The 71,879-nt window shown below is 38.4% G+C and overlaps 3 protein-coding genes and 2 pseudogenes across 10 annotated transcripts; 4 read left to right on the top strand and 1 right to left on the bottom strand.

Annotated features, from left to right (window-relative positions):
- The first annotated feature begins 1,337 nt into the window (after positions 1-1,337).
- On the top strand, positions 1,338-1,654 carry LOC122431653 (annotated as a pseudogene).
- Positions 1,655-32,518: 30,864 nt separating this feature from the next.
- On the bottom strand, positions 32,519-43,181 carry RMI1 (RecQ mediated genome instability 1). 2 transcript variants are annotated; one of them, XM_043453128.1, is made up of 5 exons: positions 42,927-43,181; positions 42,195-42,321; positions 38,093-38,153; positions 35,684-35,779; positions 32,519-35,034 (listed from the first exon to the last, which is right to left on the bottom strand). In XM_043453128.1, the coding sequence occupies exon 5, from the start codon at positions 34,996-34,998 to the stop codon at positions 33,124-33,126; it is 1,875 nt and encodes a 624-aa protein (XP_043309063.1). In that variant the 5' UTR covers positions 34,999-35,034; positions 35,684-35,779; positions 38,093-38,153; positions 42,195-42,321; positions 42,927-43,181; the 3' UTR covers positions 32,519-33,123. The 2 variants fall into 2 exon arrangements, with proteins under 2 accessions (XP_043309063.1, XP_043309065.1); XM_043453130.1 differs by having other exon boundaries at positions 32,519-34,734.
- Positions 43,182-43,253: 72 nt separating this feature from the next.
- On the top strand, positions 43,254-55,408 carry HNRNPK (heterogeneous nuclear ribonucleoprotein K). 7 transcript variants are annotated; one of them, XM_043453135.1, is made up of 17 exons: positions 43,257-43,406; positions 45,285-45,363; positions 45,471-45,555; positions 45,972-46,069; positions 46,715-46,771; positions 48,198-48,241; positions 49,121-49,193; positions 49,725-49,796; positions 50,293-50,406; positions 50,741-50,869; positions 51,460-51,767; positions 51,887-51,941; positions 52,243-52,326; positions 52,607-52,622; positions 52,699-52,781; positions 53,173-53,342; positions 54,118-55,408. In XM_043453135.1, the coding sequence occupies exons 3-17, from the start codon at positions 45,498-45,500 to the stop codon at positions 54,146-54,148; spliced, it is 1,392 nt and encodes a 463-aa protein (XP_043309070.1). In that variant the 5' UTR covers positions 43,257-43,406; positions 45,285-45,363; positions 45,471-45,497; the 3' UTR covers positions 54,149-55,408. The 7 variants fall into 7 exon arrangements, with proteins under 7 accessions (XP_043309068.1, XP_043309070.1, XP_043309066.1 ...); XM_043453131.1 differs by having other exon boundaries at positions 54,058-55,408; XM_043453132.1 differs by lacking the exon at positions 43,257-43,406 and adding an exon at positions 43,666-43,765 and having other exon boundaries at positions 54,058-55,408.
- A 456-nt stretch (positions 55,409-55,864) lies between these two features.
- Positions 55,865-63,394, top strand: LOC122431631 (annotated as a pseudogene).
- Positions 63,395-67,920: 4,526 nt separating this feature from the next.
- Positions 67,921-70,045, top strand: LOC122432027 (protein Red-like). The gene has a single exon (XM_043453739.1). The coding sequence runs from the start codon at positions 67,963-67,965 to the stop codon at positions 69,628-69,630; it is 1,668 nt and encodes a 555-aa protein (XP_043309674.1). The 5' UTR covers positions 67,921-67,962; the 3' UTR covers positions 69,631-70,045.
- The last annotated feature ends 1,834 nt before the right edge of the window (positions 70,046-71,879 follow it).

Here is a 71,879-nt window from a genome sequence, read left to right as displayed (position 1 = left end):
TCCTTAATCAAGGATGCATGTCTTTACTTATTCTTCCTGAAAGTAACAGAGATTATAAATGGATAGATTTCATTACTGTTCATGATTGTGGTCAGTTGTTCTCAGGTCCTTGGTCTGGCACCATTTCCCTCCGGGATGCTCTTTGGAAGCTAAACAATCATAGATTTAGCTGCTAATAACAACAACAACAAAAGGGAGATGGGAAAAAAAATACACATCACACTTACTGCAGAGATAAGAATGAAACATGCTGAATCACCACTGAAGGGGTCAGTAGCCCAAGGCCACTCACGCCTCATGATTGGCAGCTGCAAAGGGTTCCCTCTGCCAAGCCCGCTGTCCAGGGGGCAAGAGGTCAGAATAGCACAGATGCTGACTTGGAGAAGTGACTCACCCAGCATTAGTGGCTAAAACCAGGCAGACTGGAAAAACACCTACAGGCAGGACCTAACCTAGTATTTACATAAAAACAGACAGGGCAGTAACTAGCAAGTCCTTCCACAATTCTGCAAAAGTTGATTATTCTGGGGACTTCCCTGTGGTCCATTGGTTAAGAATCTGCCTGCCAACACAGGGGACACCAGTTTGATCACTGGTCTGGGAAGATTCCACATGCTGCGGGGCAACTAAGCCCATGTACCACAACAACTGAGTCCACGCTCTAGAGCCGGTGTTCCTCAACAAGAGGAAATTCACTTGCAGTAACAAACACCCAGTGCAGCCAAAAATAAATATAAATAATTTTTTAAAAGTCAATTATTTTATGTCCTCAAAAGAATGAAGGAGAAGTAAATTCCCTCTTAGACTTCAAAATACTCCAAGATACACATCTAGTGGAGTACTACACGCAGAGTAGTAGGTTAATAAATGTTTGTTGGAAGTTAACTGACTTGTTGACTGTATATCATAACTCTATGACAAAGTAGGTACTGTTGTCCCCATTTTACTGTGAAGAAACTGAAAAAGACAAGTTTGGTAACTTGTTTAAAAGGAATAAAGTCAGGACTCAAACTCAAGTCTTTGTGGTCCCAAAGCTAAAGTTCTTTCTCTTGCATCATGATGCTGCAAACCATCTGCTTTGCTAAATTAAGAAAAGAACTTGGCATCTTTTCTAATTATAACTTTTATAAGACTATTCTATATATGTAAAATCCCCTTCTACCCAGGTCTCCTTATTCCCTGCAAATGACCTCTTTTATTACTTCATTCAAAATGTGGACAGGCTTCCACATTAACACCACTTCTTTGTCTTATATCCCATCCTCCTTTCCTTCACTACTGTCTCAGAGAAAGTGGTGACCCTCCAGTTCTGGGTGAGATTTTTCTATTCTAGAACCATGGCCCACTTTGTCCATAACCTCACAGAGAAGGCTCAAGCCCTGGTCAATGCTGCTGTGACTTCCTTGAAGCCTTGACTGGCCAAAATTTGGCACTAGGTTAAAGTTGAGTTGGTTCCTCCAACCCTGCTGAGATCCCTATTGCTATTCAGAGGTTTAAAAAAAATAGTCATTAGTGCTCAAACTAGTGGCTTCAAAGAGCTCAGAGTTAAATTAAAGAAGCTTCACTGAATGGTCTGGTGGCCACTGAATTGTTAGTGTAGTTTTATGTTGATGAGATCATAGGCAAGTGTGGCATAATTGGTTATAATGTTTGAAAACCAATCTTTAACATCTGATTATATTTGGTTTATTATTTGCGTGTCGTTGAACCATGTGTGACCAGACTGCTATCTAAATAAAGTGATGTGTCAAAAATCAGTGTTTTCTCTATCAAACACTACACGACGGTCATGATATTTCTTGGTACTAAGTTGGGTTGTCTTTTACTTTGATATATTAATACAGCTCCAAATGTATGTCTTTGCTTAGTCTGAAATTGGAAAAGATATGTGCAAATATAACAATGTAGTATATATGTATATGAGGATAACATTTTAATTTGATGGTCTGAAATATAATATAATGTATATAGTAAATCATGTCAGTAGTCATAAAGAATAAAATTTTGACTATTTCTTCTTGCAACATCACAGAAATACCCTTTTTATAAAAGCTGTCTATAAATATCGGTGTACTTCTTTTCAATTTGAATAGAGTCTCAAGAGTGAATAGCAGGCTGGTCTTCTAAATGTGTATCTTTGCAACATCTTTAGCAGTAGGACAGAGTCAGTGAGAATCCTGATCTACATTTTAAATCTAAGTTTGATACATATTATATCATTAATCTATTCAGTCTTATGATTTTTAGAACCTATCTTGGCAAAATAAAATATCTAAACAGGATTATACTTTAGTACCATGCATGGGTCTAAATAGCATATTATATCCTGAAATAAATAGATGTGATTGCTATGAAGAAAAAGGAAAGAAAAAAGAAATGATCTTCCTTTATCTCAAAGTGAAAGCTCCCTCTGTGTCCCTCATTCTCTTCCATTCTCTGGGGCCTTACTTCATCAGGAATCCCCACGACTTGACCACATTTAACTACATCTCATTCCTTCTTCTGTGACTTCTTCCTGCCAATGTATAAATGTTTTGAAGTGCTCCCCATCTTAATACACACACACACACACACACACACACACACACACACTCACACACACACACTCACACACACACATCACCTCCACTCACCAGGCTACTCCTTGAATTACATTCCTGTTCCCACTTCCTTTCCTTTACCACCAAGTTTCTTTGTCTGGGTTTCTATTTCCTCACCATCTAACCATGTGCACCCTCACCAGGTACAAAAAATTCTCTCTTGAGAACCACTGAAGGATCAAATCCAATAGATTTTTCTTTGTTCTCATCCTCCTCAGATTCTCTGCAGCCAGTCACTATCAACAACTCCTATTTCTTCATAGCGTCTTCTCCCATGATTTTTCATAATGTGTTCACTCTCAGATCTAGTTCTCATTCTCCGATTCCTCTTTCTCCTTCTGACCCCAAAAGTAAGTACTCCCTTTGGTTATGCCCATGGTTCATTCCTCTTCTCTTTACATTCCTCTTTTGGGAATTTTACTCAATCTTTTCTACCAATCTTAACGTCTTGACTAATGCTCAAGTCCACATTTTCAACTGCCTGTTGGACATCTGCCTATCCTCCTGATAACCCAAACTCAGTATGCTCAAAACAGTGATCTTTCTTTTTGTACATATCTATTAATTATACTATAAATACTATCCTCTCAATCCCTGTAGAAAAAAATATTCACAAGCTAAGGCTATAGATGTCTAATGCTACCGAAGCCAAATATTAACCATAGGAAGTTTAATATTCAAATAGGATTTTTCTTTTGTTTAAAAATTATTTTTCAAAATTAATGCACATTTTTCTTTAAAAAATTATTCTTTTTATTGCATGCATCTCATGGACAGAGGAGCTTGGCAGACTACAGTCCTTGGGATCACAAAAGGGTCAGACACAGTTGCACCTAAACAACAACATAAAACCTTGCCCAGAGGTCATTCAGTGCTAACATTTTCCTTATGGGTGTTTGTAAAAAAAAAAAAAATCAGAGACAAAACAAAATAAAAAAAAGAAAACAGAAACAGACTCAGATCCAGAGAAAAAGGTATTGGTTACCACAGGGGACAGGAGGAAGGGAAAGGGCAAAATAGGTAAAGGGAATTAAGAATACAAACTAGCAGTCATAAAATAAGTTAAGTCACAGGGATATATGTACAGCAAAGGAAATTTAGTCAATATTTTATAGTAACTTTGTATGGTGTGTAACTATGAAAATATCAAATAGCAATGTGGCATCCAGTCCCATCACTTCATGGCAAATAGATGGGGAACAGTGGAAACAGTGGCTGACTTTATTTTGGGGGGCTCCAAAATCACTGCAGATGGTGATTGCAGCCATGAAATTAAAAGACACTTACTCCTTGGAAGAAAAGCTATGACCAACCTAGACAGCATATTCAAAAGCAGAGACATTACTTTGTCAACAAAGGTCCATCTCATCAAGGCTATGGTTTTTCCAGTAGACGTGTATGGATGCGAGAGCTGGACTGTAAAGAAAGCTGAGCGCTGAAGGATTGATGCTTTTGAACTGTGGTGTTAGAGAAGACTCTTGAGAGTCCCTTGGACTGCAAGGAGATCCAACCAGTCCATCCTAAAGGATATCAGTCCTGGGTGTTCATTGGAAGGACTGATGTTGAAGCTGAAACTCCAATACTTTGGCCACCTCATGCGAAGAGCTGATTCATTTGAAAAGACCCTGATGCTGGGTAAGATTGAGGGCAGGAGGAGAAGGGGATGACAGAGGATAAGATGGTTGGATGGCATCACCAACTCAATGGACATGAGTTTGGGTGGACTCTGGGAGTTGGTGATGGACAGGAAGGCCTGGCATGCTACAGTCCATGGAGTCACAAAGAGTCGGACACGACTGAGAGAGTGAACTGAACTGACCTGATACCTGAAAATAATATAGTATTGTAAGTCAAATATATTTCAATAAATAATCTTTTAAAAAAAACCAGAGGCAATTTTTTAACATTGTAACTGCCTGAGGTCATAGATAAGTTATGTTAAAGTGAAAGAAACCAGACACGAAAGGTCACATATTTTTCCATTTATATGAAATGTCCATAATAGATAAATTCAAAGAGATAGAAATTAGATTACTGATTCCTAGGGGTTGGGAAGAAGAGGGAATTAGAGCTGACACCTTAATGGTTAAAGAATTTATTTTGGGAATAACGAAAATTGTCTTAATTAATATGATACTCATGTAATGTTTGAATATATAAAAACCACTGAATTGTTCACTTTAAGTCAGGAAATTTTATGATATGTGATGTCCATTTCAATTTAAAGATAGCAATTTTGAAAATTATATGTACCCACAATTTCAATTGTTTAAACAAAAGGAAATTCATAAAAACAGTATTCATAATCCCATTATCCAAATATAATCACTATTAATATTTTGGTCTAATTATTTCTAATCTTTCTCTACCACATCAGTATTAGTATGCATTGGTTAAGAGTCCTCAATTTGGACCCTCAGTCTGAGTTAGAATCCTGCACTTACTAATTGTGCAATCATGGGCAAGCTGAATAACCTCTTGGTTTGTTCCTCATCTGTAAAATGGAGATAATAATATTGAATTCAAATGGTTGTGACAATTAAGGGGGTTTGAAATGTTGAGCCCTTAAATGTGACTGGCACATAAGTGTTCAATATATGCTGGCTATTTTTATTACTGAAGATAAAGCTTTGTGAATATCCTTGAATATATCAATATATCTTCTCATTTTTAAAAATTAATTCCACAAAGTGAAATTGCTGTTTCAAAATATAAGCACATGAAATGAAAGTGTTATTTTAAGGTTGTTTGAGTTTCCTATTACTGGAAATGAATGTACTACTGAGTGTTCAGAAGTTTGGAAACATGAAAAAAATCAAAATAAAGAAGAAAAATAGCCCTGGAAGAAACAAAGTCAATCAAGGAAGAATAAAAGAGATTTTTAAAGTTATATTTGTAATTCTCAGAAAGATTTAAGAAAGTATGAGTCCATAACAATAAGGATGCTGTGAGAAGAAAACAACTTGTGAAAAGGAAATAGCTTTTGGAAATTAAAAAATACAATTGTCTAAACTAAAATTTATTAAGGAGACAGAAGATAGAGTTGAAGAAATCTCCCAGACTGAAAAACAAAAAGCAAAATAGAAAAAAATATGACAGAGGTAAGACAGAGAGTCAATCTGAGACCCGTCACATTTGACTGATAAGGCTTCAGCAAAAGAGAAGAGGAAAAATGTGGGATTATCAAAGACCCTGTACAATAGGTTTTGCCAAAAGAAGGACATTATTTTAAAAAAAATCGCACCAAGTATCTCACAGAATGAGTGAAAATAAACCTAGACACATCTCTATGAAATTTCAAAACTCCAAAATGAAGGAAAGATCTTAAAACCTCCCAGAAGTGGGAAATGTATGGACCAACCTGCTTATCAGCAGCCCAGGTTTTTAGAAATCAATGGTACAAACCCTTTAAATTTCAAATTAATTTTCAACTTAGAGTTCTATACCCAAACTTTCAGTCAGTATAAGAAAATAAGGATATCATCAAGCATACAAGAACTCAAATTTTGTTCTTTTTACTTCATATATAAAAGGTAACTTCTTTGCAAGTTATTTGAGGATGTACTCCAGCAAGATGAGGGAGTATAATAAAGCAAAGAGAAATAAAAGAAGAAAAAAAAATTTAATATGATAACCCTACAGTAACTGTAGACATGGATCAATCTAGACTGGAGCAAGAATATAGAGGCCTCTGGGAATCAGCGGTTTATTAGGACCATCTCCTTCAGTTCAGTTCAGTCCAGTTCAGTCGCTCAGTCGTGTCCGACTCTGCGAACCCATGAATCTCAGCACGCCAGGCCTCCCTGTCCATCACAAACCCCCGGAGTCTACTCAAACTCATGCCCATCGAGTCGGTGATGCCATCCAGCCATCTCATCCTCTGTCGTCCTCTTCTCCTCCTGCCCCCAATCCTTCCCAGCATCAGGGTCTTTTCCAATGAGTCAGCTCTTCACATCAGGTGGCCAAAGTATTGGAGTTTCAGCTTCAGCATCAGTCCTTCCAATGAACCAGCTCACAAAAACCCACTGTTAATTTTCAGGAATACTACAAGTAAGCTGTTTAAAACATTTTAACATTTGTTATTAAAAATTAACTTCTGTAAATTTATAATTAAATAACTTATATTAAAAAATGAAGAAAATAAACATGCAAAACTCTTCAATTCCCAATTATTTTTGCTATTATCTATGCTTTTGAAATTATATGTATTTTATCTGCTTGGTGAAAATAATAGGTAATAAATAAAACAATATGGGCTATCATATATGCCTTTCCATTTAGTTCCACCATGTTGGTAGATTGAAATTGGCCATAGTGAGTATATTCACAACATGAAAATCATCAAATGTTACAAATCAGGCCTTTACTTATTGTTTTCTTGTCTATGCAGACTTTGGAAAGTGTTAGATAAAATGTTAATAATAGACTAAACTTTAAAGTGTCTCATATCTATAACTATTACATTATAAATAGCACAAAAATTGTCAACTCATGATTGACTTGCAATCATGGGTTGGCTACAGATACAAGAATTTGGCAAAAGTCAGCATTCTGTGAGAGTTAATTGGCTATATGGAATTTACAATGAAATCATTTTATACTTTTATTATAATTTGTAAATTGTATCCTACACATCCTTCAGTAAAATTCTAACAAACATATATACTATATAAAACGCAGTCATTAAACATTTTTTAGGACACCCCTAGACACTGGGGAGTCTAGTAACAAAGTTGGAGGCTCTGATAAAAGAAATTACAGATTCAATTTGAACCTGGTCTCATGAATATTCTCTTTTGAGTGGCTCAAATTTGGGGACATAGAACTCATAGAAAAAGAAATATAATTTAATAACATACGTACTTTTATGGGTTTAAACAATCTGTTAAAATTCATCTTCTACCCTCTAAGGAGATTGTAACCAAGCAGGACCCTATGGGGCCTTCCCAGGGACAGGCCTTCTCCCATATCCTCTCCTTTAGCTCCTCTCTCAAGTACCTAAATAACAGTAGCCGGGGCTCTGGGTGCAGAACACCTGGGTATGGATTAAGCCCTCTTGGAGGAGGTCCCATTAACCCCACACAGAGCAGCCAGACCTTACACAGGAAAGGGGAACAGACTCCTGGCGGACACAAACAGAACCTTCTACATACCAGGACCCAGGAGAAAGGAGCAGTGACCCCACAAGAGACTGACCCAGACTTGCCCGTAAGTGTCCAGGAGCCTCTGGCGGAGGCGTGGGTCGGCAGTGGCCTGCTGCAGGGCTGGGGGCACCGAGTGCAGCAGTGCTATGCATGGGATCTTCTGAAGGAGGTCGCCATTATCTTCATTACCTCCACCATCCTTTAACCCAGGTAAGTAACAGGGAGGGAACACAGCCCAACCCATCAGCAGAAAATTGGATTAAAAACTTACTGAGCATGGCCCCACCCATCAGAACAAGACCCAATTTCCCCCTCAGTCAGTCCCTCCCATCAGGAAGCTTCCCTAAGCCTCTTACCCTTCTTCATCAGAGGGCAGACAGAATGAAAACACAATCACAGGAAACTAACCAATCTGATCACATGGACCACAGCCTTGTCTAACAATGAAACTATGAGCCATGCCATGTAGGGCCACCCAAGACAAACAGATCATGGTGGAGGGTTCTGACAGAACGTGGTCCACTGGAGAAGGGAATGGCAAACCACTTCAGTATTTTTGCCTTGAGAACCCCATGAACAGTATGAAAAGGCAAAAGATAGGAAACTGAAAGATGAACTCCCCAGGTCGGTAGGTGCCCAATATGCTACTAGAGATCAGTGGAAAAATAACTCCGGAAAGACTGAAGAGATGGAGACAAAGCAAAAACAATACCCAGTTGTGGATGTGACTGGTGATGGAAGTAAAGTCCGACGCTGTAAAGAGCAATATTGCATAGGAACCTGGAATGTTAGGTGAATGAATCAAGGCAAATTGGAAGTGGTCAAACAGGAGATGGCAAGAGTGAACATCGACATTTTAGGAATCAGAGAACTAAAATGAACTGGAATGGGTGAATTTAACTCAGATGACCATTATATCTACTACTGTGGGCAGGAATCCCTTAGAAGAAATAGAGTAGCCATTACAGTCCAACAAAAGAGTCCAAAATGCAGTACTTGCATGCAATCTCAAAAATGACAGAATCATCTCTGTTCATTTCCAAGGGAAACCATTCAATATCACAGTAATGCAAGTCTATGCCCTGCCAGTAATGCTGAAGAAGCTGAAGTTAAATGGTTCTTTGAAGACCTACACAACCTTCTAGAACTAACACCCAAAAAAGATATTCTTTATATTATAGGGGACTAGAATGCAAAAGTAGGACATCAAGAAATACCTGGAGTAACAGGTAAATTTGGCCTTGGAGTACAAAATGAAGCAGGGCAAAGGCTAATAGAGTTTTGCCAAGAGAATGCACTGGTCATAGCAAACACCCTCTTCTAAAAACACAAGAGAAGACTCTACACAAGGACATCACCAGATGGTCAATACCAAAATCAGATTGATTACATTCTTTGTAGCCAAAGATGGAGAAGTTCTATACAGTCAGCAAAAAGATGACTTGGAGCTGACTGTAGCACAGACCATGAATTCCTTATTGCCAAATTCAGACTTAAGTTGAAGAAAGTAGGGAAAACCACTAGACCATTCAGGTATGACCTAAATAAAATCCTTTACACTTATACAGTGGAACTGACAAATAGATTCAAAGAATTAGATATGATAGACAGTGCCTGAAGAACTATGGACAGAGGTTCAGGACATTGTACAGGAGGCAGGGATTAAGAACATCCCCAAGGAAAAGAAATACCAAAAGGCAAAATGGTTGTCTGAGGCCTTACAAATAGCTGTGAAAAGAAGAGAAATGAAAGGCAAAGGAGAAAAGGAAAGTTATACCCATTTGAATGCAGAGTTCCAAAGAATAGCAAGGAGAGATAAGAAAGTCTTCCTCAGCAATCAATGCAAAGAAATAGAAGAAAACAATAGAATGGGAAAGTCTAGAGATATCTTCAAGAAAATTAGAGATACCAAGGGAACATTTCATGCAAAGATGTGCACAATAAAGGACAGAAATGGTATGGACCAAACAGAAGCAGAAGATAGAAGAACTATACAAAAAAGATCTTCATGACCCAGATAATCATGATGGTATGATCACTCACCTAGAGCCAGACATCCTGGAATGTGAAGTCAAGTGGGCCTTAGGAAGCATCACTATGAACAAAGCTAGAAGAGGTGATGGAATTCCAGTTGAGCTATTTCAAATCCTGAAAGATGATGCTGTGAAAGTGCTGCACTCAATACGCCAGCAAATTTGGAAAACTCAGCAGTGGCCACAGGACAGGAAAGGGTCAGTATTCATTCCAATCCCAAAGAAAGGCAATTCCAAAGAATGTGCAAACTACCACATAATTATACTCATCTCACATGCTAGCAAAGTGGTGCTGAAAATTCTCGAAGCCAGGCTTCAACAGTACACGAACCGTGAACTTCCAGATGTTCAAGCTGGATTGAGAAAAGGCAGAGGAACCAGAGATCAAATTGCCAACATTCGCTGGATCATCAAAAAAGTAAGAGAGTTCCAGAAAAACATCTACTTCTGTTTTATTGACTATGCCAAAGCCTTTGACTGTGTGGACAACAACAAACTCTGGAAAATTGTTAAAGAGATGGGAATACCAGATTACCTGACCGGCCTCCTGAGAAACCTATATGCAGGTCAGGAAGCAACAGTTAGAATTGGAGATGGAACAATAGACTGTTTCTAAGTAGGGAAAGGAGTATGTCAAGGCTGTATATTGTCACCCTGCTTATTTAACTTATATGCAGAGTACATCATGAGAAATGCTGGGCTGGATGAAGTGCAAGCTGGAATCAAGATTGCTGGGAGAAATATCAATAACCTCAGATATGCAAATGATACCACCCTTATGGCAGAAAGTGAAGAAGAACTAAAGAGCCTCTTGATGAAAGTGAAAGAGAGTGAAAAGTTGGCTTAAAACTCAACATTCAGAAAACTAAGATCATGGTATCCAGTTCCATCACTTCATGGGAAATAGATGGGGAAATAGTGGAAACAGTGACAGACTTTATTTTGGGGGGCTCCAAAATCACTGCAGATGGTGACTGCAGCTATGAAATTAAAAGACACTTGCTCCTTGGAAGAAAGTTATGACCAACATAGACAGCATATTAAAAAGCAGAGACATTACTTTGCCAACAAAGATCTGTCTAGTCAAAGCTATGTTTTTTCCAGTAGTCATGTATTGATGTGAGAGTTGGACTATAAAGAAAGCTGAGCACCAAAGAACTGATGCTTTTGAACTGCGGTGTTGGAGAAGACTCTTCAGAGTCCCTTGGACTGCAAGGAGACAAAACCAGTCCATCCTAAAGGAAATCAGTCCTGAATATTCATTGGAAGGACTGATGTTGAAGCTGAAACTCCAATACTCAAGGTTACCTGATGTGAAGAACTGACTCATTGGAAAAGACCCTGGTGCTGGGAAAGATTGAAGGCAGGAGGAGAAGGGGACGACAGAGGATGAGATGGCTGGATGGCATAACCAACTCAATGGACATGAGTTTGAGTAAACTCCGGGTGTTGGCGATGAACAGGGAGGCCTGGCATGCTGCATGTAGTCCATGGGGTCACAGAGTCGGACACGACTGAGCAACTGAACTGAACTGAACTAATGCACATTTCCCAAGTTGTTTCATAGATGTGAAAAACCCCTAACAAATGGAAGATGTTAACTATCTGATGACCATGAGCACATAGCCCCAGGCTTCCCAGAGCCTAAGGACTGATAATGTTAACCCCCGTGACACCATCCTATTACCTCACCATCCACCAATCAGAGAAACAGGCAGTAGCTGATCACAAACCCTGCAACACCCCCCCTCACCTGGCCTTCAAAAATGGTTTGCTGAAAACTTTCAGAGAGTATAGGGTTGGGGGTTAGGTAGATGAGCAAACCATCTCCTTGCATGGCTCTTCAATAAACCTTTCCCTGCTCCAAACTTCAATGTTTCAGTTAGTTTGGTCTCTGTATGTCAGGCACACAAACTTGGGCTTACTAGCAAGATGAGATAGCCAAACACACATAAAGAAAAATTGTAAGAGACATGCAAGTGGCCTGCAATCCTATATTAGATTTATTATTTCTATTACTTCTATGAGTGAACACACAAAATTGGTGCGACCCCCTTTTGGAATTCTCCAGGCCAGAATACTGGAGTGGGTAGCCTTTCCCTTCTCCAGTGTATCTTCCCAACCCAGGGATCAAACCCAGGTTGCCTGCATTGCAGGCAGATTCTTTACCAGCTGAGCCACAAGGGAAGCCCCAAATAGTCTAGATGCATATCAAAAGAATGATTTCAGTAAGCCCAGATTTCCTGCATCTTCCCATACATAGAAAAGCACTAAATTTCTTGAGATATCTGATTTTCTTTTAGTAACAATAATCTTTTGATATTCCAACTACCTGGTTTTTTGTTGCAAAAACTTATATCCGGGCTTCCCCTCTGCCCCCTGGCCCCTGCCCCTTCTGTGCAGTCTCTTAGAGTTATTTGAGATGCTGTTTCCTGGGCTTGAACTCCTAAGAATGTCCACCAAATAAAATATAACTCTCAACCTTTAGGTTGTGTGTTTTTTTTTTCAGTCAACAGTTTCATTATTATTAGTGGGTTATCAGTCAGTGAACAACCACAGAAGAGTTGAAAATTGAATGTCTAACCATCGTAATTCACATTAAGTAAAAGCATTTTAATAGACTAATTCCTTAAATCTCTAGAAGGTTGGAGGAGAGGGAAAGATTTCATTTTGTTTTGTTTTGTTTCATTTTGGACACATATATGACAATTTGGGAGGGAGAAGCTAGTCAGGAGGTACCTTCTCATTGCCCCTTAGCTACATTTCCCCTCCATCATAGAAGACTGCTGTCTTCAGGAGTCTTGTTCTTCTTCTTCCGGAACTTGTTCTCCCTTCTAAACATCTGTGAACTCCAAGGACAAAGCCAAAACAGAAACACTTGATGTGCTTCTCTTCCATTCTCCTTCCACCGTCTACTCTTATTTCCCCCACCACCGCTCAGAGTTAAACATGAAAAATTTTGAAAGCTCTTAAGTAAATAGCTTGATTACATATAGTGGTGTTCTTAATATAAAATTACCAAGTACAATCTGTCACTATGGATTCCCCGGAAATGTAACCTAACAAAAACATCTCAGCTCTCTGGTTCTGTTTCAGAAAACAAAAAAGAAGAAAAAATCAGATTAAATAAAGTTGAGCTTATGCAGCTCTGTTTCATTTTATTAGCACTGTAACATAAAAATTGGCGTAAAAACCAGGCCAACATGGAAAAGTAATAATGTCAAATACATATTTAAAGCTGATTTGTATTGAATCTTTCAAATGCACTCTGAGTTTGCTGCCCTGAATCTCAAAGCCACAATGAATACCAATAGCATAAATTCACAAATATAATAAAAACACCAAATTTATTGAATTTACTAATGGGATAAATCACCTGTCTTTCACACCTAATTGTTAGAGACCTTTTTATTAATAAAACCTAGGTGTTCTATTGTGACTCTACCATAGCTCATACAGTAAAGAATCTGCCTGCCTATTGCTCATCTCAGTGTCTGAAAATTATTTAAGACTATAATCAAGGAAGACAATTCACAAAAGAAGAAATACAATGATCAGATCGGCAGTGAATTTTTTTCATAATAAACTTGTATCTGAGATGTTGAGAAACCACAAACTCTTAAACACTCCAGGTAGGAATATGAACCAGAAAAACTGCAAAAAAAAAAAAAAAAGAAAGAAAAGAAAAGAATAGCTATCACTGAGTATTTACCATGTGGTAGGTACAGGAGCCTGGTAGGTGCAGTCTATGGGGTCACTAAGAGCTGGACACGACTGAGCGACTTCACTTTCACTTTTCACTTTCATGCACTGGAGAAGGAAATGGCAACCCACTCCAGTGTTCCTGCCTGGAGAATCCCAGGGACGGGAGCCTGGTGGGCTGCCGTCTATGGGGTCGCACAGTCGGCCACGACTGAAGCGACTTAGCAGCAGCAGCAGGAGGTACTGTGCTAACTGCTTTAAAATTACATTTTTACATTTTCTCTGTTTTATGAATGAGGAGATAATGATGCTTAGAAAAGGTTAAGTCACATACCCAAGAAAATAAAGATAGTGAAAAACAACAACAGAGCTAGAATGCAATTTGGCAATGAATATTAAATATCTTTTAAATTTCTATATTTTTAGAGAGAGCGGTTCTCCTTGGAGTTTATCATAAAGAAATAAGCAGTGAAATAAACACTATATTAATATAATGATGTCCATTATAACATTATTTATAAGAAGGGGAAGAGGCAACAACCTAAAGGTCCAATAATAGCCAAATGGTAGTTTCAGTGTTTTATGCATTGATGCAATGGAATATTGTATGGCTATTATAAATGATGGCATAACTCTATACTTACTGAAATAGAAATTAGTCCATGTTTAGTGGGAAAAGCAAAATACAAAGTAGTATATATAGTACAACTTTTATTAAAAATAGTGTAAGTATGGATGGTGACTAGACACTGTAGGGACCATTTTGCAGTGTATCAAATATCAAAGCATTGTGTTATATATCTGAAACTGATATGTTATGTATCAATTATATCTCACTTTTTTAAAAAGCCTAGTAAACCATAAAAAAATTAGCATAGGTATTAAAAAAACTAGAAGAACATATTCCAAAATGTTAACTTATGATGTCTTGTAGTAGGATTTTGAGTGATTTATTTTGTTTACTCACATATTTTTAAATATTTCTACAATAAAAATGGACCATCTATGTAAACATTTGTTTAAAAAGCCATAAGAGAATTCTAATACACTGCTCATGGGAATGTAAAATAATACTACCACTGTGGAAAACTGCTCAAGGGTTTCTTAAAATTAATCATACATCTGCAATATGATCCTGTCATTCTACCCCTAGGTGTGTATCCAAGAGAAATGAAAGCGCATGTTTACACAAAGACTTGCAACAAATGTTCAAAATAGCTTTATTAACAATAGTCCAAAACTGAAAGCAATTCACATATGCATCAACAGGTGAATGAATAAACACAACATAGTATATCCACAGAACGGAATACTACTGAGCAACAAAAAAGGAATAGAAATACTGATATGCCTATATACACACCATGGATAAATCTCAAATTCATTATGCTGAGTAAAAGAAGCCAGACACAAGAGAACACACATTATATTATGCTGCTGCTGCTGCTAAGTCGCTTCAGTCGTGTCCGACTCTGTGCAACATTATATGATGATATTTACACAAAAAGCACAAGAATGAAAACTAATTTATAGTGACCAACAACAACAACAAAAAACAGATCAGTGATTGCCTGAGGCCAGGAGCAGGAGGGATAGACCTCACAGACGCAAGAGGAAGATCTGCAGGGAGGGTGATGATGAAAATGTTCTGTATCTTGATTATGGTAGTTTTTTTAAAGGTATATATAAAATTCATCAAACTGTACCCTTTAAAAGCATGCAGCTTATTGTACATACATTATATTTCAATAAAGTTAAGTTTTTAAAAAGCTTATAGAAGTTTAATTCTTCAAAATATATATATATAATTTTTTTCCTAAACTCTGTATACAGGAATTTCAGGTCACCAAATTGATTTTAAACTTAATATAATAATAACATAATAATAACAACAATAGTTACAGCTAACATTTATAGTATTTCAGAAACTATCCTACCAAAATCCTAATTGTATTTTTACAGAAAGAAAGAAATCTATCCTAAAACTCACATGGAATTTCAAGGGACCCCCAAATAGCCAAAACAACCTTGAAAAAGAATAGGAAAGTCAGAGGTTTCACATTTCCTGATTTCAAAACTTACTGCCAAGTTCAGTAACCTAAATAGAGAAGTACCAGCATAAAGATACACATGTAGAATGATGAAATAAAATAGAGACACCCCCCCCAATTCCTACCAAAAAACCCTGTATAAATGGTCAAACGCTTTTTGACAGGAGTGCCAAGATCATTCAATACCATTCCAACAAATGGTGTTGGAAAAACTGAATATTCACATGCAAAAGAATGAAGTTGAACTCTTATACACTATACATATGTAAAAATCAACTCAAAATAGGTCAAAGAACTAAATATAACATGAAACTCTTAGAAGAAAACATAGGTGAAAAGCTTAATGATATTGATTTGGAGTTCAAGAATGATTTCTTGGAGATGACACCAAGAGCACATACAATAAAAGAAAAAATAAATTAGACTACATCAAAATGTAAAACAACTGTGCATCAAGGGACACAATAAATAAAGCAAAAGTCAACCCACACAATGAAAGAACATATATGTATTTTATAAGAGATTAATGCCCAGAATATGTAAAGAACTCCAGGGACTTTCCTGGTGGACCAGTGGCAAAGACTTCATGCTCCCAATTCAGGGGGCCAGGGTTCGACCCCTGGTCAGGGAACCAGATCTCATCTGCCGCAACTAAACAGACTGTATGACACAAGGAAGAGCTTTTGTGCTGCAACTGAGATGAAATAAATATTAAAATATTTTTTAAAAAAAGAACTCTGACAATTCAACAACAAAGCCAAACTAAAAAATGGACAAAGGACCTGAATAGACATTTCTCCAAATAAGCTATGCAAATGGCCGATGTGCACATGAAAACATGTTCAACATCACCAAGCACCATAGGTCAAAAGAAATAGTCAACCATTTCTGTTTATTATTAGCTATGTTCAGAACCTAGTAGCAATAATTTGCATGGTATCCAACACTTGACACCAGGTCTCTTAAAAATGTAGGTTCCTGTAAGTTCACTGGAATGCCTAGAGCACCTCAGCAAACAGTTTGGGAACCATGGATATAGATAATCACTAAGAATAGGAAAGAAATGTAAAAGTGAGGTGAAATACAACAACTCCAACTAAATTACATCCAAGGTTTTAGACTTGTCTGAAAACTGTGAAGTTTTTTAAAAACGTGTAGTCACAGTTTTAATACTGCTACCGTAATATGGGAAATCTTCTCACTATAATATTAAACTGTGTTGCTCAGTCTTTGGCTTTGCCCTCTAAGTCATAACTTATTCTACTTTCTTCTTCAAAATGTGCTTGATTTCATATTTCTATTCTACAAGATGTGGCCTCAGGAAGGAGCCATTGATTTAGTATTAAAAGCACTCAGATTTTAGTTTACAATTTAAATTCAGTTTATAATTTAGATTTAAAACTCCCTAGGGTATAGTTGCAGTTATGAGTAGAAATGGTATCTGTCACTTCTAGATAAAGTTAATTAAGAAACAGGCATGTCTTCACCACCCTTTCTTACTCTGCTGGCTATAAGCAGAGAACTGTGAACTCTCGAAGGATATGGAAGAAGCCTGGGGTCTCTGAATGAGCTCTAGAATAGTCATATGCTGATGAGGAACATCCACATTGTACTGTTATATTAGCAAGAAACGTACTTCTATCTTGTTAAGCTACTGAAATTTTGGAGTTCGTTTCTTACAGCAATTAATACACTCCAAACTAAGGTCCATTCCTGATATAATGGAGAGTGCTTTTCAAGTATTACTATTAAGTATGACACATGCTAAATTTCCTTTGAGATATCCTTATCACCACCCTGAGTAAATTCCTCATATTCCTAGGTTGGCTAAGAGATTTTATAAACAAGTGTATGTTTATTGAATGTCATTTTGTCAAAAACTGTGATAGGTCTGAGGTTTTACATTATTTGTATGGAATACTACTCAGCGATAATAAGGAATGAATTACTGATACACTCAATAACATGGAAAAAATCTCAAAATCATTACATTGACTAAAAGAAGCCCCACACTAAAGAGTGTATCAGTACTTCTTTCCTTTTGATTGACAAATAGTATCCATTTTACAGATATACTGTATATTGCCAATCCATTCATCAGTTAATGGGGATTTGAGTGGCTTTCACTATTGGCTATTAGGAATAACACTGCTATGAACATTCATGTACTTTGATTATAAATCAAACATAATGTCTGATTCCATTTATATGATGTCCAAGAACAGGTAAAACTAATTTATGGTGTTTTTAAGTCAGAAAAGTGGTTACCTAGGAGCAAGGAACTGATGTTGACTGAGAAAAGGCACAAAAAAACTTTCAGGACAAAGAAAATGTTACATATCTTTATCTGGGTGAGGATCATGAAAGTGTAGATGTATAAAAAGTCAGTGAACAATGAGATACCACTTCCCTCATAATAGAAATGGCTATAATAAAAAGAACAATAATAAATGTTAGTAAAGATATAATAAAGTGGTAACCCTCATATATTTCTGGTAGAAATGTAAAATATTACAAACCCTTTGGAAAACAGTTTGGCAGTGCCTCAAAATGCTGAACATAGTGTTACCATATGACTCAGCAATTCTCCCAGGTCTCTACCCAAGAGAAATATAAATATATGCCTACATAAATGTTCACAGTAGCATAATTCACTGTAACCAAAAAGTGGAAAAAGCCTAAATGGCCACCATCTAATGAATGGATAAACAAAATATGGTATATACATAAAATGGAACACTTTTTAACAACAAAAAGAAATGAAATACTGACACTTGGCTACAACACAAGTAAACCTCAAAAACATTTTGCTAAATGAGAGAAGCCAATCACAAAGACCACATATTGTAAGATTCCACTTAAAGGTCCAAAACAGACAAATATAAAGATAGAAAATAGATCAGCAAGTGCTAAGGGCTGAGGGGAAAGAGAGAAAAAGAGAATTGGCAGTGACTGCTAATGTGTATGAGGTTTTTCAGGGGGATATTGAAATTTTTCTAAAATTAAATAATGGTAACGGTTGAAAAATCTGTTAAGAGACTAGAAACCATTGAGTTGTACATATTAAACAGCTGAATTTCATAGTATGTTAATTATATCTCAATAAAGCTGGGTTTTCTGATTATCAAGCAATCTTGTAAATTTGTGTGTTAAACCACGTGTAAACTATAATAAAATAAAGCATTGATCAAAAGGTACATTGCTTGTGCTCAGTCACTGCAGTCATGTCCAACTCTTTGCGACCCCATGGACTATAGCCAGGCTCCTCTGTCCATGGGATTTTCCAGGTGAGAATACTAGAGTGGGTTGCCATGCCCTTCCAGGAGACCTTCCTGACCCAGGGATTGAACTTGAGTCTCCCGCTGCTTCTGAATTGTAGGCAGATTCTTTGCCGCTAAGCCACTGGGGAAACCCAAAAGGTATTAATATATTAAAAACCACCAAAAATAAAATAAGAAGAGCTGAATAATAGAATTAGAATTCTGTGAGAGGTAAAGATCTTTGAGATCATCTGGTCCAGCCTCTTCACTGCATATGTAAGGAAACTGGGGTTCTGAGAACCACGATTTGCTCATTCTCAATGGCAAAACAGGATGGAAAATCAAGGAGTCAACTCATTGGTCAGTGCCAGGATATACACTGAATATTCAAAACCAAGTTCCTGGCATTCAACACATAGGTTGCTATGGTCAAATACACAGATTTCATCTAGAGTTTATAAAGCAGTATTTGCTGGTGTTAACCAGATCTCAGCATGGCTAGCTGGTATTGGGTTGGTCAAAAAGTTTATTCATAAGATGTTACGGAAAACTTTGAAAAATTTTTTGGCCAACCCAATAGATTTGTTTTATAGCAGTCGCTAAAGAATAAGGCTTTAGGGAAAAGAATGTACAAACAAACTTATGCTTAATGTATGCCACTTTAAGGCACCTCACTTCCACCTTTGTTATTGTTTATGTCTCCAAATGATATCTACTTTTTTCCATTGCCCTTCTCTGATCAAAAAATTTTTTTCAACAGATTAAATAGCCCCAAATAAATCAAATAATATGAAACAACCAACAACTGAATAAGGGGATTCAAGGTGGAATAATCCAAAGCAAACATACTTTGATACATTTTAGAATCATCTGCCAAATATAGTCAATTTTAAGTCATATACTTAACCGGGTGTCTTCTGGGTTTTTGAAAATGAAATAGTCCAAGATATAATATTTCTGCTATCTCCTAGGATATTTCTAAATGCCTTAGGATTTCATAGTAGTGAATCTAGTTAAAAAACAAGAATATGAAGCTCTAGAGTGGAACTTCTGGGATTTTATTCCCACTCTATCACCAAATAGCTCATTTGTCTTAGAGAAATCTACTTAACCTCCTTGTGCCAATATTTCCAAATCTGTAAAATTTGGCATAGGGCATAGGGTTGTTCTAAGAATTAAATAATGTGTTCCTCTTCAAGATGATGAAGAGCCAAATGCTTTTTGTTAATCCCTCTGAAAACCTTGTTTAAATAACATTGAAAATGAATCTCTAACCCAAAGGAAAAATTAAAACTCAAAAAAGCTTTGTGTAAAAAAATAAATAAATAACATTGAAAGTTATTTTCAGGGTATAAGTCCACAACATTTAAGAGGAAGTAAGGAAAGTCACTAGAAAACAGGCAAAATATTTTACTTATTTTTTTAAAATATTTATTTATTTGGCTATGCCAGGTCTTCATTGTGGTATGCAGAATTTTTAGTTGCAGCATGCGGGAACTAGTCCCCTGACCAAGGGGATCAAACCAAGGCCCCCTGTGTTAGGAACGTGGAGTCTTAGCCACTGGACCACTAAGAAAGTGCCAGAAAATGCTATTTTAACAAAGTTTTAGAAACAGAAAGAAGGTGAAAGATTGATGACTGATAAAGTAAGACCAGAGGAAACACTACTTAGAATATGAGTGGAAAAGAATGTAGTGCACCAGTCTTACTAAAGAAACCCAAAATACTTAGAACCAGGACATTCTAATTAGGATGTACAGCAGGAACTGGGCCTGAAAGCAGGGAAATTATTTAAAGCCTGTGTGTGGAAAGCATGGATTCTCCTCCCAAAAACCAGGGAGCAAAATAGCCATCAGACAGGTGATTATCTTTTGGACAAAAAATAATAATAATGAGGGAAATGATAGACAGTAGAAAGCATGTTCTTAACCATGAATAATGAATGTGTTTTTGTTTTGTTTTGGTTAACTTTCACAAAAAAAGGTGAAAGACCTGCAGAATGCAAACTATAAGACACTAATAAAAAATTGAAGACACAAATTAATAGAAAGATATTCCATACACATGGTTTGGAAGAATGAATATTTTTAAAATGCCTATTTTACCCAAAGCAATTTATAGATTTGATGCAATCCTTAGCAAAATTCAATGGCATTTTTCACAGAAATAGAATGATCCTAAAATTTATATGGAATCGCAGAAGTCCCCATATAGCCAAAGCATTCTTGAGAAAGAACAAAGCTGGAGGCATCATGTTCCCTGATTTCAAACTATATTACAAAGTTATGATAATCAAAACAGTATTGGCATAAAAACAGACACATTGATCAATGGAATACAACAGAGCGCTCAGAAATAAACCCACATATATAGTCAATTAATTTACAACCAAGGAGCCAAGAATACATGATAAAGAACAGCCTCTTCAATAAATGGTCTTAGAAAAACTGGAAAGCAACATGCAAAGAAAGGAACTAGACTACTATTTTACATCATACACACAAATTAACGCAAAATGGATTAAAAACTTGAATGTTAAGACCAGAAACCTTAAAACCCCTAGAAGAAAATATTGATAGTAATCTCCATGACATCAGTCTTGGAATCTTTTTTTTTTTTTTTGATCTCACTCCAAAGGCAATGGCAACCAAAGCAAAAATAAACAAATGGGCTTACATCAAACTAAATAAAGTTTTTGTATTGCAAAGGAAATTATCAACAAAACAAAAAAACAACTTAATGAATGGGAGAAGCTATTTGCAAATCATATATCCAATAAGCATATCCAAATAAATATAGAACTCATATAGCCCAATAAAAACAAAAAAATTCAATTTTAAAATGAGCAGAGAAAATATTAAAAAAATTAAAATGGGCAGAAGATCTGAATAGACATTTTTCCAAAGAAGACATACAGATGGCCTGTGGATCATATCTATATGAGATATACATAATACACATATATATTATATATCTATTATTAATGCACATGTTATGTATGTATAAAAATCAACTTCAATTTTTTTTTTAAGTGCCTGGAATTAGGCACTCAGGGAATTAGGTTAGAGGAAGGTAAAGAGGAGAAAAATGAGAAATTTGGTAAGGGAGAATTCCTCAAAACTGGAAAGTACATTGTGGAGTGTGGGACCTTCAATAATAAAATCCATTCCCCCTCCAAATCCCACCTGTCAGTGCCCTAATAGGTGACAGGCCTCAAAACAGAATGGCTATTGATGCACCTAGGAAAGTTGGACTTAGCACCAAGGCTCAACAACCTAAAGAAAGAATCAAACAGTGTTATGGTCAATATATGGGGAAGCTGAAAAGAAGCAAATCTTTGCAAATTCTAATGAGACCAAAAAAATCTTACATTATCCTTCACCTTCCTGCACCTATATTTTTATTCCCTAGACTATCTGGAGGTTCTGTCTTTGGTAAACTTGAATATACCCCACATGGCACAAAAGAAATCATTTGAGCTTATACCATAAATATCAGCAGTAAACAGTATGGACTAGGGAGCAGAGGGGCCTCATCTTGTATTCAGTTTTTTCTAAAGTCCTCAGGAAACTTTACATTGAGTAATGGGAACGCAACTATTTTCTGTGGTTGAGTTTTCCACTAACCCAAGGAGGACTGAATTAAAATATTGTACTGCAAAGGAAACCATCAACAAAACAAAACAAAACAAAAAACAGCCTAATGAATGGGAGAATGGGAGAAGATATTTGCTGTAGGGGGAAATGTCTGCTGCAGTAGAAAACTATGTCTTGTGTAGAGAACTCTCCTCCAAGGCAAATAATTCTGATCCTAAGGGAGTTATTTTACAGCTCAGTAAAATTTGTAGAGCTACAGTCCATGGGGTTGCAAAGTCGGACACAACTGAGGGAATAACACTTTCACGTTTCAAATTGTTAGATACCAGATAGCAATGCAGAATAATTGTCTACACACATGCAAATTATCTTATCTGACAAAGGGTCAGCTGAGTTCCTATCCTCTCTGTGGAAAGAACAATTTTGCCTCCAATTGCACATTAATTTCAACATCCTTTATTCCATATAAATTTTTTTTCCTATTCTAATTACATATATTATAACTGTTTACAGGAAATACTTGCTGAAGTATTTGGGGTGACATCTTAAGTTTTTGAAATTCCATATAAATTTTAGAATCAGCTCAATTTACACTTACATGTTCTTCTGAAAATTGGATATTGCATTGAATCCATAAATCAATTTGGGAAGCACTGACATCTTTAAAATACTGAATGTTCTAATCTATGAACTTAATGTACTTATATCTTTAATACTTTGTCAGTTTTAGTGTAGAAGTCTTATACATCTTTCATTACTTTCATTCCAAAGCATCTAATGTTTATGCAAGTAAATAGCAGTTTCTCTTTTTATATTTGTTGTTGATATGTAAGAACATATCAAGTGTTCTCTTTTAATTGTCCTATATACAGGAACCTTGACAAGTACCATGTCCCACCAGTAGTTTATAGATTTTGGACTTTCTACATACACGTCGCTGGCAAATAAATAAAGTTTTATTTCTTTCTCTCCAACACTTGTTGCATTTTGTTTTTTCTAGCCTTGTTATTCTGGCTAGGACCTCCAGCACAGAGTTGAATAGAAGGAGTAAATAGTAGATATTCTGGTCTTAATACCAAGTATGATGTCCACTATAGGTCTTATGTAGATACCTTTTATTAGAATAAGAAACCTACTTCTTACTAGTTTAAGTTTTTATGAATACATAAACTTTATGAAATGCTTCTTCCACATCCACTATAATGGCTTTATAGCTTTTATCTCTTAATGTGAATTACATTGACTGGTTAAACCATCTTTGCATTCCTGAAATAACCTCACTTTGTCATGATGTATTCTTTTTATATTTCCAGGTTTAATTGCTAGTATTTAGGATGAACTTATATTTTGAAATTATATTCACGAGATTAGTCTGCAATTCTTTTTTTCAATCTCCTATGCAGATTCCAACTTACGTCAGCCTAGTAAAAAGAATTGGGGAATATCCTCTTGTTGTCCAGCTTGTGGAAGAATTTATGTAGGGTGGTATTACTCTTTTAATATTTGGAAGAATCTGTGGGGATGCCATCTAAGTTTGGATTTATGAGCTCTTAATCAGTACATCTCCTTTATAAAGTGTATGATTGACTGTAGTTCTTCATATATTAATAAAGTTGTGCAACCATCACCACTATCTAATTTCAGAGCATGGAAATCATCCCCCAAAGAAACACTATCCATTAGCAGTCATTCACTGATCATCCTCCCTCCTGCTCTGGGCAACCATGAAGTACTGTGTCTCTATGGATTTAACTATTATAGATGTAATTATGGATTACATTATTCATGTAAGTGGTATCATACACTGTGTGGCCTTTTGTGTTGCTTTTTCCACTTTGAATAATGCTTTTCAAGACTCATCTATGTTGTTCCATTTATAAATATTTAATTCCTTTTTATGGATGAATAGTTTTCCATTGTATGTACATTTTGTTTACCGATTCATCAGTTGATGAACATTTGGGTTGTTTCTACTTTTTCATTATTACAAATAATGTGGCTATGCATAGTCATATACAAGTTTTTGTGTGAGCACTTTCAATTTTCTCAGGTAATAATGTAATTGTTAAGTCATATCATAAATGTTTAGGAAATAACAGGCTGTTTTACAAAAAGGCTGTACCATTTTATAGTCCCATCAACATATGAAGGTTCCAATTTCTCCACATTCTTGCCATAACTATCATTGTCTTTTTTATTATAGCTATCCTAGTGAGTATATAGTATCTCACTGTGTTTTTCACTGCATTTCCCTAATGACTAATGATGTTAAGCATTTTATGTACTTACTGGACATTCACAGATATTCTTTGATGAAATATCTGTTTAAACACTTTGCCCATTTTTAAATTGGGTTGTCTTTTCATTGTTGAGGAATTTTAGATAGTAATCTTTAACCAGATATGTAATTTACAAATATATTTTCTCACTCTTGAGAGTTGTTTTTATTTTCTTGATAGTCTTTTGAAGCATAATTTTTTAAAAAATTTTATGAAGTCCAATTTATCTGCTTCTATGTAAAAAGTCATTGTCCCATTCAAGGTCACAAAAACCTACAACTATGTTTTCGTCCAGAGTTTTAAGTTACAGTTCTTACATATAAGTATTCAATCAACTTGGAGTTAATTTTGGTATATAATGTGAGGTACAGGCTCAACTTCATTCTTTTGCATGTGGCTATGGAGTTGTCCCAACACCATTAATTGAAGACTATTATTTCCCCTTGTCAAAAGTAACTACTTTAGCAAATATGGAATGGTTCAGATTTGTCTTTCTTCTATCTGTAGTTTTTCAGGTATTTGATCATTTCATCTAAACTGTTCAATGCCTCAGCATTGTTATTTATAATATCCTCTTAGATTTTTAATATATGTAGAAGCAGTGATTTTCTCCACTTCATTTCCAGTATTTGTGTCTTCATACTTTTTCCTTCATTTTAATCTTCTCAAAGAAGCAACTCTTAGCTTTGTTAATTTTATGATGTCTGATTCCTATTTCAGTAAATTAAGCTCTTTATTTCTCCCCTCTTCTTTGTGCTTCATCTGCAGACTTTATAACATACTGGGATAAACTCACTTAGGATTTCTCAACTCACTTAGGATTTCTCTGCTGGCTCAGACAGTAAAGCGTCTGCCTACAATGTGGGAGACCAGGTTCGATCCCTGGGTTGGGAAGATCCCCTGGAGAAGGAAATGGCAACCCAATCCAGTACTCTTGCCTAGAAAATCCCATGGAGAATCCTGGTAGGCTACAGTCCATGGAGTCGCAGAGAGTCAGACACGACTGAGCGACTTCACTTTCTTTTCCACTGACTTTTAGCCTTTATTCTAATAAATTAAAGATATAAAGTTCTTCTCTAAGTTTTATCCACACCTCATAAATTGATACTTTTTTAATGAAATATTTTCTAACTTTCATTGTGGATTCCTCCTTAACCCGTTACTTTGGAGTATGTTTTGTATTTTCTAAACGTATGACATTTTCTACCCTCCCCCCTTTGTTGTTGTCTTTGTTTTTTAATTACAGTCAAAGAATAATGCTCTGGCTACAAATTTTTTTATCTTGTTTAGATTTGCTTTCCAGTATAGAGAATTGTCATCTTTGTAAATGTTCCATGTGTCCATGAAAAACTGTATTATCTGTTTGTTGAGTACAGTAGCCTATACATGGTTATTAGGTCAATAGTATTTTCTGTAACTCTACCAATTTTGGTTACTATGTGATCCTCCTCTATGATTACAGATTTCTCTATTTCTCCTTGTAGTTCTCTGATAAACTTAGACACAATATATTGAATTCTATAAATTTAGAATTGCCAAATCTTCCTGTTGAATTAGTCTTATCAACTCTCTTTACTACTAGTAAGTCTTTGGCCCAAACTTGTTTGATGTTAATATAGCCATAGGAGCTTTTTTCCAGTGTTTATGTATATTTATATCCTTTCATTTTTTTGCATCCTTACATTTTATGTGTCTCTCTTGTATATACAAGCACAGCTCGGAGATATTGTGGGTTCAGTGAATCACACAAATTTGTTTTCCCAGTGCATATAAAGGTTATGTTTACACTGTTGTTTAGTTGCTAAGTCATGTCTAACTCTTGCAACCCCTATGGACTGCAGCCCACCAGGCTCCTCTGTCCATGCAATTTTCCAGGCAGTAACACTGGAGTGAACTGCCATTTCCTTCTCCAGGGGATATTCCTAACCCAGGGATTGAACTCACATTTCCTCCATTGGCAGGAAGATTCCTTACCACTGAGCCATCTAGGAAGCCCGTGTTTACACTGTACTGTAGACTGTGTGTAGCATTATGTCTAAAAAGAGGTATATATTTTAAAACAAGTCGGAAAAATGGTGCCAAAGACTTGCTTGACACAGGGTTGCCACAAACCGTCAATTTATAAAAGCTGCAATAAAGCAAAGCACAATAAAACAAAGTATGACTGTAACTGGATTATGTTACTGACAATGTTTGTCTTTTATTGGAAGACTTAGCTTATTTACATTTAATGTAATTTCTGATCCATTTGGACTTAAATTTACCACTACACCAAAGGTTTTTCCTATGTACCATTTTCTTTGTTCTTTTCTCTTTCTTGCTTTTTGTATTGAGTACACTTTTTGTTGTTATTCTTTTTTATTCCATTAGTATATAATGCTAAACTTTTATAAATCTTTCAGTGTACTCATTATTATAACATAAAACTCTGAATATTCAAGTTTAATAAAAAACTACAACTTTAACCTTTTCTCAGACATAGGACTTAAAATACTTTTCTTTATTCCTCACCTAATTTAAATGCCATTGTTTTCATGTAGTTTAGTCCTTTGTGTTTGTTTTTTTTAAACCCTCAAAACATTATTTCCATTTCAAAACCACTATTCATTTAACCCATATATTTACCTTTTCAGTTGTTCATTCCTTCTTGCATCTCTAAGCTTCCATCTGGTTATCATTTTCCTTCTGCTTAAAGACATTTTTGTGTAGTTTGTTAGGGAAAAAATTACTTTTGTATATGAAATTTTACCAGTTGCACCCTTACTGTTAAGGGCATTTTTGCTTTGTATAGAACTCTAAGTTGGTACTTATTTTTTGTCACTTTGAAAATGCCATCCTGTCTTTTGATTCCCAAATTTTTTAATTGAAGTAAAATTGGCATGTAAGTTTCAGGTGCACAACATCATGATTCACACTGGGTGTTTTTGGGTGCTTTGAAATATGCCTTCTTTCACTGCTCTGGATTCTGGATTTTTTTTTTTTTCTTTAGCTTTCAACAGTATTGATATTTGCACAGGTATGATTACTCTGAATATATTTTGCTCGGGGTTTGTGGGACTTCCAGAATTTGCAGCTTGATTTCCCTAAATTTTAAAATTTCTTAAGCATTAACTCTAAGTATCCTCTATTTCCTTTTGGGGGGACTACAGTTACATTAATGTTAGCCCTTCGTGGTGTTATATCATTTTTTGGTTCTTTTCCATCCTCTTGTCTCTATATACTCTGAATTTTTTCTTCTGACCAAATTTCACTGTGTCTTCAGCTGTGTTTCATCTGGTGTTAAACTCATTCATTGACTTTTCAAAATTTCAGCTGTTCTAGTCTTTTAGCTTTTTAAAATACCCAATCTCCTGTTGATATTTTCAATCTCTTCTGTTTTCTTCTTGCACAAATTAAGTCCATGTGTCTGAGCATCTCTTTTATTGCCTGCTAACTCCAGAATTAAGCAGATATACCCACCAGTCACAAGCAGTGGTGGACTAGAATAGTGATCAATACATATAAGATATACAGAATGCAGGCGCAAAGAACATATACTCTCTGAAAGCAGATTCACTCCTAAGAAGTTAAAGATGATCTGATTATGCCCATTTTTCCCCTTTCCATTTGCTTCTGCCTGGTTCCCACAGGATCATTCTTTTTTATGTTAAATTCTCAGTTGGAGATTATCACACAGGTAACTTAAGTGTCTGCTTAGTCTCATATAAGAACAGACCAGGTTTCCCTGGTAGCACAGTGGTAAAGAATCCGCCTGCCAACCAACTGAACCTCAGGAGACACGGTTCAATCCCTGAATCTGGTTAGATCCCACAGGCTGGGAAGCAACTAAGCCTGTGAGCCACAACTACTGAGCCCGAGCTCTAGAGCTGCACATACTGGGCCCAAGTGCTGCAACTACTAAAGCCAAGGCGCCCTAGAGCCCATGCTCCGCAACGAGAGAAGCCACTGCAGTGAAAAGCCTGCACACCTCAACTAGAGAATAGACCCTGCCCACCAGAACTAGAGAAAAGCCCACACAGCAGATGCAGCACAGCCAAAAATAAGTAATAACAATAAAGAACAGTCCTATAGCTGCAGATTCTCAGAGAAAACTGTTTTCCCCCCTCTATTAGAATCTAGGTGAAGTCAACCAAGTTTTTTTTATACTCTCCCTTTGCTTCCCTGGTGGCTCAGATGGTAAAGCGTCTGTCTGCAATGCAGGAGACCTGGGTTCAATCTCTGGGTTGGGAAGATCCCCTGGAGAAGGAAATGGCAACCCATTCCAGTACTCTTGCCTGGAAAATCCCATGGACGGAGGAGCCTGGTAGGCTACAGTCCATGGGGTCGCAAAGTCAGACACGACTGAGCAATTTTGCTTTGCTATTGGGCAGATTTTTCTAATTTATTCTTTCACTGAAGATACCTGAGGAGCCATGCATACAGAGGTTTGGGGAGTTCCAGATGACATGATGATTCATTTATAGTAACAGTAAACATTTAGTGGAGTTACAAAAGTAATGAATTAGCCACACCCTCAAGCAGCTTATATTTCATTACAGTAATGGTTCTCAACCCAGGGCAATTTTGTCTCTCCAGGAATATTTTGCTATTTATGGAAAGATCTTTGCTTGTCACAACTGGAAGGATTTTTTTAATTGGAGGATTATTGTTTTACAACGTTGTGTTAGTCTCTGCCATACAACATAAATCAGCCACGTTTTTGTTCAGTTGCTAAGTCTTGTCCAGCTCTTAAGACCTCATGGGCTGTAGCCTGCCAAGTTCCTTCTGTCCAGGGGATTTCCCAGGCAAGAATACTGGAGTGGGTTGCCATTTCCTTCTCCAGAGGATCTTCCCTCTCCAGGGATAAATATACACACTTCCCCTCCCTCTCACCCTCTCCCATCCCATCCTTCTAGGCTGTCAGGGCACCAGGTTGAGCTCCCTCTGTCATACAACAACTTTCCCCTAGCTATTTTACATCTGGTAAGGGATGCTTCAATACTATTCTCTCAATTCACCCCACCCTCTCTTTCCCCCACTGTGTCCACAAGTCTGTTCTCTATGTCTGTGTCTCTATTCCTGCCCTGCAAATAGGTTCATCAATACGATTTTTCTAAATTCCATGTGTATGTTTTCAGTTCAGCTCAGTTCAGTCGCTCAGTCATGTCTGACTCTTTGCAACCCCATGGACTGCAGCACGCCAGGCTTCCCCATCCATCACCAACTCCTGGAGCCTACTCAAACTTATGTCCATCTCATCAGTGATGCCATCCAACCATCTCATCCTCTGTCGTCCCCTTCACTTCCCGCCTTCACTCTTTCCCAGCTAAAGGGTCTTTTCCAGTGAGTCAGTTCTTTGCATCAGGTGGCCAAAGTAATGGAGTTTCAGCTTCAGCATCAGTCTTTCCAATGGATATTCAGGACTGATTTCCTTTAGGATGGACTGGTTGGATCTCCTTGCAGTCCAAGGGACTCTCAAGAGTCTTCTCCAACACCACAGTTCAAAAGCATCAATTCTTTGGCACTCAGCTTTCTTTATAGCCCAACTCTCACATCTATACATGACTACTGGAAAAAACATAGCTCTGACTAGATGGACCTTTGTTGGTAATGTCTCTGCTTTTTAATATGCTATCTAGGTTGGTCATAGCTTTTCTTCCAAGGGGCAAGCATCTTTTAACTTCATGGCTGCAGTCACCACCTGCAGTGACTTTGGAACCCAAAAAAATAAAGTCTCTGTTTCCATTGTTTCCCCATCTAATTGCCATGAAGTGATGGGACCGGATGCCATGATCTTAGTTTTCTGAATGTTGAGCTTTAAGCCAACTTTTTCACTCTTCTCTTTCAATTTCAAGAGGGTCTTTAGTTACTCCTCGCTTTCTGCCATAGAGGTGGCGTCATCTGCATATCTGAGGTTATTGATATTTCTCCTGACAATCTTGATTCCTGCTTGTATGTCACCCAGCCCAGCCTTTTGCATGATGTACTCTGCATATAAGTTAAACAAACAGGGTGACAATATAAAGCCTTGATGTACTCCTTTCCCAATTTGGAACCAGTCTGTTGTTCCATGTGCAGTTCTAACTGTTGCTTCTTGACCTGCATACAGATTTCTCAAGAGGCAGGTCAGGTGGTCTGGTATTCCCGTCTGTTGAAGAATTTTCCACAGTTTGTTGCAACCCACAGTCAAAGGCTTTGGTATAGTCAACAAAGCAAAAGTAGACGTTTTTCTGAATTCTCTTGCTTTTTCAATGATCTAACAGATGTTGGCAATTTGATCTCTGGTCCTTCTGTCTTTTCTATGTATGTTTTAATATAACAGGCTCTAGGTTCATCCACCTCAGTTCAGCCGACTCAAATTCATTCCTTTTTATGGCTTAGTAATATTTCATTGTATATATGTACCACAACTTCTTTATCCATTCAACTATAACTGGAAGGATTCTACATCACGTGTAGAGGCCAGGATGTTGCTAAAGGGTGCCCATGACAGCTCTCTACAAAAGAGTTATTCTGCCCAAAATGTAGCAGTAGAATACGGGAGGCAAATAAGTATAATAAAACATAAATAGTCTATACAATATACAAAGGGCATGAAAGTGGACAGGGAAATTGATGAAGCACTTCAATGGCCATCTAAAGCTTAAGCTGAGTGGAAATCTGGGAGGGAGGGTTATTACTATGAGCTTGAGTATGATAAGTATGAAGCATATTCCCCCCATCTGGGGAACAACTACAACTAAAATTTACTGGCAGACAAGGCAGGTGAAGAATAAGGAGGCGAGGCAAAGCTGAAAAGGAAGGCAAGGACCAGACTGCAAAAGGTCTTACATACTAGATGAAGAGTCTGGAAAAGGTTGATATCAGAGGGCAACAAAGAGTAGTAAACAAGAAGTTTATTAGTAAACAAGAATGGTCAGAAAGATCATTCAGGCAGAATCATGGTTAAAGGCTTAAGGACAAAATAAGGCACAGGCCAATTAGTAAGCCTACCGGAATACTCCAGGCCAGTGAAGACTAGAGTCAGAAACAAAGCTCCAGTACAGAATAAAGGATTGATATGGTAAGGTACTGTGTGTGTGCGTGTTAAGAAGCTTCAGGCGTGTCTTTGCAACTTTGACTCTTAGCAACCATGTGGACTGTAGCCCACCGGGCTCCTCTGTTCATGGGATTCTCCAGCAAGAATACTGGAGTGGGTTGCCATACCCTCCTCCAGGAGATCTTCCTGACCGAGGGATCAAACCCACACCTTTTATGTCTCCTGCATTGGCAGGTGGGCTCTTTAAACACCCGCGTCACCTAGGAAGACCGTTAAGTACTACACCCTGTCTCCAGTAACTGAATATGAAGAGAAAACAAAATTTAATAACAGCTTTCAAGCACTACTCACAGAGTACAGGAGAACACTTAGAAGAAAGATAATGAAAGATAACGCCATCCATGTAGTAAAAAAGCTATGCAAGGACATAGAAGTGGTTATTATCAGAGGACATAGCAGAAAAATCTGGATTGTGCCTTGAACTCTGATAATCAACCTTCAACCAATAATGACAAAAGATTTTTAGAATATTTTTCTGCTATATCCATATATTTTTATGTGTGTATTTATCTTACTTCCAGATATTTTCTATTACATTACTTTAAAAATGCCATGTGTTCATTTTATTATTTGTTTAATGTTTTAAAATTCAAGATACTTTAATTTACATTTTTAAAAAAGAATAATAAAAATCTTTACCTTTCAAATGTGACTTTTTAACAGCAAAATGGGAAAGTGGGAAACAGCCTCAGCTGAAAAAGAAATCAGCACTTCCAACAAAACTAAAGGCTTACTTACATGTGAAACTAATTCGGAAAGGAGATAACAACTAAAGACATAGACATACATCTTATTTTAATCCCCAAAAAAGTTAACTGGATCTTCTTAATAGATTATCCTTGAAAATCAAGTTTTAAAGTATTCAATACAATCTTTGAAATGGTATCTAGTTAAGATAATTGCCTTAAATATACCAGACAAAATATTTACAATCAGCAAAATAAAAACCAGCAAAACTATTAACATCTGAAAGTCTAACATTCTAATCCACTGGATTTACATTTTTTCCTAAGACAAATATTACAAACAAATCTTTTGGGGTACAAATTAGAAGTTCTCAACTACCTATTTATAACTGTTAACCTTCTTTCAATAGTATGACTCATCAGTAAACACCAATACAATACTTTACCAGTCACCTTATGGGAAATAACAAGTGGAAAACAAAATTTCTCAACAACAGTGGGTCATCAAATTCATTCAGCAAACATTTACTATAAAAAACTTTCTTAAAAAAACTGAAACACACAATCATGATCAAGCAATATAAAATTAAAGTGAAATCAGTTATGAAACTTCAAAAAGTTGTGAAAATAAAAGGACAAATTTAATTCTAAATATTTCCTTATTTGAACTGCTTTTTAACAGTATTTCAGTAAATTATTTATTTAATCTCCTCTTTAGGTTCTCAAGGTGGTCCATATTAACATCTTGTAATGCCACTACCATTGCCTTAGACAAGGAGGGATTAAATGAAATAGTCATCAGACAGCACAAATCTATTAGATCTCTCTGACATTTCTGCAAACCTTCCAGGAACTTTTGGTATTTACAAGGATCCTTTTTTAACCGTTTCATTTCTGATACTGAAAACCCTATCAGACTAGTAAGTATCTCATCTACAAAGTCTACATCTAGATATGCAGTACCATCAGAAATTTTTGCTCTTACACTCCAAATGCCACCAGAACTTGAGAGATTTCCAGTTAAGGTTACAATAAATGCTTTGACTTTCACTGTTGTAACCTCCTTTGGTTTGCTGGCCATTAGAACAGACAAATAGATAAAGGGTGGAGAATACAAATCCATGGTGATAGAAAGTCCAGTGCTATTCTCTGATAATTGTAAAGAACAAGTCTGTAAATGGTGCTCATTTTCATTAGAAACATCTGAACTCCTTTTTGGTACATTACTGACCAGCTCTCCATTGAATGTTGTATTATTTAAAGAATGTCCATCTGAACTGCTAATTTGTTTTATTTTATATGTCTCTGAGCTCTTACCTTTATTTGTAAAATCATGGGGTAAGGGTACATTATGATTAACTGAAAGACTACTACTGTTTTGGTCTCTAGTAGATGGACAACTAAGAGATTCATCTTCACTAGTCATTTGCTCAGATAAATTTTTTTCACTCCAATTACTGTTTCCATTTTTGCAAATAAGAGAAAAACTATTTAGAGTATTAGATCGATGCGAAAACCTCTCTATACTTTCATCTGTAGTTCTGTTCAAAGTCAATAGTTGTAATTCTTTGATCTCCATTTGTTCTTTCTGGACAGCTTCTTCTAAAAGCAAAGCCTCCTCCAATGAAAAGTCATCTAATTCCTCATCAGTAAAAAGCATAGATTGGTTTCGTGGTTTCTCCTTTGGCCTTGGAGAAATAACAAGTGCTGGTTCAAAATCTGACTGTCTGATGGGAACAGTATTTGAGGAATTACCTATGAAACAACTTCTTTCGAAAGAGGTGTCATTATTTGCTGCAAGCTCATCGTTTTCATCAAGACTTGCCAAGAGTTCTTCATCAGAAGGTCCCAACGCAGGATCTAGAACATCCGTAATTCTGGGGATGCTTTGGTTAGAATTATTTGGTATGACTGAAACTGTAGGATCAGGTTCCCCAATTAATCTTGCAAGAACTTTTTCTTGGGCATATTCCTCTAAAAGAGCATCAACTTCTCCTCCCAACACTTTCACATTTTCTGGTTTCAACAATAGAACACCAAGACGGAAAGAAATATTTCCATAAATCAAAATTTTTGTACCTGGAGGAAGATCACTATGCAGAGCCGGAATAGACCGATATTCCATTCCTTGTATTTGTACAATTCCATCAGTTAGCTGTAGCATCAACATTCGTGAAGGCTTTGCTTCCCAAGGTTTGGGGGTTACTTGTGTTTCAGCTGTAATTAGGTCATTGGTTGTATTCTTTCCTCTCAACTTTTGTATCTGGGCATATGCAGGCTGACTTACATCAACCAATGAATTAATCTGCAGAGCAAAAAATCCATTCAGTTCTCCTTTCGGAGCTTCTAAAATGCCAGTAGGTAAAAGACGGTGCTCCAAATCTCTCAGATCGGTAAGGAGCCACTGCTCAAACACTTGTTTATTCATTTGTGCCTGACTCAAATTAACATTATCATTTTCTTCTTGGATCCAGTTAATACAAGCTTCCAGCCATGTTAAAGGCACTTTAACATGCCATGTAGCTAAAAGCCAGGTTTCAACTCTCAATGCAATACTAGTTACACTCATTTCTTTCACATAAAGGAAATATTAGGCATCTATTACCTGTAAACAAATGAAAAAATTATGATAATTCAGTACATCTAAATAGTTCCTATAATTCTCTACAATGCACAAATAGGACCAAACCTTTACTTTCTCTCCAGCATGTCTGTAATTCTTTGACTTTCTACATAGCAAAAATTCAAATGCCACAAGTAATCAGATGGTATAATGAGAAAAGCAAAAAATCTGAGACAGATATACAAAGATTTGAAGGCTAGCTCTGTCAAATTATAAGCTCTACAACCTAGCATACATTTCTTAACTTCTTCTAACCTAGTTTTTTCATCTATAAAATGTCAATACCACCTCCTACCTAATGGGGTTGTTGTGAAGATTACAGGATTAACATTTGTAAAGCACAAATTGTTAGACCTATGCAATACATACAATGTTAGTAGTTATTATATTAATATAATAATCAAGTAAAATTATAACAAGTAACAGATTCTTAGCTGATGTAAAGCATCTTACTTATCTAAATGAGTCTCAACAGTTGTATCACGTAAATATACTTCTGATTTTCTCAGTATGATAAAAAAAAAAGTAGCAAAACACTAAAAAGACTAAGCTTTTCTCACAAATTAAGTTTCTTCAACAGAGGTAGACTCTGAATTTATAAAAGTTTTAATATGCCCATAAGAAAACTTACCATTTGGAACAGGAGCATAGGATTTGATGACAGGATTTAGAACTGGTTGTTCAGTGGAGTACTTGTAACCTCTATTGCTCAGAAATGGCCTGAGAGCTAAGACAAAAAACAGTAAGGGTTGTAAGAGGAAGCTGCAGAAACAATCACTGGCCCATTTTCGTAAGTGCAAGAGTTTGATGGTATGGTTTTGAAGGTTCCTATTATCAATCAGGGTAGAGTGGAGTACACAATAAAAACATGAGGTTTGGAACGAAATAAACAAAAGCAACTGACCACAAGAAACTTAGACACTCTATCTTAGCTTGCTTCCTCGCCTATATACTTACTTCAGAGGGCTACTGTGAAAATTAAAGGATAGAAAAAGATGTCGGAGGTTCACAAGCAACCTAAGGCGAAAGCAGGCCAAAGCAGCTGAAGGAGGGAGAAGGGCTCAAAGTCAAAGAAGCCAGAGCTCTGGATGCCATGGGAGCTGCAGCAGTGAGGTGGAAAAGGAGACCCAGGGACGACTATCCTTCAGGGCTGCTTCTGGCAAAGCAGGGATGAAGTCCTAGATAACCTCTTGGCCTTTGTCTGCAACATCTGGCAGATCCATAAAAACTACTGCACAAATGGACCAGGAAAGAAGTCCTGTACCACAGACTAGCTCAAGATATACTCTTGTGAAAAGGCATTAAATTATTTGTGTGTATATATATATATATATATACACACACACACATATATATATATATATATAGTAGGTCCTCTCATTTTTAGAAAATAGTAAATTATTATTAATATCCTCAGAGAGGTAGGATATCTCCATACACAAAAACATAAACCACAACCAGTACCTCATACCATATACAAAAATTAATTCTAAGTGAACCACAGATATAAATGTGAAAACTAAAAAAGGTAGGAGAAAAAAAAAGCTCATATATAACAGACAACAGATCGACAGCTGCCAGAGGTCAGGGGTGGGCGAAACAGACGAAAGGGGTCACAAGGTACAAACTTCCAGTTATAAAATCAGTAAGTCATAGAAATGTAATGAACAGTATGGTCACTGTAGTTAAAATACAAAAGTTGCTAGAGACTAGATCTTAAAAGTTCTCATCACAAGAAATATAAAATTTTGTAACTAACTGTGGTGATGGATGTCAACTGGGCTTAATTGTGGTGAGTTCTGCAATAACAGGGATTCCCTGGTGGCTCAGCTGGTAGAGTCTGCCTGCAATGCAGGAGACCCAGGTTCGATTCCTGGGTCGGGAAGATCCCCTGGAGAAGGAAATGTCAACCCACTTCAGTACTCTTGCCTGGAAAATCCCACGGATGGAGGAGCCTGGTGGGCTACAGTTCATGGGGTTGCAAAAAGTCAGACATGACTGAGCAACTTCACTTTCTGCAATAATACAAATTATCAAATTATGTTGTACAACTGAAACTAAAATGTTATATGTCAATTATGTTTCATTTTTTTAAGGGGAAGGAAAGTTAGAATAATCTTTGTGATCTTAGTTTCTTAAAAGTTTCCTCAGATACAACACTAGAAGCATACATAATTCATAAAAAAAAGAAACTAATAAATTGAGCTTCACCAAAATTTTAAAATTCTGCTCTATGAAAGACACTGCTAAAAGTATAAAGACAAGCCAAACAAACACAAAAGACAAGTCACAGACTGGGAGAAATACATAACTGACAAAAGACATATTTAGACTACAAAAAGAATTTTAAAATTCAATAGGGGGACTTCCCTGGCAGTCCAGTGTGGCCTCAACCCCTGGTGGGGGAGCTAAGATCTCACATGACTCACAGCCAAAAAAAACAAAACATAAAAAAAAAAAAAAAAACAAAACATAAAACAAAAGCAATATGCAACAAACTCAATAAAAATGAATTAAAAATTGTCCACACCAAAAAAATGGTTTTTACAGTAGTCACGTATGGATGTGAGAGTTGGATTATAAAGAAAGCTGAGCGCTGAACAATTGATGCTTTTGAACTGTGGTGTTGGAGAAGACTCTTGAGAGTCCTTTGGACTGCAAGGAGATCCAACCAGTCCATCCTAAAGGAAATCACTCCTGAATACTCATTGGAAGGACTGATGCTAAAACTCCAATACTTTGGACATCTGATACAAAGAACTGACTCATTTGAAAAGACCCTGATGCTGGAAAGATTGAAGGAAGGAGAAGGGGATGACAGAGGATGAGATGGTTGGATGGCGTAACCAACTCAATGGACGAGTTTGAGTAAGCTCCGGGAGTTGGTGATGGACAGGGAGGCCTGGCATGCTGCAGTCCATGAAGTCACAAAGAGCTGGACACAACTGAGCGACTGAACTAAACTGATAAACAGAAATAAACAAGATGGTAAAAATAAGTCTAAATATATCAGCAATCATAATGATACAGATTAACTCACCTCTTAAAAGATACTCTCAAATTGAATAAACCAAGTTCAGCTGTATGCTTAAAAGATGGACCTAGAACAAAATACCATCAATACATGAAATTAACTAAAATAAGGCATGTTAAAATCTCCAAGCATGATTTTATTAGGCCATAGTTGAGTGATATCTTATCTTCAAGACACAGATCTGTACTTTATAGATGTTTTTATCTATTGACATTATTAACCTCAAAAATTAAGCTACATCCAAGGCTCTCAGGTATACTCATTCAGTAAGTTACTTTATTTTCTTTACAAAAATTTAACCACCACAACACTGGCAAATGGGCCTAGTATAATTGGCAGGGGTGTTGTAATGAGATGATAGTCATTAAGTAAACTGAAATCAAGACAAAGTGTACTTTCAGTAGTTAGAATTATTTAAATGAATTAGCAAGTATAAATGCCACATCAATTAAGTTGTTTGCAGAATGTTTTGTACTATGAATTACCCAGGATGTACAGTATATACCCATATACACCCCTAAGTTATTACATGCAGACACTTAACACAAATGCCATTTTCTACCTGAACCTGTTAAATAGTAGGAGTTAATACTGTTAATACTTCTAGGAGGAGGAAGAAACCAATAAAAAGGAAGACTGACTAACTGTGAATTGAAAAGGTCAAGGCTGGACAGAAAATGAAATGAAAGAAATGAATTTCAGTGGTGTCAATTCTATATAGCAGCAGTATAGATGTATAAACAGAGAACTAAAGAAAAGGGTTGGTAAAAATTAAAACCTCTCATTTGTAAGATCTTAAACTTTTTCAAAATATATTATCTTACATCTGTAATATTACCTAAACCTCAAAATAGTCATTTATGATAGAAAAGGTAGGTACTGTCATCTATTTGGGTGAGAATGAAACAGGCATGAAGATTAAAGACATAAAGATCATACATAGTAGCAGGCTCTGAACTAGATTCTGCTAATCTCCATTCTTATACCTTTTTCTAGATACTGTTTGGCTTAAGTGAAAAGAGAAAGTAAAGTTGGTCTCTCATTTACATATACCCACTTGCATACAAAACACATTCATAAATGGCTAGCTTATAACAGCACCACAGTATTAACAATCAACAGACTTTTCTCTGATCTCATATAAATGACAAGCTCACCTAGTACATTCTAAATTATTTCATTTACAAAGTCAAATGAAAGAAACACATCACCTACTGCATCTATCTTTCTAACAGCTTCAAAGCAGTGTTATCACTAAGTATTACTTTTCCTTTTGCTATAACTCTACTAAAGTACCACATAAAGTAGTTTTAAATTTTTTAAATATCACAAACTGATATTTTAAGACATGTATTCATTTATTTTTTTAATTTTGTACTTATTTCAAACATGCATTTCCTTGTTTGTGTTGTTGAACACGGCAAGTGACAAAAATCCTTTCAGAGAGTAGTCTGGACAAATTCCTAATTAATAATTTTCTCAAGATACTACCCTTAGGGTTTGGATCTCCACTTCCAGAGATATACTATAATTTTATAATAATGTTACCGTAACTAAATGCACATTTGCATAGAATTCTTCATTTAACAGCAAAGAAAGTAAGGTGGACGGCATAGTGACATAAAACATAATTTAGTGCCTACAAATGCATATTAAAACAATTTTATAAAAAGATGCTTCTAACATATAAATGTTTTTCTACAGCTAAAAAAGAAAAGCTTATTAAATTGTTAAATGGAAAAAGTATTATCATGTGAAATTATAAAGTTTAGACTGGGTTTCAATAACTGAGCTCCTTAATAATTTAGTAAATTGCATTACTTGCATCTATTCCTTCAAGAGAATTTCTAAGGTTTTTGTTCCTCCTTTTCTTGAGAAATTGAGTAACTATGGTCACTGCAGGTAAGCAACTCAGAGGGGAGGTGTCAGCTAGAGCACCGCAACTTCCCAGCCCTTGATCCTCAAGAACATCACTGTCCATGAAAAGAATATTAAAAAAGTATACCTTGTTGAAATTGTAAAAAATGTTCACACCATAGGATCTACTTTTTTATTTTCAAAACTTAATCTTAAGAAAACAATCAGAAATAAGGACAAAGATTTATGTGCCAGAGTGTTTATCATGAAGCTTTTACAGTGTAGGAAAAAACTAAATGTTCAACAACAGTAAAATAAATAAATACATAATCAGACTGGATCCAGGAAATAGTTTTAAAAGAAATATTTTTAAGGACTATTTAATGACATGAAAATATGTTATTTTATTTTGTTAGAAAAAAAGACCATATGTAAAACTACATTAATCTCCATTAATTTTATAACGTGAAAAAATTGTTTTTAAAAAACTGAGTTACATCTTGCTCCTGCTTAACTTGGCTGACACAATCTACATTCTAGATCTTGACTGCAGGAACTGAGCAGAAGAGAACAGAGTAGGAAAATTTTATAATATCATTCATCACTACTAAGATTTACACAAATTTCACCTATAAGTTAATTTTCAGTCAGCCTCACATATTCCAATTTTTTAACAAATAGAACAAGAGGCAGAAGTACCATCCTTTTAGACACGGTATGTGGCATTCAATCAATAGTTAAGACTTAAAAGCGCTAACAAATATTTAAGTTATAACCGTTTCATGTTTCCACTGCCTTCACCTTAAAAAATACACATAAGTCTGTTTTTAACTCTTGGGGATAACATTAAGGTAACCCAAGAATTTTGAGAAGACACTTTCTGAAAATTATGGGGAAAAAATTATATTTAATGGATTAAATCAGAAAGAAGTAATTAGTGGAGCTGCTTGTGGATCCTCCATAACCTAATGCAAGAGAAAGACAGAAAACAGGTATAGGAGTCTGATTCGCATCTCTGCTTTGTGACCTTAGACTTGTTCCTTAACTTCTTTTTGTTTTATCCACAATTTACGCACAGGACTGTAATAAGCATTAAACTGCCAGCACAAAGTCTGGCACAAAATCAAAAAATAATAGCTACAAAATTTTAAATAATCATCCAGCTGACTAGAGTACAATCTCAATTATATTAGTTTATCTAATGTAAATTCCACAGCTAAATAATACCAGCCTTACATTCATCAGGAGCCCAAATAATCATACAATTAATTACACAAGAGCCACAATATGTCAATCAAGTTGGTAAGTCCTTGAATAAGCACAGATATAACACAGCTTGGCTGAAAACAAGAGGATGAAAGAAAGGTTGGCTAAGGGACAGACCTTCCTCAAACTGGTCGTCTCTGAATGAAGCAGGTGTAAAATAGTTTGTGTGAAAAGACGGTGGAAAAAACAGACTTTCTTGTTATTTAAAAAAAAAAAACAATTAGAAAAGGAAAAAAAAAAAAAATCTAGAAAAGGGGAATAAGAGCTTTCAGCTTTGAGGGTCCAGTCAGAGAACAGTGAAACTGGGAAGTTCTTAGAGCTGCTTACTTTGCGTTCCTGCTCACCAGTCATCACTGTTTATCAAGGCAGAAAATGATGGTTTCAACAGAAATACTAGTTTGAAAGAAAGCACCCTCAGTACACTACCCTATATGTGCCTATTTGTGTCAGTGAAGTATCCCTGGTTTTGAAAGACAGATTCAATTAAATGTTGCAAATCCTGACTGGCAGATTAAATCTCTATAATCCAAATATCCCCAGCCCCTTCATACAATCAACTTTTCTTGAACATTAAATAAATATTTGAACTATGTATCATAAAACCAAACGCACATTAAGTTTTACTTCCCAACAAGACTATAATATTTTTCACATGGGGGCCATTAAAAAACTACAACTCAAAGAGCCTTTTATAAACCCCACAATGCCAGACACTATGCTCCAACAGTACTTAACTACCCTTCCCGCCAGTAAATATTTGGTGCTTCATGAAGTCCTCAGTTCCCCCTAAAAAGTTTTCTTCCTAATGAAGCAAGTAAAATAGGTGGTAAAAAATCTCAGACAATTCTTAGAGACGCTGGTTACATCTAATTTGCAAAGTATTCAAGAGGGAAATCAAATTACAATGGAATGAATCAGCACAAATTCATCATTACCCAAAAAAATGTGTATTCTAACGGGAGATTTGGCTTCACGTGTAACTTACAACATTTTCCCTTTTCAACCCAAGTTTGGGGTTGTGGGTGAGAGCTGGAGGGTTGAGTCGGGATGTGGAGACTGGGTACTGCTACTGGCAATTTCCGAGGTTTGTCACCGATTCTGGACCTAAGGGCCTTAACAACAACAACAAAAATAATCAAAGCCTGACACAGAGGCCTCAGAAGTAGCCGAACACAAAGTAAGTATAACCTGAACACCCTAGGACGATAACATATCTATATGAGGGCGAGAGGTTTAGTCTAGTCACTGCCGGCACACGGTGGGTGATTTAAGAAGGTGGGTGAGCGGAAGGCGGATGTCTACAACTCATTTTGCGATTTGCATTCATTGTAGGAGATGAAATCAGTACTTTCAGAAATTTTTCACACGTAACTACAGCAACGACACTATAAAATACTCGTATCACAGGCCCCATTAATAAAGAAAAGAAAGGGAAAATAAAGTTTCATTAGAACGCAGAGCCCGGTAAGGACCCTGCGAGCGCAGGCTCCCGGCCGGAAGCAAAGAGGGCGAATAGCGCGGGACTCCAAGGCTCGACCGCCACAGCCCGGCGGCACTGCCAGCGTTTCTCGGAATCCCGCCCGAGCCGCCAGCCGACCGCGGACCGCAACCTGCTGGCTGCGCCCCCTGCCCGGGCCACGCCTGAAGGGCGCTGCGGCCCGTTACAGACAGCGGGTTAGCGCGGCGTGGGCCGGGCCGGCAAGCGGGCTGCACTTACCAACGCGCAGCTCGCCCTGCAGCCTGGGCGGGAGGGGAGAACCGGGGAGGGAAGAAGACGCGAATGAGGGCTGTAGAGACGGGGGCATTCGTCTGGCCCTACACCGATCTGGGCGTCCCGCCTTCCCCTCGCGCAACAGCGGTTCCCGGGCACGCGACCGTGAGACTAGGAACCGCCACAGCGCGCGCCCTAATCCTTTTTCGCTGCTTCCCGCCCGATTTGCCGCGCGCTCACGCCCCTCCTCCCACCCCTGAAGACTCCTGGTCCAGAAGCGCCCCCTACCCGCCCCTCCCTGTGCGCGAGAACGGGACAGCCTTTAGTTCTCGCGAGAGGCTCCCCCCTCCCCCTAGCCAGTGAGTGCGCGAACGAGAAAGGAGGAGGGCGCTTCAGGCGAAAGCACTGCAGACGCCATTATCCTCTGTTTCTCTGCTGCACCGACCTCGACGTCTTGCCTACTTCCCGCTTATTTGCGGCCTATAGGTAATTAGAGTTACTGGGGCTTGGGCATTGCGGGTTCGGGCAGGGGTTTGGCCTCCCTAAAGGCTGCGTTGACTTTTTCGAAGTCTGATTTTTCTCAGGCCCTTAGCGGCCTTACAGCCTGAAGGGAGGCGCCGGCGGGGGGCGGGGTTGTCGCCTCCTCCGGCGCCTTGATTGACGCGGCCTTGGGCCAATCGCTTCGCTCTCGCGCCACCGCTGTAGCCAGTGCAGCCAATCGGGCCCGGCGGCGGGGTAAGGGAGTGCGTGGAGGCGGGGGTGGGCAGTGGGGGCCTACGCTTGTTCTCTGTCTAGCTGTGACCGGCTGAGGAGGCGCGGCGGCATAGGGACGGTACCCTTGCCGGGTGAGGAATGGGGCTGGGCAAACGGCGCGTGGGGGTGAGGGCCGGAGAGTACTTTCTCCACTTGAGGGAAGGCGTTTGCGGGCTTGGTGGTGGTTGGCGGGTTCTGGGAGGGAGCGTTGCCGGGTTTCCCCTCCCCCCACCTCCGCCATTTCCCTGAGCGTATATATGCAGTCCGCGTTGTGGTACTAGAGGCTTCGGAGAGTCGCGAGGCTTATGCCGGTGGGATGAGTTTTGTTGTGTTGGGAACTAGGCCTTGTGTGGAAAGGAGAGGGAGCCGGAGGACGGTAGAGAACGCCGCCGCTCTCTTTGTGTGGGGCCCGCCGCACTTGGGCGCTCCGGGCCTGGGTCTGGAACGGGCGAGCTGGAAGGGTCGGGGCTGCCTTCGTTGCTTTGTCTCCCGCGGTGGGGGGAGGGTGCGGGGGACGAGGTCTCGGGACCGCGTGGTGGGTGGGGGAGGGGGTCCGCGCTCGGCTCCGCCTAGTAGCACGTAGTCGCCATTACGCGGGCCGCCATTTCCTGTCGGATCGGGCTGAGGAGAGGTGCGGCGCTGGTGCTCTCGCCTCGGGAGCTTTCGCGACTCCTGTTGCTTGGCGGTTGCCGATCCCGGTTTCGGGCGTTGAGGGGAGGAGGGCATGTTTGCCCTTGGCTGGTAGCGCATATACTCAGCGATTTTTGGGGTCTGGTGACTAAAGCACTTGAAGGATATTGGGTTTTTCCTTATAAACAGCCTGCTGCTTGTCGTCAGACCCCTTTATCTAAATCTTGCGTAGCACCTCAGTATTTGAGTGTTGGGCCAGGTTGGCGTTTCGGTTACTGGGAAGAGTTGAAGGCGTAAATACTGCCATGACTGTGAGCTGTTTAGCTATTTCTTTTATAACGGGAGCCGCGTGTCGCCTCCTGCCAGTCAGGAGAGGGGAGCTAAAAAGACTGTTAACAGTCCTATCGCCAGTTTGGTGGTGCTGAAAGAAATTGTCAGGTTATACCGCTTTTAACGTAATTTGAAATATCCCGCTACTGATGTTATTGGTGTTCAAGGGTTCTGTTAGTCGAGTAGTACAGGCAGTTTGGGTGTACTCCTGTTTCAGGTTTGCCTGTTTATCGCTCCAGTAGATTGACCTGACGGTTGGGTATGACTTGAATTTGCTTTTACATTTCAAGTAGACTTTTCAAGTCACCGATGGAAGGAAACCCAGAAGTTTAGAATCCAAATGTAAAAATAATTTTTTTCGGGAACATGACTCGAGACTCGGGGGCTTCAATGCCTTATGCGTCTGGTTTCTATGTATTTATATAAAACATTGTTGTGGTGGAACTTGATCCAAGGATTAAAAATTACGGTGTTTTTGCTTTTACAGAAAAATCAGATAGGTCTTTTGGATTGTGTTTTAGGGCGGTCCTTTGGAAATTTAAGATCCTAAAACACGTTTTAGGAATGGCTCTTTTGTCGTGTTCAAATCTGTAGTCGTTAGTATTCGGTAATAACCAAAAAAGCAAAACTGATTTGTGTTGGTTTTCGTAGGCTACTACAGCACTAGGGTGTCAGTTGGTCCCGCCCAGAACGCTTCAGTTCTGCCCTGGAAGGATATATTTAATAACTGGTACGTTCTGGAAATAGTCATTTCTTTCCCTTGTCTTTAATATTTAGCACGCTGCACAGCCTACTTTCCAAGAAACCATGTGTACTAGCCTCTTTATTTTTTAACAGATTGGTGTGTCCCTTGAATACAAGAAAATGGAAACTGAACAGCCAGAGGAAACCTTTCCCAACACCGAAACCAATGGCGAATTTGGTGAGAAAACATTTTAACAATTTCTTTTTGTTTTGTTAATTTCATCACTACTTTCCCTGAGATCCTTGTTAGTGAACTTTTTTGAAGTAGAAGTAACTGATTTGCGTAGGTGAGGAAACCGATTAAAAGATGAAAGCCAGTAAAGACAAAACTTAAGTTTTTTTCTTGGATTTAGAAATTTCTTTGATGTGCTGTCACAATATATCTCGTGTTTGGAAAATTAAGGGAGTGTATTTTGATTTAAAAGGTGAAGATTGAGTGCCCCCCCCCTTTTTTTTTAACAAGCTTTAACAACTAATCCCTTCAAAGGGAATGGAATTAAATGTTAATCTGTAGGTTAAAACTAAAATGTAGTTAAAGGTACCCTTTCTTGAAGATGCTGGTGCTCTCTGAAATCTAAACTCTTAATTTTTTAGGTAAACGCCCTGCTGAAGATATGGAAGAGGAACAAGCTTTTAAAAGATCTAGAAACACTGATGAGATGGTTGAATTACGTATTCTGCTTCAGAGCAAGGTATAGATTTTATTTTTGAAACTGGTTCTTACTCAAAGTAGAAATTAAGAAAACGTTTGATTGAGCCTTCTGGGACACCTTCAGAAGGCTGCAGAATGTAAAATATTTGTGTGGCTCTTTCTAAACAGACTTTTTAGGCCAATGGCCGTTATTTTGCTAATGATTAAAATGAAAACTCTTAACATAGTGAACTAGTACAAGCCTAATTAGGAGATGGGTGTGAATGGTCCTTATAGCATTAATGCGTTAAAGATGCTATTTTTTTATTACATGATGGGTTCATGAGATAACATCCTGATTGGCAGCTTACCTGACTGATAATATAGCTAAAAATGTGAAAGTATCTGCTAGAATTTAAGTTAATTGATTTGCAGAAGGGTATTGTAAAATTGGTGCTAGTGCTTAAGATTTATACTCAGTATATTTCTGGCATTCTGAATATTTGAAAGCTCTGTCTAGGTATTTAGTCCCCAGAGCATGTAACATAGACTCTTACTTTTTGTTTAAACCTGGTGGTTTTAATATCCCCAAATAGATTTCCATTGCTATAACCAAACAAGAGGTTAGATAGGCTAAACTTGTGTCGTGTTTGTTTTTGACTGAAAGTTTAAGAAGACACACTATGTTTCTTTTTATTTTCTCTAGAATGCTGGAGCAGTGATTGGGAAAGGAGGCAAGAATATTAAGGCTCTCCGTACAGACGTAAGTATTAAAGAGTTTAAACTACTACACAGGCAGCTTCAGTTTATGTGTTTTTAGAAATTTAAAGATTTGCATCATAGAAATCATTTAATAGCCTAGATACAAGCCTTTTATAATAATTGAATACATAGATAATTCTAAAGATTTGCCATTCCTAACAAAGCCCAGATTGAGTTGGGGGGTCCATATTAAACCTCCTCACTTTCTAATAACTTTACACCAGATTATTCACTTCAAGGAAGATAACATCTTAATTAGAAATTACAGTATAAAACCCCTTAATTGCACCATTTCCCATGTGTGAACCAAGTACAGTAGTACTGAAAACCATTGCAGGTGGCTGATTAAACTCCAAATTTTTATTCCCTTTTTTCCCCGCCAATTTGCCCATCTGTTCTTGAACAGCTTGCACATGGAGCACAAAGAAATTGAGGTTGCATGATTTAGGTATGGGTAAAGAATAGAGTAGGCACTTAATAATTTTATAACTGGGAGACCGTCTGTCAATGCTGATAATTTGTGTCTTCATATTTTATAGTGGGTTGACTCTTGTGATTAGACACATTAAATGTTGGTATCACCAGAAGTGAGCATATTTATAGGACTTGGCTACACCAAATTTCTTAATTTTTTTTCTCATGTTACACACTCTTGATGTTTCCTTGCTGAAGTTGAGGCAAATAAGAACTTTGTGTTGAAAACTTATTTGATAGTATTTCATTTCTCTCTCGGTCGCAGATCTTTGTATGTTCCTCTTGATTACTGTAAACTGAACTTAAAAATTGAAATTTTACAAACTTGCCTGTTAGGATCTAGGAATGCATTTTAAACCTCCAGGAAACCAAATTAGTCTTTAAGTAGGATTTTTGGTGGTGTGGGAATTTTTGTCTTTTACAAACCTCTTTCCTCTTAATCCAGATGTTCTATATAATTATCTGGGTTAATAATTTCCCCATTTCCTCAAGAATTCAAGTCATGACAGGTTTTGTGTCTACCCTCATGAGCCAGCCTGCTACTGAAACATCGTTTGTTTTTTAAAAGTACCATCATTAAAGGTCCTTAAATGTTAAGCCACAGTCAGATATAGAGAAGTCCATTATTGTGTTAGTCTTCAGAACAACTTAAGCTTGTTTCATTAATTGAGAGTATGAGTATAGTTTGTATTAAATTAAAATTTATTGCTTTTCCCCCTTTTCCCTCTCCTTGTTTTTTTGGCCATATATCTCCGTTGCCCATGTACTGGATCGACTTACCCCTGCGTTGCCCACCATGACGTTGGCCCATCCGCCCCTGAACGCCCATGTGAAAACCCTGGTTGGCTATGCCCAAAAATGTGCTCGTTGCCAAACGGGTACCATACTTGACAACTTCTGATTGAATGCCCATGCCCAATGCCAACATCCACGAACGCCAATGACCAATGCAGTACAATGCCAGTGTTTCAGTCCCAGACAGCAGTGGCCCCGAGCGGTATGTCCCAACAGTTTATGCCTCACTGCCTGATTAGAAAGAGAGAAATGTATTTTATTACCTGCCTTTTATATAATTAAATAGTATCCCCTTTAGACGGTGTATTGTTTTTCAAGTTTCTGTCTTATTTTCCCCATTAAGTCTTTTTGTCACTGAACTTTTACCGTGAGTTGCCCACCCAAACGATCCACTAATTTTATTTCAATGGAAGGAGCACAGCTTCAAGTGTTGCATATTTGCTGCATTGTAAATCAAATTGTTACCGAAACAGTCTCTCGCTCTGTCTTTGTGGCCCACCTTGCTTCCCAACATTGCCTGTTCATAATTTTTTCTGATGAAATGCTAACTCTGGTTCACTTTCCTTCACTTCTCATTTGTGTTGTCTTTGTTTTTGTCTTGCATTTGTATTTGTTTTCTTGCAGAGCCCATTAGTGATCTAATTTCTAACTGGTATCCATAACCTTACTCCAAATACAATGTTTACCACTTGCATATTCCCCTACTTTGCCTGAGAGAAGGTGTGCCAGTTTTTCCAATGTAACAGCGAGGGTATCCTTAATTAACTTAGTGGTGGCGGGGAACATAAATATTCAACTCTGCTTCAGTTCTGGTCAATTTATTGCCCACTTAATCTGAGCCCTTCCAAGAGCCCATTCTCTCTGTCTCTCTGCAAGTCTCCTAATATTGTTACCATGTTTGTATTGGGCATAAAACAAAATGCATGTGAAAAATGTATAAATAGGCTACTTTAAATGGGGACTATTAAATAATTGTATGTTCATCTCTGTAAAAGTTTGTATGACTACTGGTGATGACCACAAAACTCATTTTTCTTTTCCACCTTTTTTTGTACTATCTGGTATTTGTGGTGTTTGACAGCATATTGAGTATCAGTGCTGATATTGAAACGATTGGAGAAATTCTGAAGAAAATCATCCCTACCTTGGAAGAGGTAGGCTCATTTTTTTTAATGTATTTCACAATGGGGGGTGCTTAATATTTAATGGGGCAAAATGGGGGAGGCGGAAAGACACTGGATGTAATAGTTCTTTAGCAGCAATGTGTTACACTCTGCTGCTTAAAGTGCAGGGTTCTTTTACATCCCACGTTACTTGTTTAAAAATGGTAGTCTAGCCATTCTGAAGTAGATAGGAAGGGAGTGCATGTGGTTGTGCACGTTCATGGAGTTTAGCATGTATATTATGGGCTTTATTTTTAGAAGAGGTTTTGAGTTAGACTACTGACTGAGACTATGTTCGAAAGGACTATGTTTGATCTAGTTTGAGTATTTTTAAATTCTTTGTAATCTTGTTTGCTAGGTGTACAGATAAAAGCATTGTATGTTGACTGTTAGTGTAGATAAGTAATTTCTTGTTATTTAATGATAGTCTTGAAATATGTTGTAGTAGCTTTACCAATATATGCGACAATAGCCTGATCACACTAGACATTTAACCTATTACTCTTATTTTTCTACTTTCAGGGCCTGCAGTTGCCATCACCCACTGCAACCAGCCAGCTCCCGCTCGAATCTGATGCTGTGGAATGCTTAAATGTATGTCATAGTGCCATTGAACCCCACTGAAGTATGGAGCCTGGCCCATAGGATCGATTTTATTTTCAACATAGTGTACTTTTCCCGTCTCTATAGAAAAAGGCTTAAAAAGATGATAAATGAATGGTCTTACAACTCACTGTTGACCCTGCTCCATGCTGCAGTGGGAATTAACTACATTTGCAAAGTGCTTTGCAGTCATTTTTATTATGGTGTTATTTGAATGTTAATAATAATTTTGTGGTAACAGCGACATGCTAAATGGCTGCAGTGTGGGTATGGTGTTGCAGGACCTGAAAATAAAATAGTTTTTTAAGGTGGTGCAGAATGTCCTTTTTGGGCCTGGCTATTGAGGATAATAGCACATAACTGGTAAAGTTATTGAAATATAAATTCAGGTTGCTCACTGCAACAGTATATTGGTATGCTTATAGCAGATAAGTGTGTACTGGGGAATCTTTGATTTGGAACTGAAATTCTGTAACTCCCTCCACAGTACCAACACTATAAAGGAAGTGACTTTGACTGCGAGTTGAGACTGTTGATTCATCAGAGTCTGGCAGGAGGAATTATTGGAGTCAAAGGTGCTAAAATCAAAGAACTTCGAGAGGTAAAGCCAGTGTTTTGTTTTTTCCTGCTGTATTACTGGAAAAGAGTTTATAAGGATTTGGTAGACTTTTCTCATTCCCTCTCTTGAGTTTCCTCCCCCTAAGATTACGTAGTTTGCTAATTAAAATATAGCAAAATGGTTTGGCCATACTAGACAAGTTACTTGCCAAAAGTGTATTGCAAAGCCTAACCCTTACTAACAAGGTTTTTACATTGGGGGGAAATTTTACTAAAATATAAATTAAGTCTGTCTAAACCTGGAACTTTTTTTTCTTTAGTGCATTTTCTTTTTTTTCTGATTAATTAATGCTGCTTATTTTGTAAACCTATTGCAGAACACTCAGACAACAATCAAGCTTTTCCAGGAATGTTGTCCTCAATCTACTGACAGAGTCGTTCTTATCGGAGGAAAACCTGATAGGGTTGTAGAGTGCATAAAGATCATCCTTGATCTTATATCAGAGGTACCTTCAAAACACTTTTATTTACATTTAATTTCACAAAACAGATGTCTTATTCAAAAGTAATTTCAGAAGCCAAAGACAAATTACTTTTTCCTAACAATTTTCTATCACCCTGTTTTCCCATCAATTTAATTTAGAAATACTTTGGGAGAATCTGTACGGTTGTCTTTTGATTGTTGGTGAGGTTTTTAAATAACTTTTGATCATTCAAATGAAGTTTTTATGGTTCTTCTGTAGTACTACATTGCACACCCTAGATAGTGATCTCCTCTGGATAGTAATTTCTTCATAATCCCCATTGTGAAATTGAAAGGAATTTGTGGTCTTTTATCTTAGCTCTTAAGGGTAAAATTAAACTGCTGCCTCACGAGCAGTAAAACTCCCAATTTTTTTTATTTCAAACTCAACAGAAATGAATTTTTAAAAATCCTTTCTATTTATTATGTTTGGATATATTCCTGTCCCTATCCTTACCACAGTACCTCCCAAGAGAAATACAAAGTACTTGGAAGTTTTCTGTTAAGAGAATTATTAGTGTGAACTAAGGTTTTTTCCCCTCAGTCTATAAAGTTGCTGTGTTTTTGTTTCAGTCTCCCATCAAAGGACGCGCTCAGCCTTACGATCCCAATTTTTATGATGAGACCTATGACTATGGTGGTTTTACAATGATGTTTGATGACCGCCGTGGACGTCCTGTTGGATTTCCAATGAGGGGAAGAGGTGGTTTTGACAGAATGCCACCTGGTCGGGGTGGGCGTCCCATGCCTCCCTCCAGAAGAGATTATGATGACATGAGCCCTCGTCGAGGACCTCCTCCACCCCCTCCCGGGCGAGGTGGCCGGGGTGGTAGTAGAGCTCGGAATCTTCCTCTTCCACCACCACCACCACCTAGAGGAGGGTAAGTTTCTTTCATCCACACATTGACATACAAGAAGCAGCACTTCACAGATAGAAGGGGGTAGGTTTTCATTTCAAATACGTGACCAGCTGAGATTACAACAATTACTATGCTTGCAGAGATCTAATGGCCTATGACAGAAGAGGAAGACCTGGAGACCGTTATGATGGCATGGTAAGAACTTTGATAACTTCATTAATGTGTTTATGTGAGCCAAAGGGTTTAAAAATCAGATTGCTAACATTTTATTGAACATGTTAACTGAAGAACTTGTCTTAGACTATGTCAGTGACTTAAATCTGTTTCTGTTTCTTGTGCTGGGATATTAGGATTTGTTCCATATTTGTTTGCCCCCGAAATACATGATTACTGAAAACTTACAGAGAGACATGAAATAGAAATTGATTGTATAAAAATGGTGGCTCTTGACAAATACCATGCAGGTTCATGTTAATAGTTTTCTCTCTTAACACAGGTTGGTTTCAGTGCTGATGAAACCTGGGACTCTGCAATAGATACATGGAGCCCATCAGAGTGGCAGATGGCTTATGAACCACAGGTTGAGTATCATGGGTGTTTATCTAGTAATGATTTTAAAACGCTTGTTTACTCACCAATTAAGTATTTTATCTCCCCCTATATAACATTTTTGTTTCTTGGAACGCTGTGTGCCTGAATGGTTTCTTCCCCTGAAGATTGTTTTCTGAAACTGGCTTACTAGGGAAGATACGGGAGGGCTTTGGTTACTAATAATAATTGGGGGGTTTTTAGGAATGTGTTTAATTACCTGAAGTTTGGAAGGCAGAGTAACTTTCTCTTCTTGTCTGTTCTGTTTGTAGGGTGGCTCTGGATATGGTAAGTTTTCTTCTTTCTGAAATCAAACATTATTTCATGCTTTGTATGTGAACTTAATACTCATTATTTAAATCAGATTATTCCTATGCAGGGGGTCGTGGCTCATATGGTGATCTTGGTGGACCTATTATTACTACACAAGTAACTATTCCCAAAGATGTAAGTATTTTTAGTATTATAAAAGACATTTACTGAGTTATTTTTATGAGTTTTCTGACTTAACGAAGGTTTTAACAGAAGTATTCCCTTTTAGGATTAAAATTGTGTTTCAAGGACTTCAGTGAAGTGTTCTCCACTTTAAGCCTTGTCAAAAAGTGTTCAGTACTATTAGAAGCAATTATCAGGGGTTTGAGCCCCTGGTTCATTTATTAAAGGAAATGTCAGTGGGTGGTGTAAATAGATTGTAATTCAAACTCTGACTGGTTGGAGGGCACTAAATTAACACAGTGTAGTCAACAAGTTGTACAAGAATGCTCTTGATGGTCACTGAACATACAGGATAATTTTTTTTAAGTATATCATAAACACTTGCTTTTAAAAATTTTTGCAGTTGGCTGGATCTATTATTGGCAAAGGTGGTCAGCGGATTAAACAAATCCGTCATGAGTCGGGAGCTTCGATCAAAATTGATGAGCCTTTAGAAGGATCCGAAGATCGGATCATTACCATTACAGGAACACAGGACCAGATACAGAATGCACAGTATTTGCTGCAGAACAGGTCAGTTTGTTTAGCTTTATGTTACTAGCCTACACATACCTAAAACCTTAAAAAGCTTCTCTTTCTCAGCTGATTTTTCTTTTAGAAGCCATGGTGTCTCAACCTTTTGGGGACCTAACTTCTAAATATTCTAATAGCTTTGCTTTAATTTTCTTCTGCCTTCTTGCTAAAACATGAAGACATTCGGTACTAATCTTACTGGAAGAAGCCTTAACCAAGCAAACTTCTCATTTTTCTGGTGAAAACTGCTGCCAAAACCACTTGTTACAAATTATACAGAGCCTGTAGAAAATGTAGAAGATTCAGTGGATGTTGGTCTAGTTCTGTGTGGAAGACTAGTGATTTTGTTGTTTTTAGATAACTGAATCGACAACAAATCACAGTCTGCCATATGGCACAGGCCATGCCTCTACAGGACAAATGATTGGTGCTGTAAAATGCAGCATTTCACACTTTAACTGGCATTTCTTTGTCTTTTCTACCATATATTAACAGTTCTGCTCCACTAATGTCTGATTTGCTATTAATCTTTTTTCTTGGATTTTACGTTGCTCTAATTTGTAATTACTAATGTTTTAGTTCTTACCTCTAATTGTGTAATGGACATGTTGATCATTTTAATTTAGCATTGAAATTGTCTTAATGTTGATTAAGATTGATTCAGATGTTACGAACAAAAATTCTAATTCGTACTTTTTTTTCTTTTCTTTTATAGTGTGAAGCAGTATGCAGATGTTGAAGGATTCTAATGCAAGATATTTTTTCTTTTTTATAGTGTGAAGCAGTATTCTGGAAAGTTTTTCTAAGACTAGTGAAGAACTGAAGGAGTCCTGCATCTTTTTTTTTTTATCTGCTTCTGTTTAAAAAGCCAACATTCCTCTGCTTCATAGGTGTTCTGCATTTGAGGTGTAGTGAAATCTTTGCTGTTCACCAGATGTAATGTTTTAGTTCCTTACAAACAGGGTGGGGGGAGGGGGAGGGTGTGCAAAAACTAACATTGAAATTTTGAAACAGCAGCAGAGTGAGTGAATTTTAATTTTTGTTCATTGTTGGTGGTTTAAAGAAGTCCCCCCATGTAATTATTGTGAACACTTTGCTTTGTGGTCACTGTAACATTTGGGGTGGTGGGACAGGGAGGAAAAGTAACAGTAGTCCATATGTCCCTGGCATCTATTCAGAGCAGTGTGCAGATTGTAATGCTCTTTTGTAAGAAACGTTTTATGATTTTTAAAATAAATTTAGTGAACCTATTTTTGGTGGTCATTTTTTTTAAGATGGTCATTTTTCAAATGGCTGAATTCCCTCCAACCTACCCCCAAACGGAACACTAAGTTTAATTTTCAGTCCTCTGTTGGATATAAATGGCATCTCTTCTTGGACTTAGGCAAAATATCTTGACAATACTCAGTTCTGGTGATTCTTAATGATTTGAAGTTCATTGCTTGGGAGGAAATTCCACCACACATTCATGCTTATAATAAGCTGGGGATTTTTGTTTGTTTTTGCAAATGCTTGCCCCTACTTTGCAACGATTTTCTGTTCGTAATTCTGAAGAACTGAGGTGGGGAGCAACACAACTGATGGAATAGTGGTATAAGTTTATACCAGAAGGTTAATGACAAGTTTTATTAATCAGAATAATACTTGGCTATGGAAGTGACTGATGCTAAATAAATTCTGATTATTTTTTATTAGATAATTTCTCACATATAGACTTAAACTGTCAGCTTGGTAGTGTCTATTAGTTAAACTTTGTAAAATATATATATATTCTTGTTTTTCCATTGTATGCAAATTGAAAGAAAAAGATGTACCATTTCTCTGTTGTATGTTGGATTATGTAGGAAATGTTTGTGAACAAAGAAAAAAGATGAAAAAAATTCCTGTGGATGTTTTGTGTAGTATCTCTTGGCATTTGTATTAATAGTTTAAAAAGTTCACTTCCAAATAAAACTCCCGTAATGCTAGATTTGATGTGTGCCCAATTTTGAACAAGGGTTGATTGACACCTGTAAAATTTGTTAAAACGTTCCTCTTGTAAGGAAATACAATAATCTTAAATTATGTATTTTTTGTGTGAAGTGTTTTTCTAGCACTTATAAATCAGATTTCATGGGGGTGGTAAATTGAAAACTTCAGTAGATGGGTTCTTAATTTTAAAGAGTTGAGCATAGAGCTGAGTCATACCAATTTTACAAGTCTTCCTGTTTTCATATTGTGATATGTTTGCAGATTCTTAGGTTTCTATCTTTAAAATAGCTCTGGTTTGTTGGGAGAATTTTTTCCCCCTGGTTCTTGGCTCATAAATCTTTAAAAGTGCTACTGGTTAACCTCCAACTTGTCTAGAAAGCCTGAGAACAATGCAGCAATTATGTGGGAAAGAATTCATGGATGCAATTCTAAGTTTAGAAAAAATGTATATGATAGGCTGAAGTGAGCTGAATTTTCTGAAATACGTGTGAGTAGTACACGCGAAGGTGTTTAATATTTTAGTGATCGCCCTCTTAGTTCAAGGAGGGGGAATGAGTGTTTTGGTAAGTGACAGGGGTATCACAACATTACTTAATGCTGCCTGTGACAAGGTCTCCTCAAAGATGAGATTAGTCTGAATTGCCACCTGGATGTTGGTTAGCTTTCCGCTTCTGTATTTTAAGCATGAGTAAGCTTGAGTTCCCTGGTAGCTCAGATGGTAAAACCGTCCGCCTACAATGAGGGAGACCTGGGTTCAATCCCTGGGTGGGAAAGATTCCCCTGGAGAAGGAAATGGCAACCCACTCCAGTACTCTTGCCTGGAAAATCCCATGGATGGAGAAGCTTGGTAGGCTACAGTCCTTGGGGTTGCAAAGAGTCACGTGCAAAGGACACTGCTGAGCGACTTCTCACTTTCAAGCTTGGATTGCTGAGGGTTAGTGTAACCTATTCATGTTGAAATGAGCCCTTTGGAGAAAAATTATCAGTAATGATACTTTAGTCAAATTGTAATTCCTATTGGAAAAAGTATCCCTGGAGAGAATACAGGCTTTCAGAGTTTTCACGTCATTCGGAAATTAATTATGTAAATAGACCGGTGAAAGTGTTCCTATTTTTGCCTTTGAGGAAAAGTCAAGACTTTGAACACAACCTACTAAAAAATAGGTTGAATTGTCATTTCCATTCTTAACCGTTCAAACTGTTTGAACGCTGGCAGTTTGAGAAAATTTTCAAGCTTGAAAGAGGCACTGAATAAAATGGAACAGTAAACCAGTTGTATAAGCTGATGCATTGAACTTTTAAAACTTAAATAGTTTTCAAAAGTGGTTTTAGCTTAACTTTGTAAATTATCAATATGCCAACAACAATGTTGTAAACCAGATTGCACAAAGGTATTTTCAGGAGTGAGAAGGAATTTAAAAATTTTACCTGCTATTCAAATGTTAATAGTTTGCATAATGAGTCTATGCACAGTACTTTAAGTTTTGTTGAATGAACCAGCAGTTACTCTTAAGTCTAACCACTGGAATACACAGAATCTTAGGAAAATCAACAGTTTTTCTCTTAACCCTATCAATGATTGTCTTAAAATGTAAAACACTGCAATGTTGCGAAGTAATTAGCCTCCAACTAATAAAAATAATTGAAAAAAAAAATGTAAAACACCTTACATTGTTGGTACTCTGAAGGGGATTACTGTTCCACATAAAAGATTCGGTCTTGATGGGTTGAGTGTAAATTGAAGTAGCCTTAAATTATTAAAGTTTGCCCATTGTTGGCAAATTTGAAGTGAAACTTACCCCCACTTTTTTTTTCTTTTTATGGCTGTGCCACGCTCTAGGCAGGATCATAGTTCCCAATAAGGGATCTGAACTCAGCGTCCCCGGCAGTGGAAGCCCAGAGTGTTGTTAACCACTGGACTGCCAAGAAAGTCCCAGCCTAATTTGTTACGGAGGCACTGAACTCAGGAAGCAATATTGCAATGTTTCTCAAACTGTTCTAGGGCCACCATCAAAATCAACAGTACTTGTTAAATAAGAAAATTTTTGGGTCACACTAGAGCTCTACTGAACCACCTGTTCTATAGAGAGGTGCCAGGAATCTGCATAACAAGTTCCTCAAGTGAACCATAAGTTTCTGTATCTTACTAATTTATCAAATATTTAATTCCTGAGGTGTACATTGTAGCTCCTGAAGAGGCAGTGGTTGTTAGCGAAGACACTTGGAGAGACCAATAATTACAACATAAATGTAAAAAGTAAACATAATGGAGCTAGAAGCTTCATAGTACTGTATGTGTTTAAGAAGCAGAAACCAACATCCATTCATGCACATGAATGTATGTACATTAACAAGCATGCTGCTTAAAACATCAAATGAGGAAAATTACAGTGTGCTGTATGCCCTCTGATCCTCTTATATTTAAGAAATGGGGCATGTATACACAGATTAACATTTACCCAAGCCAGACCTCAGTACTTCAGTCATTTGACTTGGGAGAAATGGATACCTGGAAAAGTAAAGCCCAGACGTGTATATGTTTGTCTGTATTTAGAATGGGAAGCTAATCTGAATCAAGGTGGTTGAATGTGCAAGTAGACATTGGAAAATGTAAAATGCAAACATTTTGTGGGACTGGGCTTCCCTGTTTGCTAACTGAGCAACATGCACTAGCACTAGCATGGGGTAAAATGATACACTAGCTACCCTGTGACCTCAAACCTTTCTGTTCACCTCACTTTGTCTAGGACCAGTAAGAATTTCCTAACCTCCCTCTCTATATGTATCTCCCCGCTATTTGTCCCTGCTCCCCCAAACTCAAGCCTATAACCCAAGAACCTGTAATTAGGAATAAAGGTTTAGTCACCAAAACCACGCTTTTCAAAACCTTAAACGTTTCCCCCCCCCCCCCCCCCCCCCCCCCCCCCGCCCCGCCCCGCCTTTTTTCCCCTAGGCACTCAGGCGGGCTCTTAGTTTCCTGACAAGGGACTAAACCTGCACCCTTAAGCACTGGAAGCTCAGAGTCCTAACCACTGGGCTGCCAGGGAATTCCCCATTTTCCCCTGTTGGATATCTTATTCCCTGGGCTCCTTTTTACCCTGACGTGTTGCTACCATTAAAGACAGGCTTCATTGGAAAGGAAGGGCCACCTTGTTTACCTAGTAAGAAGAAAGGGTATATATAGTAGGGAGGGAAAGCATAGAATACCTGCTTCTCAGACCAAAGGAGGATAACTGATTTTGATAGTAATGAGGCAGATTTGGCAGAAACAAGAGTAGAAAGTGCCAGCTAGGTCCCTCCAAGACCTCCCTAGGGTTCAGCCTGGGGCAGGGCAAGTGAGAGCAGAAATTTCAGATAGGTTAAGTAAGATGCCAAACAAGACTGACTTCTATCTGGAACCCTGCTAAGTGTTCCTATGACCACATAAACTAGTAAAGCACAGCAGAATGAAGGCATATCACGTTTGGCAGAGAGAACCTGAGATTTCTCGTTCTCTCAGAATTCCCTTTGCTTCCTATGTGGCATAAGAGGAACACCAGTTAAGTGCTAAGGGGCTTTCCATAGGGCCACCATGACAAAAGGGGACAGTTACTGCATAGCGGGAGCTATGTGGTAGACAGCTCAGCCAGGGACTGGTTGGAGACAGAGCAGAATCTCAAAGGATTGTCAATACCAGTGAAAGCCAAATGAGATCAAGTTGGTCAAGGAAAACCACTGAGCTGAGTGCTGGAGAAACCAGACCACCAGTTACACTAGGTTTGGTTAGTCAGTGGTAACCATAGGGAGAGTAGATGCCAAAATTAAGACACCAGACAGACTGCGCCTCAGAGGTCAGAGTTTACTGACAAGGCCTTTCACTTTATTATCAGAAAACCTAAACCTTCTGCAGTCAGACCTCGAAAAGTCTTGGAAAAGTGGAGGTCAAGAGCTTTTAGTGAAAACAGCCTTAAAGGTCTGACCTTGAACTGAATAATTATCTACCTTGAATTAGATAATTTTAAACTGGAAGAGATCAACCTACTTTTACTTGGCAAGTTTATGTGTTTCTTGTAAAGTCAATGGGAATTCAAACTTACAAGGAAGAGGGTATAATGGAATTTGGGACCTCTAGAAATCTCTTAAAAGCAGAAGAGGTCAGGCTAATACTACCTTACCTACATATGTTCCAGGTGGAGGTGGCCCCAGTTGGGTTAGAGCCTTTATTTGGTAAGATCATGTGACCTTTTTAATCTAGATCATTTATTCATACCTGTGTTTCAAACTGGCACCAAATCTCTGTACAGTTTGGAGTTTAGAACTCTGTGGAATCAGACTGAGACCACATCATGGCTTGACTGATTCCTTGCCTTATCTGGCTGCCCTCGCTCCCTTTATCTGAGAGCAATTCCCCAGCAGATCCCTGGCGCAAGAATCCCTGGATTGGGTTCTGCTTCTAGGGACTTGATCTAAGACAGCTGAGCTGGAGCTAGAGCAAAAATTTATTTCACTTAGACGTCCTTGACATAGATTTTGATGCAGTAAGTCATGAGACATTGAATTATCTCCTGAAGAAGGAGAACTTTTTTTTTACTTAATGAGAAATAGCTGCATTCTATTAGGCAGGAGTATTTTTGAAGGTATATGTATGGGAATAAAATTGTTTTTGATGCTGAACAGCCATAAGGGTGAATTTTGATAAATATTACAGCATCAGTTTTTCTTTTCTAATAGAACCCAGGTTTCTTTTCAGATTTTTTTCTCTCCCAGTTGTATATAGACTTCATGAGATAGAAATCTTGGTCATTTGAGATGCCTTATCACCCAAAAGTGTAGGCATTTGACCCAGACTTGCCCAACAATGCACTTTGTCCTGGGGATTTGTACCTTGAACAAAATAATGGAAACAAGGTAAAATTATCATATTTTTTCAGCAGCATCAGTAGAACCCTGGGTGGTTTCTGCTCTCAATATTCTAGAACTGCCTGATTTCTGTTTACATATCACGTTCCCCAGCCTTCCCATCCATCCCAAGAGATTTTTCACAACTTCCTCATCTTTTTTTTATATTTATTTTTATTTGGCTGCACCAGATCTTAGCTGTTGCACGTAGGATCTTTAGTTGAGTCATGTGAATTCTTAGTTGTGGAATCTAGTTCCCTGACCAGTTATTGAACCCAGGCCCCCTGCATTGGGAGTGCAGAGTCTTAGCCATTTGATCACCAGGGAAGTCCCATTTGTGACTTTCTAAAAAATTAATTTTCCTTAAATTAATTAGCTGATTACTTGCTATTATATGCAGCCCATCAAATGAAAAAACTTTTAAATTAATTTTTATTGAGACATAGTTGATGTACAATATTACATAAGTTGCAGGTGTACAACATAGTTATAATTTTTAGTTATACTCTATAGTTATTATAAAATATTTGCTACATTCCCTGTGTGTATAGTATATATCCCAGTAGCCTATTTATTTTACACATAGTAGTTTGTACCTCTTAATCCACTACCCCAGTCTTTCCTCTCCCCCTTTCCCTCTTCCCACTCCTAACCACTAGTTTGTGCTCTGTGAGTCTACTTCTGTTATATTCACTAGTTTGTTGAATTTTTTAGATTCCATGTGTTAGTGATATCACACAGTATTTGTCTTTCTCTGTCTGGCTTATTCCACTAAGCGTTATTTGTCCAGGTCCATCCGTGTTGTTGCATTAAGGGGCTTCTCTTGTACAGGCAGCATTGCTAATTTCAGGGAGGAGAGCCACAAAGTGTGGGTGAGAGCTTCCTGCTCCCCCGAAGCTGCCACTGCTGCAACCAGTGTCCCTTGGGCCTTCACAGCGATGCCACTTGGGGCATAAATCAGTCATTTTCTAGGAGAGTGCCGGGCCCTATCTCAAGGCTGCCACTGAACATACAGAGCAACTAGCAATGTGCCCCGAGTTTCTGGCTTTCTCTTTCACTTTCAGACTTTGATAAAATACCACACCTCACAGGCAGTGGATCTGCCTTCCCTAACAGTCACGGAAGCGCTGGATGATGCAATCTGAAATGCTAGTGGAGTTAACTCCCAGCAGGGAAGTTCAGTTCAGTTCAGTCGCTCAGTCATATCCGACTCTGCAACCCCATGAACTGCAGCATGCCAGGCTTCCCTATCCATCACCAACTCCCAAAGCCTACACAAACTCACGTCCATCGCGTCGGTGATGCCATCTAGCCATCTCATCCTCTGTCGTCCCCTTCTCCTGCCTTCAGTCTTTCCCAGCATCAGGGTCTTTTCAAATGAGTCGGGTCTTCCCATCAGGTCGTCAAAGTATTGGAGTTTCAGCTTCAGCATCAGTCCTTCCAATGAATATTCAGGACTGATTTCCTTTAGGATTGACTGGTTGGATCTCCTTGCAGTCCAAGGGACTCTCAAGGGTCTTCTCCAACACCACAGTTCAAAAGCATCAATTCTTTGGCGCTCAGCTTTCTTTACAGTCCAACTCTCACATGCCCAGCAGGGAAACCTCTGACCAAAAGAAAATAGAAGAGAGATGCTCACTGCCCACTGATAGATCCTCTCTGGCCAACTCCACCCATGCTGCTACCTGAAGACACCTGGAGGTAGGTGGTCAATTTCAGCTCAGGCCACCAAGCTACAGAGCTCTGTGTTGTTAGAGATATAGAAATAATAGGCCACAAAGGAACTGGCATTCATGTTCTTGAAATGAGCTACAGACTATCAGCTTTAGCTAAGATTATTAATAACATATAGAATCTTGTGCAGAAATTGTTAGCCATTGCAGACAATAATTTTTGTGCAAAGAGGAGGGTTGGTTGAGCCAGTTCCATGCTGTCCCCTTAAACCTGATTGACCGGAAAGTAGGAAGGTGTGCCAGCCATTTGATGACAAGAGCTTGGTCAGCTAAGGCCCCAGAAGCCTTGAAGTTTGGGAACTGTGAATGTCATCCATTCTAAACTTAGAAGTTACAGGAAAATACTGAATCCAAGCCCCTGGAACCTCAATCAGGTCACCTCCTGCATGTATTACTGCACAAATGAGACCAGGCCCAGAGCAGAATTTTACTTTGTTCCTGATGTCAAGGGGGGGCAGTGCCTGCTTTTTGACACGTCCTCAAATTTCCCATATAAACCAGTTTGATGTTTAAAAGTTCGGTGTGATTTTTGATGGTGCCCAGAAGAATGCTGGCTCTGTAGGGGTCACAGTGGGTCACAGGGGTCACAAGATATCCTGCTAGGGTTTGCCCTCAGAGAGTGCCCTTCCATTGTGGAATACAAAGTGCAGACCGGAAACAGCACTTTATTCAACACAGCTCCCTACTTTGCTTCTACAGCATCAGCTTGGTCTTGGAGTAGATCAAGAATAACAGTGGCAAAAGAAAAAGAATAACAGTGGCAAAGGACTTTGCTGGCAACCCAGTGGTTAAGACACCATGTTTTCACTACAGGGGTGCGGGTCTGATCTCTGGTCAAGGAAGTCACCCCCTCCAAAAAACGAATAACAGTGGTGAGCAGCCATGAAGCTTAGTTCCATCAAATCTCAAATGATTTATCATGTTATTGATAATTCTTAAGGATTCTATGTATATCTAGTGAAACCCAGAATAGAAGCAAGACGAATATTTCACTCTGCATTGGCAATGCCAATGGAGATGCTGCTTTAGAATAAAAGATTTCTTGATAAAGCTCTTGAATTCAATATAATCTCCTTGAAAGGGCATGGTTCTGTGGGAGGTATCATGGCTTCTCTGAATAATGGTGGCAGGATAGAAGATGTTCAGAAGTTGGTAGCCTCCATGAAAAATTCTTTGGAGATATATCAGTGATGAACACATCCTAACCTATATGCACTCTGTCCTTGAATAATGTATAAGGTTTAAAGTAACTTGGGAATTGCTCCAAAAAAACTTAACAAACATGGCATTTTTCTTGAATGGACATGTTATCATGGCTTCCCATGTGGCTCAGTGGTAAAGAATCCGCCTGACAATGGAGAAGAGAAACGTTCTGTCTCTGGGTCAGGAAGATATAGATTCTTCTTTTTCAAGGAACAGCAGCAGAATATCCATAGCTGGTGGGACTTGCATGCATGTCATCAGTTGCTTCAGTGGTGTCCAACTCTTTGCAACCACATGGACCTTAGCCCACCAGGCTCCTCTGTCGGAGGGATTTCCCAGGCCAAGAATACTGGAGTGGGTTGGGTTGCCATTTCCTCCTCCAGGGGATCTTGCCAACCCAGGGATCAAGCCCACATCTCCTGCATTGCAGGCAGATTCTTTATCACTGAGTCACCGGGTATTCCCCACTTGAACTGAAGTGTTTTAGAAATCTTCCTCTTGCTTTTCTAACAAACTAGCCTAGGTTGCCTTTGCTGCTACTTTTTCTAGCTGGATCTCAGTATTCAGACTTGATTGTGGACTGAATTATGCAAATTACTGTTAATTGTATCTCGAGGCACACAAACACACAGCGTGGGGGCTGGATGATGTCCTCTAGGAGCGTGATTCCTGATCCTTTACAAAATGATAGCAGTGGGGTCTTCTGGGTTCCAAAGCTGTTAGTTCAGGGTGACACCAACGGCGTGCTGAGTGTCCAGGAATTCCAGACTAAAGAGCGAACTGGAGACTGTTCTCTGTACCGTTAAATTCTCATCAGGAGATTAAAGTGACATCCTACATGTTTATACAGCAAAGTCTGTTTTTACTACCAAATAGTTTATAATCCTATGCATTTATATTTCCAATAATGTGGTTCTTGGTAATAGGTTTAGAGATTTTTAGAATTTGATAGAATCCTTGACTTCTTGCGTTATAGTATTATCTTAGCAACAGTTGTGGCCCTCTCCTCTTCCACCCTCCCTCCCTTTTAAAAAAAGATTTAGAAGTTCTCAGGTTCACTTTTGTTTTCCTTTGAAAGAGTAGAAAAGAAGGTTGGTTGGTTGGCTCTTTTTTAGTTAAGCCATTGAACTAAAATTCTGTTAAACTCTCTTATCCTTTGTTCACTTAAATGTTCTCTTTATAGTATTTGAACAGAGGGATACTGTGAATTCTGGAAGATCTTTCCTGAAGAGTCTTTTCCCCTACTGTTTAGACACAGTCAGAAGTTTATGTTGAAAGGTAAAGAACATTAAAATCTTAAAACATCAAAAGAAGAGAGAAAGAGAGGAGAATTTCCTCTCCTTTCTCCCTCCACAAACCACTCTGAGGTAGTTTCTTCGAGTAGTTTGTCCAGTGTGGTGTAGGCTGTTTCAAAGTTGTGTCTCTTCCAGGCTCCCCACAAAGCAGTAGCCAGCACACATACCATGCCAACCAAACCTCCTCTTTCCCTCTCCCTCGATATCAATGCCCTCAGAATGCACCTCATAGCTAAAACATTAGCACTTAATCCCTGCCTCAGCTTCTGTCACCATAGTATTCTTTCGTATTTATTTATTTTTGCACTTTTTAAAAGCAGATTTTTCACATATGTTAGTGTTGTGAATCTCCTCTCTGCCCACACCTTTTTTCCCCCACTATCTAAGTGATCTACTGCCAACTGGCACCAATTCTCCAAATCAAAGTATGCATTGCAAATACAATTGTATTTGCAATTTACTAAAAAATACACCAGGCAATCTGCCTACTTCTGTTCCTCAGAGTCTCTCCTGAATATTTTGGTGGTTTTTTTTTTGGTTGGTTGGTTGGTTTCTTCCATTTTTGAGATATTACATGCAGCACTGTATAAGTTTAAGGTGTACAGCGTAATGATTTGATTTACATACATCAGTTGTGAAGTGATGATCATAAGAAGTTCAGTTGAACATCCATTACTTCATATAGGTGCAAAATTAAAGAAAGGAAATGTGTTTTTCTTACAATGAGAACTCTTAGTATTTACTCTGTTAACATCTTTCATATATAACATCCAGCAATGTTAATTATATTTGGCGTGTTGTACATTAAAATAGTACTTATAACTGGAAGTTCATAACTTCTGGCTGCCTTCATTCAATTTCTACCCCCCTCCCCCCGCCACTTCCACATATTTGAATATCAGTTCTGGAAACTTCTTTAGCTTGTCTTTAAGCAGTGCAACAACCCCTTTCTTGATGATTTCCAGACTCCATTCCACTGACAGCTCAGCTCCAGCTTGTGGCAGCCTTGAGCTAATGTTGATTACCAGACCAATATTTTGTGTTATATCCTGAAATGAAGTGTGGTGAGTTCAAAATTGTTCAAAGAAACCACATGTGCAAGCAGTGCATACACCAAGTCTGGATGGTGGTGAGAATTTGGCAGGCAGACAGGAACTGATGATCTTTAATATCATTCAAATCACTTTTTCAGTGACATTTAAGTCTTGTTTGTAATCTGCTAAAGGAACTTCACTGGAACTCAGCAGACCTCTCAAGGACTGTCTAGCTTATTCCAGAACTTTGTTGTGTAATCTGTACACAGCAAGGAAAGTAATTAGACTATCAGTTTACTGTAAAAGGATACAACACAGGAACAGCCAGATGCAAGAGATGGATAGGGCAAGGTATATAGGAAGGGATGTAGAGTGCTCATGCTCTCCCATCATGTTACTTTCCCCGAATCTCACCAATCTGGAAGCTCTGAACTGAGTTGTTGTTTTGTTTTGTATTGTTTTGTTTATACTACTTCTTCCTCCAAAGTAGGAAATATTAATATTTCACTAGCTAAAAGTAAACTATGGTTCAAAAAAAATTCTAATTGGTTTTGAACAATAGTAAGAATGTTAATGATCTATAATGGAAATGATACAGTTATTATCCTCAAGAGTTTTCATCAGAAGGAGTCCATTCTGTCCCTAATCCAAGCCTGTAGGTAGGATATTTTACATACAATAAGAATAGAATAGGAAGAGAAGAGCCTTCAATGTTACTAAGAAAACTAGGATAATTCCCTGATAGCTCAGTTGGTAAAGAATCCTCCTGCAATGCAGGAGACCCTGGTTTGACTCCTGGGTCAGCAAAGGTCTACTGGAGAAGGGACAGGCTACCCAGTCCAGTATTCTTGGGCTTCCCTTGTGGCTCAGCTGGTAAAGAATCTGCCTGCTATGCAGGAGAGCTGGGTCTGATCCCTGGGTTGGGAAGACCCCTGGAGAAGGGAACAGCTACCCACTCCAGTATACTGGCCTGGAGAATTCCATCAGTCCATGGGGTCACAAAGAGTCACATGACTGAGCGACTTCCACTTTCACTTTCGCAATGCCCTAGAAGTTGAGAGTGAATTTTAAGAAAGTAGTCAATTTTAAGGGGCTTCCCAGATGGCGTCAGTGGTAAAAAAAATAAAAAATAAAAAACCCACCTGCCAATGCAGGAGATGTAAGAGATGGGGGTTCTATGCCTGGGTTAGGAAGATCCCCTGGAGGAGGGAATGGCAAGCCATTTCGGTATTCTTGCCTGGAGAATGCCGTGGACAGGGGAACCTGGCAGGTAGTCTATAGTGTCGAAGAGTTGGACACGACTGAAGCAACTTAGCACTCATGCCTGTAGTCAATTTTAAATGCTATATATGGATAAATCAAGGAAAAACTGAACTGGAAAATTACACAGTAGTAAACTATATCTCTTTTCTGTTAAGTCTTCTTGGGGCTTTAGTCTATTGATCAGTTTGGCAGAGTCAGGAGAAATGAAAACAACAGATATCCTACCTCCACAAAATCCATTTTACTTCTTTGTTTTCCTCCTTCTACATATATCAGAAACTACTCCTATCTAGCCATTGTCCCCTACTCCCATCTAGTCTATTGTCCATCCATTGCTCCAGCCAACTTTTGCAACTTATGCTCAAAAATGCATTTTAACTCATTTTCTTTAAGTATCTGTCATAATCAATCATGATAGAAAATAGCAGATGTAGCAATGATGGTTGCCAATGCTTGAAATTTAATTCAGCTATTCAGACTGAAGGTTCTCCTGATAATTGGAATAATCAAACTTCATTACTGGTCAGGAGGGGGAAAAGTGATAGGGACACAACATCATTGATCATGCCTCCCTCTCTGATCTTCTCTTCAAAAGCCTATGCCTAAGGGATAGGGCTTTTGGTAAAGGTTTTCAAAAGAAACATATTCCCTTGGTATGTTTCCTTGGCCCTTTAGAGCCATCTTACAACTGTAAAGCCACATACTAATGACAGACAGAAAATGAGGAGCCTAGTTCCTTGCTGACATTCTCAAATAGCTGCACCAGCCCTGGAGTGTCTGCTTCTGTAGTTCTTATGGTATGATAATAACGATCTCTTTTTCATTTAGTCACTGGAGTCTGGTTTTCTGTTGCTCAAGTATAACTCTACCCAGACATTTGATTGTCCACTTTTCCCACTAGATCATAAGATGTCAGATAGGATCTGCTACCTGTGTAAGCTAGGATGCTTTCATAGAAAATAACAGAAAACCCAATCAAAATGGCTTTAACTATAAGGAAGTTTATTAACTCAGATAATTGGAGATCTAGAAGTAAGACAAACTTAAGAGTAGACGTAATCCCATGATTCCAGTTCCATTTCTCTCTCTGCCATTCTTTCGACTTCCCCTATATGTAGGCTTCCTGTTCCAGTATCAGAAGGACTGTAGTGGGGACTTCCCTGTTGGCTCAGTGGTAAAGAATCCACCTGCCGGCTGTTACCGGATCCTCGGTCGTTGTTGGGGTTGAAACACCGCGGACGAAATGCTGGAGCGAGATAGCGAGCCGTTCTCTAACCCCTTGGCTCCAGATGGCCACGATGTGGACGATCCTCACTCCTTCCACCAATCAAAACTCACTAATGAAGACTTCAGGAAACTTCTCATGACCCCAAGGGCTGCACCTACCTCTGCACCACCCTCTAAGTCACGTCACCATGAAATGCCAAGGGAGTACAATGAGGATGAAGATCCAGCTGCACGAAGGAGAAAAAAGAAAAGTTATTATGCCAAGCTTCGCCAACAAGAAATTGAAAGAGAGAGAGAACTAGCAGAGAAGTACCGGGACCGTGCCAAGGAACGGCGGGATGGCGTGAACAAAGATTATGAGGAAACGGAACTGATTAGCACCACAGCTAACTACAGGGCTGTGGGCCCCACTGCTGAGGCAGACAAATCAGCTGCAGAGAAAAGAAGACAGTTGATCCAGGAGTCTAAATTCTTGGGTGGTGACATGGAACATACCCATTTGGTGAAAGGCTTGGATTTTGCTCTGCTTCAAAAGGTACGAGCTGAAATTGCCAGCAAAGAGAAAGAGGAGGAAGAAATGATGGAAAAGCCCCAGAAGGAAACTAAGAAAGATGAGGATCCTGAAAATAAAATTGAATTTAAAACACGTTTGGGCCGAAATGTTTACCGCATGCTCTTCAAGAGCAAAGCATATGAGCGGAATGAGCTGTTTCTTCCAGGCCGCATGGCCTATGTGGTAGACCTGGATGATGAGTACGCCGACACAGACATCCCCACTACTCTTATCCGCAGCAAAGCTGATTGCCCCACCATGGAGGCCCAGACCACACTGACTACAAATGACATTGTCATCAGTAAGCTCACCCAGATCCTTTCCTATCTGAGGCAGGGTACCCGCAACAAGAAGCTCAAAAAGAAAGATAAAGGGAAAATGGAAGAGAAGAAACCCCCGGAAGCTGACATGAATATATTTGAAGATATTGGGGATTATGTGCCCTCCACAACAAAGACTCCTCGAGACAAGGAGCGGGAGAGATACCGGGAACGGGAGCGTGATCGGGAGAGAGAGAGAGACCGTGACAGAGAGCGGGAGCGAGAACGAGACCGAGAGCGGGAGCGGGACCGAGAACGAGAAGAAGAGAAGAAGAGGCACAGCTACTTTGAGAAGCCAAAAGTGGATGATGAGCCCATGGATGTTGACAAAGGACCCGGATCTGCCAAGGAGTTGATCAAGTCCATCAATGAAAAGTTTGCTGGATCTGCTGGCTGGGAAGGCACTGAATCGCTGAAGAAGCCAGAGGACAAGCAGCAGCTGGGAGATTTCTTTGGCATGTCCAATAGCTATGCTGAGTGCTATCCAGCCACGATGGATGACATGGCTGTGGACAGTGATGAGGAGGTGGATTATAGCAAAATGGACCAGGGTAACAAGAAAGGTCCTTTAGGCCGCTGGGACTTTGACACCCAGGAGGAATACAGCGAGTATATGAACAACAAGGAGGCTTTGCCCAAAGCTGCATTCCAGTATGGCATCAAGATGTCTGAAGGGCGGAAAACCAGGCGCTTCAAGGAAACCAATGACAAAGCAGAGCTTGATCGCCAGTGGAAAAAGATTAGTGCGATCATTGAGAAGAGGAAGAAGATGGAAGCCGATGGAGTTGAAGTGAAAAGACCAAAATACTAAAATCTCTGGTTCCAACTCCAAGAATAATCTCCATAAGGATTTACTCCCCACTGCTTGCTTTATACAATTCCAAAAAAAAAGTTGAAAGATTTTTGTGTGTGTGTGAATGTATATAAATTTTATTGTATAATGTTTTGATCCCATTAAAGTTGGTTAACCTGCTGTCTTATCTTATGTATATTGAGGGCCCAGGTACACCAAGAAGTCGACTAATCCCACTGATTGTATAAAAATCACATGGAAAAAGTCAGCTCAGTCCTTTACTGAGCTGTGCTTCTGTTAATAGATTTCTGGGCTGGAAGAAGCACAAGCTGGAATCAAGATTGCCAGGAGAAATATCAATAACCTCAGATATGCAGATGACACCACTCTTATGGCAGAAAGTGAAGAGGATCTAAAAAATCTCTTGATGAAAGTGAAAGAGGAGAGTGAAAAAGAAAACTAAGATCATGGCATCTGGTCCCATCACTTCATGGCAGATAGATGGGGAAACAGTGGAAAGTGTCAGACTTTATTTTTGGGGGCTCCAAAATCACTGCAGATGGTGATTGCAGCCATGAAATTAAAAGACGCTTACTCCTTGGAAGGAAAGTTATGACCAACCTAGACAGCATATTAAAAAGCAGAGACATTACTTTGCCAACAAAGGTCTGTCTAGTCAAGGCTGTGGTTTTTCCAGTGGTCATGTATGGATGTGAGAGTTGGACTGTGAAGAAAGCTGAGCGCCGAAGAATTGATGCTTTTGAACTGTGGTGTTGGAGAAGATCTTGAGAGTCCCTTGGACTGCAAGGAGATCCAGCCAGTCCATCGTAAAGGAGCTCAGTCCTGGTGTTCATTGGAAGGACTGAAGCTGAAACTCTAATACTTTGGCCACGACATGCGAAGAGTTGACTCATTGGAAAAGACCCTGATGCTAGAAGGGATTGGGGGCAGGAGGAGGAGGGATGACAGAGGATGAGATGGTTGGATGGCATCACTGACTCGATGGACATGAGTTTGAATAAACTCCGGGAATTGGTGATGGAAAAAAAAAAAAAAAAGAATCCACCTGCCAATGCAGGAGACATGGGTTTGATCCCTGATGCAGGAAGAGTCCATGTGCTGCGGAGAAACTAAGGCTGCTCACCACAACCATTGACCCTGTGCTCTAGAGCTTGAGTTCTGGCAACAAAAAAAGCCACTGCAATGAGAAGCCCATGCACCTCAATTAGAGAGTAGTCCCCTGCTCACCACAACCAGAGAAAGCCTCACAAAGCAACCAGACCCAGCACAGCCAAAAAGTAATTAATTATCTTTAAAAGAACTGTAGCAATTTCAAGCCTCACACCCAAGAATAACTATGTCCAGAAGAATTGTGAGTCACTTCTCAAAGTTCTCCTGGAAAAGTTTTTCTGGAAGCAGCGTTCAAACCTATTCTTGCAACTCACTGAGGTGAACTGGGAAACGTGCATGATCCTAATCCAATCTCTGGCAAGAGGGTAATATTACCCTTAGACCAGTCCAGACCTCTGGAGCTGAGGATTCTGTGCTACATCAACTGTGGATGAGAGAGGGATTTCTGAACATCAGAATTCTGTTGGGAAGAAATTCTGACAAAGGAAGGCAAGGATGTTGAGTAGGTAAAGAACTCACTTTTTGTATTCCCAGCATCTTGCAAACATACTTAAAAAAAAAAAAAAAAAAAACCCTCCACCTACACATGCAAAGTTTACACTTTATCTCAACAAGTTTCTTGAGAGGAGGAAGCATGTTTTACTTCTGTTTATACTACTCCTGTGTCTAACTCAATAGCCTGAACATAGTAGAATTCAAGTTGTTGATTTTTCTGCCAACAAGCCTCAGAAAATAGCTTAAATTATTTAACCTCTTGGATTCTTTTGTAGATAGATTGCTAGAACTTCTTGCTAATCAATCAACTTTTTTTTTCTTTTGGCCACATGGCTTGTGGGATGTTTAGTTGCCCACCAGGGATTGAAGCTGGGACAATGGCAGTGAAAGTGCCAACTCCTAACTACTAGACCACCAGGGAACTCTGTACTAATCAACTTCTTTGACTCCCAAGACTTAGAACTGCTGGGATAATCAATAGGTTGACATTTATTCAATAACTGTGTTACTGTACTAGTTACTTTTTCAGGGAGAGCAAATCGTCAGAGAAAGCAATGGCACCCCACTCCAGTACTCTTGCCTGGAAAATCCCATGGACGGAGGAGCCTGGTAGGCTGCAGTCCATTGGGTCGATAAAAGAG

This window comes from Cervus canadensis, chromosome 30, assembly GCF_019320065.1.
Source record: "Cervus canadensis isolate Bull #8, Minnesota chromosome 30, ASM1932006v1, whole genome shotgun sequence".
Lineage (NCBI taxonomy): Eukaryota > Metazoa > Chordata > Mammalia > Artiodactyla > Cervidae > Cervus > Cervus canadensis.
The sequence above is the reverse complement of the archived record's forward strand: the minus strand, read 5'-3'. Positions and strand labels throughout refer to the sequence as shown.

What these genes read in the sequence shown, in the direction of transcription:
- RMI1 (XM_043453128.1), bottom strand. Translation starts at nt 34,998, where the DNA reads ATGAGTGTAACTAGTATTGCATTGAGAGTTGAAACCTGGCTTTTAGCT.
- HNRNPK (XM_043453133.1), top strand. Translation starts at nt 45,498, where the DNA reads ATGGAAACTGAACAGCCAGAGGAAACCTTTCCCAACACCGAAACCAAT. An exon ending in CGAAACCAATGGCGAATTTG is followed by an intron (nt 45,556 to 45,971) that starts GTGAGAAAACAT and finishes TTAATTTTTTAG; the next exon opens with GTAAACGCCCTGCTGAAGAT. An exon ending in GACAGCAGTGGCCCCGAGCG is followed by an intron (nt 48,242 to 49,120) that starts GTATGTCCCAAC and finishes GGTGTTTGACAG; the next exon opens with CATATTGAGTATCAGTGCTG.
- LOC122432027 (XM_043453739.1), top strand. Translation starts at nt 67,963, where the DNA reads ATGCTGGAGCGAGATAGCGAGCCGTTCTCTAACCCCTTGGCTCCAGAT.